Source organism: Amblyomma mixtum, chromosome 4 (genome assembly GCF_055824585.1).
Source record: "Amblyomma mixtum isolate Tamu chromosome 4, ASM5582458v1, whole genome shotgun sequence".
Lineage (NCBI taxonomy): Eukaryota > Metazoa > Arthropoda > Arachnida > Ixodida > Ixodidae > Amblyomma > Amblyomma mixtum.
In genome coordinates, this window is record NC_143015.1 from 76071899 (window position 1) to 76143182 (window position 71284).

The following is a 71284-nucleotide window of genomic DNA, read 5'->3' on the forward strand; positions in this document are numbered from 1 at the left end:
ACGATAGGATAGGCAAAAATGGCATGTAAACAAGTGTCGCAAATCTTGATACCGCGAATAATTTCAGCTAGAAGACAGCAAATCAGCCTATAACCCCGGCTTTAAAAAAATCCAGGAGTCGCGAAATGTTTTGATACTGCGAACTAAGCCGAATCTACGAAGAAGGAGTACAAAAATGCAAAGCGGAACATTAAATTAGTTTTTCCGAGCAATAAGGATGAAGCAGGCACGAAAACCTACCACAGTAATCAACAACTATTGTAATTTAATAACTAAGGTGAAACGATAGTGCTTTTCGATAAAAAATGAGGAAAGTTAAATAAGATCCACGTGTAAGAGTACTTTCAGGGTCCTTTAAAGATCCGAACTATATCACTGCATTTAGCAACGGGGTACATTTTGTGAAATGTGTTGGGCAAGCAATTGAGTGTTAATTTTTTCGTTATGTCAGACTCGCCTCGTTCAATGCATTCCCATTGCTTTAGTCTGCTTGCCTACAACAAGTTGCACAATTATTTTAATGTGGTTCTAGAGAGATGCGTTTTCGTATTTTCCGCGCATAACTCGTACAGAACACACGGCTGTGCTAGTTGTGAAAAAAAGTAATTCATCGCTATACTCTTTTTGTTCTTAAGACGTGCATGCAGGAAGACAGGATGGGACAGACGCTGTCTCATCTGGAACGGAACTGCTTGTTCTTCTGAAATTACTAGTTCCAGAAAGAAAAAAAAAAACTCCCAGGCCGTTTCCAGTCTTTTTTCGTCAGTTTGTCATGATTACGATTTGCTGTTAACCTTTGGAGATTTTTTTTTCGTGCTGTATGCACACCCTGGGCAAATCACAGATTAGTTTTCAGCGTTACGTTTAGAAACTTGCCATCAAGTCAATCTATTTAAAGGAGAAAAAAAAAAGCCCAAGCGCCCTACACAGCGAGCTATGCAGCCCCTGTACGTACGAGAAGTGGCTTTCCGCACAGCTTAGAACATGATGGCGGACCTTCGCGCAACTCTGCTCCCTGCGGGAGCATATACAGGAACTCTAGTTTTGCGTAGAGTCACTGGAAAAAATTTCAGTGACTCTAGTTTTGCGTTGCTCTGCCACGGGCTGGAGATCCCGCAAACTTTTGCTGCCGACAGTACGTGTTACCGAACCGCAACCTAACATGTCCTCCTGCTCTGCCGTGCTGGCGCGGCCAAGCGTCTGTGTATGGATGGGCGTCACAGCGGGCATCCGCGAGGGCCTCAGCGAAGTTGAAAGGGTGGGCCTAATGCGTATGCAGAAGAAACCTTGCGAAGCCGCTTGCACCTGTAAAGCCTCGAAAATATTGAGTGCTCTTGTTTAATTAGGGATTTCCGTGCTTAAGCTTCCAGACATCAGATGTACAAAGAGGACCGTTGAAAAATGGGCTCTGAAGGACATCAGTTGTCAACTGGCTGCCAGGTTAAATGTGTCGTGGTATGCGAGACTAGATGCAAACCTTAAGAAACTGCAGCTGGGTTGTAGACTGAGTTTTGTAGAGCCCGAAAACAGCAGGCACCTGCCTTCTGTTTTCCACTCCTTGAACCCACTCCTTGGAGCAGGTAAAAAGCAGTGCCTTCAAGTATCGGTGTAGGTTTTCTACAAAGCTTTCCAAAATGGTGTGTTAAGCAGCAGTGTAGACTTGTACAAGATTTTCACATCACCCTGTAGATACAACGATGATGTGACATGGACAGACTTTGGACTGTCTGCTGAGGTCAGGTTTCACTTTACAATATATCTAAATGTCAGTAGATTGAAAGGTACAGGCAGGTTGTCTCTGAAGTAATGGCAATCCCATACCAGGTATTTTAGGGAATCCCACCACTAACTTTTAAATAGGTTTTTGAGGTAAAAAGATGGCCTCTGTGGCATAGTATAATAGCAGTGCTGGAAGATGTCAGGAAAACAATGAATCATGTTAACTAGAAACCTTGTTAACTAAATCGCAATAATAACTTTTTAGCTTTTACAAATAAATAACACCTGGTTGCAACAAGAGATTTATTAGTTGCACATGAAGAGTAGCCATTCTACTGTTTAGAATTTTGAAGACATAATTATCTTCGGTGCTACAGCTCAACAAATTTTGGCAATTTCACTTGCCGTTAGAAAATTGTGTGGCGGCGGAGCGCACAAAGAGAAGCCTATTTGGGCATGTCGTTACGTGGCACGTGCGTCAATGTCAGCTGTATGAGAAAGGGTATGTGAAAGAAAGAAGGTGACCGAAGACACGTGTCTGGAGGCTCAGCTCACTAGTGACACAATTTGTTGGTCACATGACACACTGGTCACCTGAGTCGAGTCAAATGACCAATAAGAGTGAGCCACAGGAGCTTGATACGAGATCACGTCATTTTATGTGCGCAATAGCCACAAGATTCTCTGGGTGGTCTAGTAACTCACTCTAAGCACGCACCAGTGAAGTTCTAGATGGCACTCAGGTGGGGAGAACCGGGGATGGCGAATAATTTATGAGCTGCGCATGTGGGCATCTCAACTCTGTTGGGGTAAACTGCCAAGGGGTGGAAGTCCAAATAGTTCCGGCTTGAAATCCACCAGTGAGTTTAAGCACAGGGTGGCTTTCCGCCGGTCCTTCTCATCCACGCGAGGTTCGGGAGTCATGACCACCTGCATGCCGGCCGCAACCGCTGCCGTGACACCCATGGGCGAGTCCTCGAACACCAGCACCTGCAGGAAGAAGACAGCGTACAGAGATTATGCATGAGCAGATGCATCGGAAGAGATAACTTGAAAATGGCTACATTAAGCTTTATTTAACTACATTGTGTTCTCTCATAGGTTTTCATGACAAAATGTGCATGCTCTGTTCCTTTTATCGGCTTGTTATAGTACTAGCCCTAAAACAAGTAACGGTTGCTTAAGGAAACGCCAGAATGTCTGGTTAAGCCAGCAGAAATGCTGGTTACTATTTCTTTGTTTCGGATTGTATTGTAGCTGTTGCTTACAGAGGAAGAAGCATAGTACAGGATGTACTAAAGTTGGAAAAAATGCGAGAATGAGCCAGAAAATCTCCCTCAAAGAAATTTCCAGCATCACCTTACTGTCATGGTGTCGTGGTTAACCATTATGCAACAGCCACTAGCAGGTGCAAGGAAGAATGCACTATACTCCATTTCATACATCAGGTGCGACGTTGTGGAAGGTACGGAAGTAGTCCACAAGAAAGAATAAAGGGAGACGTATTACTTTGCGCTTGTTTTGTCGCTGAGTAGCCTAAGGCATGAGAAAGTGACAGCGTGTCATCATCAATAAGAGCGCATTTAATCAAACCCATGACAAATGTATAGTGTACTGTATTTACTCGCGTAATAGGCGCACTCGCATAATAGGCGCACCCCAAGTTAGGGCGCGAAAAATCAGATTTTTTTATTTCCGCGCATAATAGGCGCATCCCGAACTTGGCACTGTGATCAGTACTGTATTTACACGATTGCAAGCCGACGCCTCGCCACCCCCCGCTTCCCAATCTTTATTTTAACAAAGTTTTTGCTGAACTGACTACTAGTCCCTACTAGTGCTGCTGCCGTCGCAGCTGCTGCGGACCCACAGCACGTACAACGACATCGCGTAGAACAGCCGCACACAGTTTTCAGGGATGCTCACTTTAATCGTCTGTTTGGAAAGCTTCATCTCCAGCCGGAAACGTTCCCGACTTAGGCCCACGAAAACCTCGGCGCTTGGAGTCGCTACGAAAATTTAGGGACGCCGCAGTCGCAACTGCCGCACTTCTCGGCCACGTCGTATTTTCCGACCTGCCTCACGCTTGCCGTGTTCGAGAGCAAACTCCCAGCCGTGTAGCTGTTAAGGTGCTTGCCCGTCGAGCTAAAACAGCAACGCTCCGCGGCAAAGCCATAAACCACGATAACTATCGCGCTACCGCAAATCCCGGCACACGACAGCAACAACAACAATAAAAAAAAAAAACGAGCTGGTGATGCTGATGGTGATAAAGATAGCGAAAGCTCGCGGCGGAGGAAAACGATGATGATGATGAGCTTGGCCTTGGGCGCCCTCCGTGGGCGGCGTCTGGAAGCTCCTGTGCGCGTTGTCTCCGCGATCAAGCACCCGTTGCGCGCAGCCGGAGCCGATCGCGGACGCCTCGGCGCGTGCATTCCGAAGGCGTGTGTCGTGGAGTTTCGGTGCGGCCCTACACGGATTTTTTTTTTTTTCAATATTTTCTTCGCGACAACGGGGTGCGGCCCGTACACGAGTGCGTTTACGCGGTGTGTTCAATTTTGCGAGTCGAAAAATTTCCGGAAATTTTACCCCGCGTAATAGGCGCACCCCGAACTTTGAGCCGGATTTTCTGGAAAAAAAGTGCGCCTATTATGCGAGTAAATACGGTATTAAGCCTGCAGGCAAGGCATACACTATTTTTCGCTGACCACAAGGAACGCACGGATGTAGACAGCACAAACAGGAGCGCTAACTTAGACAGTTTTGTACCTGATGTACGAACCGGAGTGTTCCTCAGAGCCTTAGTGCTGCCATGGTAGCTCTGTGGTTATGGCGCTCGGCTGCTGACCCAAAAGACGCAGGTTCGATCCCGGCCACGGCAGTAGAATTTCAATGGAGCCAAAATTCCAGAGGCTCATGTACTGTGAGATGTCAGTGCACGTTAAAGAACCCCGAGTAGTCGAAATTCCCGGAGCCCTTCACTACACTGTTCCCCATAGCCTGAGTCACTTTGGGACATAAACCTCCATAAACCAAATCAATCAGAGCCCTTGGTGTAGACTTACCATGACAAAATAAGCGTGTGTGATGACTCCATTGCTGGAGGTGAACATACTGAGTTAGTGGGAGGAAATCGACAGAGTGCAATTTCTGTGACATATTTACTGATTTAGTATTAAAAAAAAAAATCTAGTGCCATGAAGTAACTCTGCCAGGAAATTATGTATCACTGCAGAAACAAAGAACCCTAAAAATACAGTGCTTCAACCCATGTACATAAAGACTTCCCTAGTGAAACAATGCCGTAGACACACAATGTGAAAACTCGTCATTGCACCTTTTCGGAGGGTGGCTTCCCCTCGAACCTGGAGGCTGCTATGAGGAAGATGTCCGGGTGCGGTTTGCCGTGCTTCACTTCGGGGTCACCCCCCGAGCAGACCACGTGGTGGAAGAGGGCCAACAGGTCGCGGTACTGCGACATCTTCAGCCCGAATGACGCAGGCTTCGAGCTAGTAGCAATGGCCATGGGGATTCCGTGCGCGTGTAAGTGACGTATGAGTCTTTCAGCACCTGCAGTCACGCCGTGAGGCTGTTTAATAATGATGATAATGCATACAACAAAAACAAAATTAAGATGAATTCGAAGGGTGAGCCTAAGGCAATGAGGCATATGGAATGTACAGCCTTTGTCAAAAGTTTGGAGCCCAGGGGGTTTGCTTCTGAAGCACACTGTGTGGTTCGTAATGCATCTCCAGTGCTCCAAATTTGCTGAAGGTAAGAAGATTTCTGGCCCTGCCTCCTCCAATGGGCAGGACTACCACGAATGTTACAGGAGTCCCACTGCGAGGCTTAGAAGCAAACCCCCTGGGCTCTAAACTTTTGAAAAAGACTGTACCTGGCAGTTTGGAAGAGCAACTTGCGCTGATTAAAAGAGAAAACGAAGTTTACAAAACAGGCATGACCAGAAACTCCTCTGCCAAACACAAGCCACAGTTTTCCTTCGGCAAAATTTTGATGCCAAAGTGGACAAGCCGGAAAGCAGTGAATGAGGCAGCTAGTCAAAAATTTAGGGCAGACAGTGATTTCGAACAAAACTGTCAAAATGAGTGTACAGCAGTGAGATATCGAGATACTGTGTGCAATCATGCAGCTATTTATCTGTATAGAAGGAATAAACCATAGGAGCAGTGATGTGAGGCCAGAGCTAATGATGAGGATACTGAAGACTGACAAAACAAAAATTCGAATGTATATCCTATTCTGTAATGGTTCTTTCTTCAACTACTATTTTATCACTGGTAGCTTGTGATGCCAGGCCTGATGGCTAGCAAGCAATGCCAATCTTGGGCTTTGGTATCTCAGGTGGGGTGACTAGTAATAAAGAGGCAAAAGAAGGAATGGGGAAAAGGATAAGTACAAAATACGATGCTGTACTTGTTATAAGGCCCCGCTCAAAGGTGCAAAAAAGCTTCTCGGGTAACTGGCTTGGCTAGGTCATAGCTCATAGGCCATAACGATAGCCATATTGCTGCTACTATGTGGAGGCTTCTATGAAAGCTACTCAAGGTATCCCTATCAGGCAGCAATGCATTTATGCTAGCGTTCAACTGTAGATTTATGCACCCATGGTCATTTTTTTCATTGCGTGAAGCCCCTCACAAGTGGTTCCACTAAGCAAAGTAAGGATTGCCTAAAAAGAAAGACAATACATGGCTGTGCGAGCTGTACTGCTTTCTGAAGCACCGCTGCTTGAGTGCGAGCAATAAAGAAAGGAATAGTTTATTAGCACGCTGTGAATCCGTACCCCAAAAGCGAGGGCGAAGCATACTTTTTTTTCTGAGTATTTTTGCTATGGTGCAGCACTTCGTTGATGCTTTTCCAAGCACACTGCGCAGGCAAAAACAGATTTCGCCCTCCGCAGCAAACTGCGAAGGGCGAAATGAATTTTCAATTTCATCCTGCTCATACTTATAAATCTGAAAAAAAAAGTTTATAAAATATTACATAAAAAAAAAAAAAAACTTCATCGTGGACTTTTCACAAAGCCTGGAAGAGGCACACACTCCCTCATTCCGAGTGTGCAGATTACAGCTAAAATGTTTGCTTTCACACTATCTTGAGCACTCACCAGGCATGAACTCGGCCTTGGGGAATATCTCCTCGTAGATTTTGTCCACAGCCGCCATGTACTCCTCCGGGGTGATCGGCAGACTGAGGGCATTGATTAGCGTGCGGGCTGCAACGGCGTCTGGAGTGCCCATCATCCGCTGCTTGAGCTCCCAGGTGAACTTGTGCCCGTAACGGGCAGTCACCTGCTCCGCCGCCGCCGTGTACAATTTCTCCGTGTCTGTGGAGGAGACGGCAATGTTCAAGTAACAATGAGCAGTGATTCTGAGACTAATTTGCAATTCCACTGACTGATTCTGTGCACTTTGGTGCCAGTTGGAAGATGCAGCACACTGAACACTGCAGCCAGGGATGAAATGTGCGCCACTCCGTTGTCTGCCTAGTGGCCTTTCTTGCGAATGACCGAATTTTTCTTCCTTAATACACTATGTCTGGAATTTTCTATTTGAAGAAGTTTTATTTTTGGTAATGAGTTTTGTTGCCTTCTTTAGCAATGCTAATGTGTTTTCTTGCTTGTTCGACAGTTTAATTTCTCTTGTTACACTCTGCAAGTTTAACAGCATGCTCAAAATAAATACTGCAGCTGCTCATGTAATGAACCCATTTTTTTTTTCCAGAGAACTCAATCCACTGAGATAAAGCGAACATGCTGAACACCGGCCCCTGAAGGTCAGGTGTATGTTTTTCCCACAGTGTAAAAAAAAGAAGTAAATTCTCAACTACAAAAGCGAGGAGTGGGTTCATTATACGAGTGGTTCATTACACGAGTAAATACGGTAATAAGAATGTTCGCATGCACTTCAGAAGCTACATTTGAGGAATATTCTGCAGCAGTGAAATAAAAACTTTTTAAGGCATTATTACAGAAACTATGAAAACAGAATAGAATTTAATTCAAGGAAAGGATGGAAACTAGCATGTGGCACTTTCATACTTAGTGGTTCAGTATGCTTCCAAAGCTCACACTGACATAAAGCACAAAAATTCAAAGAAAAATTCTAGGCTACCTGATACACCAATTCTGCAATGAGCGGTCAGTGAATGCACTACCATACAACACAAGAGACAGCAGTTGGTCTAGTTCGCGATACCAAGAACATGTGGAAAAACAGCGTGTACAGGAAGAGGCTACAGCAGCGAGAGAAAATGTGTTTGATGCTTTCTACAGCAATTGTGTTCACTGTCTTCAGTTTAGAGACACCAGACCTTCCTCACCTAAAATGACACCATCCAGGTCAAAAATGACGTGTGACACGGGCTTGAATGCAAATTCCTGCTTCTTTTCGCCAGCATGAACACAATTGGTTTCAGCTTTATTAGCCGACTGACTCGCACCTGCAATTAAAATTGTTAACGAAACATGTTAGCATTGCTTTTGATAATGGGAGGAAATTGAGCACTAGCATCAAGATTACAGAGAGACACTGCCTCGAGATGAAACTAACATCTAGCTTTCGCTCTCTAACTAGGTTCACCAGTAGTTGAACTGCAGCTAATTTTTATACATTTGATACTGATTGGGCCAAATTATCAGTTCAAATAAATCAGCTGTTTCAATTAAGCGAGTTCGAATTAAGGAGTGTCCACTGTATTACAAGGAGCCATTAAAGAGGCAGACAAGTGTTAAAGCATGCCCATATAGCCTAGTATCACTAAAAACAACCACTTGCCATGTCTACTGCTGGCTCGGAACACATTTTGGGCTGCACAGTACCACATGAACTGGCACGCTTACTTTTCTTCGGGCTATCGTTGAAGGGTGGAAGACCGAAGAGCTCTGGCTTGAACTCCATTAGGGAGTCCAAGCACAGCGTGGCTTTCCGCCGGTCCTTGTCTTCCACGCGAGGCTCGGGAGTCATGACCACCTGCATGCTGGCTGCGACGGCAGCCGTGACACCCATGGGGGAGTCCTCAAACACCAGCACCTGCGAGCAATCATGGGTGGTATGTAACGAGGGGTCATCAGCAGAAGAGCGTTGATTTACAATTATGGCACAATTAATTATTTATAGTCCAATTAACAACACTATTTCAACAAAAGCAACATCACAAAGACAGCAATGTGCAAGTACAGAGGGCAAAACACGTCTAGAACAACCAAACTGTGAACTGTGTGTTCTGCAGCTCCCAAAGCTGCTACGACCAGGAAAGCAAAAAATGGCAATGAAATCTTATGAGGGCTAACTGCACATGCTTACATCCATATGATTTTTAACTAAACGCTATTGCTAGCATTCACGTGTTCAGCCTGAAACACACCCAGAACGTGTTCTAGACAAGTGTTTTGCCCCCTGTACATCCACTTGGACCATAATTAATAATGAATGTGAGCGCATGGCTGTCTGTATTACATTGCTTCTGTCCTAACAGTGTCCTTAAGCTGTCTCTAAAGTAGTTTGTCTTTCAAGCTCACATGATGTAGAATCTGTATGCGAAAGGCAGGGACCTCCGTCAGGCCTTGAGCGACTGCTTCCTCTTCTCATATGCAAGCAAGATCATTAAATCAATTTTGATTTCAAACAAAAGAAAGGTTAAAATTCAAACACTTGGTGCACAGTATGTGGCATAAGTTGTTAAGATTTTTCAGTACCTCGCACAAATCCTGGTCACATGCAATAATGCACAGATGCAGAGAGACACACGAAGTGAAGTGTTGGCGGCAGGAACCGAACCTACCCTCCTAACGCCCTCTGACAACGGAGGTCTGTGCGCTATCGAATGAGCTACTCGCACTTGATGCATAGGCAGCGAATCGGGGAAAAGCGCACCGCTGGCTATGTTATGCCGCAGAAAGATGGCACATCTGCACGCACTCAAAAGATGGCAAAACTCCAGTCCTGATCTCTTGATGCCCGAGACTAAGAACCTAAGGAAGTCAAAAGCACTACAGCTCAATCTCTTGTTCATCCGTTTCAGCACGCTACTCATCCTATTCCGCTCCAAATTCACAAACGACTGCTTTACGAATTGCCCAAGTTGTACCCAAGCTTTAAACACACCAAGGTAGGTACTAAACTGACAGAGTTCAGGAGTTATACCTTTTACCATGCCCATTCTGATTCCCAGTCATATTTGTATTGTACTATACACTGCTGAGAGAAAATTGTGACTGATTTTGCATAATCAAGGCAGTAAAAGAAAAATTCCAAATCAAAAACGGTCCAAATCAAAAGCGGTTTGCTTCTTGGAAGGAAATAAGTCATGCTGAAAGAACGCATGGATTGTAAACCTGACCCTCAGTTACCCATATCACAATTCACAATATTCGGCCGTTCCTTACTCAGCATTATAACTCATACTTGAAACCCAGCCAAGGCAGCCATTTTTCGATGGAAGAATGCGTTCAGACTTCCTGTGTTCTGATAATATGGGACCTCGTTAAAGATACCCAGCTGGACTAAACTGATCTATAGCAGTGCGCTATGGCATCCAACACAGCTCAGGAGATGTAAAAATGCATTGCAACCCAAAGGCTACAGCTTAAAAGTCTAATTGTTTGCTACGAATGTATTGTCTCTATTGGAAAGGTCAGCCACATTACAGGAGCACTGAAGGCAAATTCAAGTTGGCCTATATTGACTGATTACCACGTTTTGATGACAAACAGAATACTCCCAGTGAAAACGGGGCTGTTATAAGCTAGAAAAGGTTAAAATATTAAGTAATAGAGCTTATGGCCGCCACTGGTCATTTTCACAAGAAAACTGTGAAGATATTGATACCTTTTGATTTTGGTATGGATCGGTGAAAGCAGAACACACTGACATCTAATTAATTTGTGGTCACAGAGTCCAAATTAGTCTACGTCATCATAATTGTCACGAGTTTTAACAGTGCGGCGCAAGGAAACAAAAAAAAAATTATATTCTCAACAAGTTTCTTAGCAACTGAAATGTCTCTCGTTGCCCAAGTACCATCGAAACAGCCACAGAGGCCAAACAAGAATGAAGAATGAACAGTTGTCCACAGTGCCCTATAATTTCCTCACTAGAAAGATGCTGAAATTTCCATTGCACCTTTTCGGAGGGTGGCTTCCCCTCGAACCTGGAGGCTGCTATGAGGAAGATGTCCGGGTGCGGTTTACCGTGCTTCACTTCGGGGTCACCCCCCGAGCAGACCACGTGGTGGAAGAGGGCCAACAGGTCGCGGTACTGCGACATCTTCAGCCCGAATGACGCAGGCTTCGAGCTAGTAGCAATGGCCATGGGGATTCCGTGCGTGTGTAAGTGACGTATGAGTCTTTCAGCACCTGCAGTTATAATATGAGGCTATCTGTATGTGCAGTCATGTACCTGTTGCTGTACAGGCCAAGATTATGTTATCACAGGGCAGGGTCACTCCACCCAAGAGAACTTTTTCCCATGTGATCTGGGAGGGGTGAAAACCAGCTCAACAATAAGATTGGTTTATTGGTTTATTGGGGTTTAATGTCCCATCTCAACTCAGGCTATGAGGGACGCCGTAGTGAAGGGATCCGGAAATTTCGACCACCTGGGGTTCTTTAATGTACACTGACATCGCACAGCACACGGGCCTCTAGAATTTCACCTTCATTGAAAGTGAGCCGCCGTGGCCGGGATCGAACCCACGTCTTTCGGGTCAGCAGCCAAGCGCCATAAACACTGAGCCACTGTGACGGGCCTCAGCAATAAGAGTAATGCTCTAGTGCCTGACCCAACGATAAAGCAAATAAAGAATTATGGGAAGACTAATGAATTGAAATGCAACACAGCACTTCTAGCACTTGTTATTGTTATGCGACAGAAGCGCGAAATGGAAAAAGCCACATGGTTTATTGCAGCATTTTTTACCAACTGGCCCAGTGAGAAGGGTGCTAAGGATGGGAAAGATAGAACGCTTTCACTGCACTTTCATTTCAATGCAATGCCTTCCCGTTCTGGCATGTAATAAAGAAAGGGAAAAAATGAGAAGTGGGAAATACTTAAACATAACATGCTATTTCTTTCTAATTCTATCTCCTCATTTGAACACAAACTCCCACTCTGCTACAACTCCTTTACGTTTGAGGTTAACGATTTTATAAATAAATATATGAATCGCTGTTTTCACCAAATGTTCAAGAATTTGGTAGTGCTGTTACACTTTCAAATGGATGTCTGAGAGAAGGAATGCTACTTTTTACCATTATATGGAATGCTGCGTATCATACATATCCTATTTACCTAATGTCCACTTTCTAAAGTCTCTAGACTGCTTAACTTTCAGGGATGTGCGAAAAAAAGCAGTGCCCTCTAGTGGCGCCATCTTGAACACTCACCAGGCATGAGCTCAGCCTTGGGGAATATCTCCTCGTAGATTTTGTCCACGGCCGCCATGTACTCCTCCGGGGTGATCGGCAGGCCGAGGGCGTCGATGATCGTGCGGGCTGCAACGGCGTCCGGAGTGCCCATCATCCGCTGCTTGAGCTCCCAGGTGAACTTGTGGCCATACCGGGCGGTCACTTGCTCCGCCGCAGCCGTGTACAATTTCTCCGTGTCTGCGGATGAGACGGCAACGTTTCAGCAACAATAACAGGCTACGGTTTTATTCTCACGGCAAGATTCAAGAGGTTAAATGATCCAGTTCTTACAGGCTTTATGCACCGCTGTGAGAAATACAGCTGGAATTGGTTAAATAAAAGAAAAGCACAGCATGTTCATATGCAATGCATGACAGCGGTGTGACGAGTCGTCTACCTTCTAGCCAAATAAGACTTTTCGTCAACTGCAGTCCTGAAACAAGCTTTCGTCCATTTCAGAAGGAGAGGTTATAATGTTATGCATTTAGGAAATAAGTTTGTTTATTTATAGCGCAAGAAGAGTGGCCATATGGCACCTTTTTCATCACAAGCCAGAAGTAATTATAGAGAACGAAATAAAGAGTGACCATTATAGAGAAGCAGAAATCTCTCATACTCCAGTTCTCGCATGAGCAGTTCATGTTTCAGAAGCTCAAGCTAAAGTGAAGTGAATGGAAGGCTGTCGAGCACTAAATGATCCACTGTCCCAACTTTTCCTGTGGTGTCCGCTCATTTTTGTAATCTTCAGGATAAGCGTTCTTTATCTAAAATGATGCTGTCTCAGCAAAAAATTGCATCAGACCAGCTAGCATACACTAGGAAAAATGATCTAATCTAAGATATGTGCACTCAAGCATTTCAAAGCTTTCTCCACACCTAACAAGACACACACAGGCATGGGCTAGTTATCCATTAGTGAGAAAAAAATTATAGTGTAGAAGGGAAAGACAAGATTAAAGGTTTGGTTTTGGTTTTATGGGGTTTAACGTCCCAAAGCGACTAAGGCTATGAGAGACGCCGTAGTGGAAGGCTCCGGAAATTTTGACCACCTGGGGTTCTTTAATGTGCACTGACATCGCACAGTACACCCTGTGACAACATTGACATCCAAGGGATGTTGGTACAAAGTCATGAAAGGACATGTGGATATCCCCAGGAAATGCAGAGAAACTCCCGCTGACATCCCTCACATCTTTTTGGTCTCGTTTTTTGTATCCAAGGGAGGTCCGTAGGAGGTCCTGGAGGATTTTCATAGGCCTCAACAAGGACATGTTGAGTATTGGACAATTAATGGTATATTTCTCTGCGGCTTTTTATAGGAATAAGAGGAAAGCTTGCCTGGCCAGCGTGAAAAATATCATGCAGCCCCAACATATTGAACATATATCCACTGATCGATCGAAATTTCCGGAGCCCTTCACTACGGCGTCTCTCATAGCTTGAGTCGCTTTGGGACGTTAAACCCCATAAACCAAACCAACCAACCAACCAACCAAGAATAATAATGAGCTTATCTACTCCAAACGTACCATCCTTTTGGAGCCAGTGGTCCTTGCACGTTAAGCAACATTATTTCATTCAGTTATGAATTTGTGATGAAACAAACAAGAAATGAAAATGAGTGGACCATGTTGCATGTATCTTCTATAAGAAAAAACATAAGTGCTGACTTTGCCATCTTCGTTGCGAACATTATGCAAACGTAATGAGACATGATTCAAGTAAATGTCTGTAATATCGCCCAAATGGAATATCCAAGGGATAACGTGTCAGGACATCTCTACAGAAAGAATCGATATCAAATCAGTGTCTGTAATATCACCGGAACGGGACATCCACTGGAAAATGTGTCAGAATATTTAAAACAAGGACTTACCACGGACATCCCTCGCAAGTACTCAAAGGTGTTGGGATATTTTGCTATGATTCGGATATCCCTGGGACCTGGGTATATGCGTGCACTATCTTGTCTTCTATCTTGCCTTCCTTTTCTTGTGCACTATGAGTTTCTTTTGATAATGATATCCACCCTTACTTTGGCTCCAGCACTACTTCTATCATCTAGAAACAGTAATTGTGTCAAGGTGCACCTTTAAACATTTTTTATATTTTTTTAGAGAATGTGAATTATTTTGAGTCGTACATTCATTATTTTTCAATCATTTTACTAATTTGTCAATGCTGTATATCTTTTTAAGGCTAACTCTGGAACGAGCGTATAAACGTGCATGTAACTTCGAAATATAACATACCTGCAGATATCACTCGATCAGCACCATATGCAAGTATGAGGATTATACTTACAACTGCAACAGTATACAAGGCTCACGAACATTTTAAGATGCTTCACCACAGACCTATCTGAACATACGATCTAAATATGCCGCTCAAATACATACGCGCGGCAAACGGCCGTCAGCGCTGCAGTTGTCGAAAGTTGAAAATTTGAGAATGAGTCACAACGGGGATGGCATGACGCTACATTCCCGTTTTTGACCACGTTAATATGCCAGTATACTGCTAGCATCGTGGTACAGAAAAAAAAAAAAATTCCACAGCTGAAACACGCCGGCGGCCGGTGATGCAGACATGTGCAAGCATCGAACACAATTCACGTTCGTGCTTGGCGCTCGTCCAGTATGAGATGAGAGCAACAGAAACTGGCCTACGTGCTTGCATGGAATAGATCGTAGCATCGATCCTGTTAAATGAAATCGATAAAAAAACACCGAAGAATATTTCGTGGATAGCTTCGGTTTGACGACTTGTAAGTTGTGAACGCGGCTCACCTAAAATCACGCCGTCCAAGTCGAAGATCACATGTGTCACTGGCTTGAATGAGGGTGCTGCCATGGTTCCATTCACAGTCTTCATCTTGTTCTACTACGGACGAAGCGTACGGCGCGCGCTCACACGTCAGGCCGACAAGAAGGGTGATACGGGAGCAGCATCGCTCAGCCGGCAGACAGGAAAGGTACCACGACCGGCTTGAGCCACTCGAACGATGTCGTGGAGAGGAAGGGGGTAGGGACCGGATTTATTTCTGGAAGGAAGTTGGAGAAAGAGAGGGCTACGGGCGAGGGCGTAGAGCCTAGAGGGCGAGGGCGCCAAAAGTACGATAGTGATAGAGGAACCTTACCAACGCGAGAACCGCAGCGCCAAGATCGGCCTGCATGGAGCCGGATCGAGACTGCAGCTGACGGCGGTAACTGCGGGGAGCGCGGTTGAGCAATCAACCTGCCGCTCGACTGTTCCCCACTTTATTCCTGGAGGTCGACGCGAAAAGAAAGGGCGCCACAAAACGAAACTGAAGGAACGAACAGAACAGAAAGAAAGCCTCAACGTATGGGCCTGCTTCAGCCGGCACAGAGCGACGACCGACTTCCTGCCGCGCGCCGGTGTTAAGCAGCTGTTTTTCTCGAACGTCGACAGCAGCTTTGTCGTAAACAAAGAAAAGCGGCGCTTCGACAGCATCACGCTACTCAAACACGTACCCAAAGTGCGGTGCAAAAGACCGAAAGGATCGTGCTTGCTGAGGGACGCGGTCCGATCGGCATGTAGCCGTCGGTATGGAAAATAATTGTTTAAGTGAGGCATGGTAGCAAGTTTAGAATCCCCTCAGTGTTTAGGTCTGTCGTGTTGCAGACTTTACAAAAGCTAATACCGTAACGATCTATGTACTGTATTTACCTGACGGGTTGTAAAAAATTATCCTGCAAAAACTGCTGGCCTGTTTAGGCTCAACCCCCGACCACAAGGTATCATATAATAGTATGCATTTTTCGAGAAATAATTTGACATCGTAAATTGCCTGAATTGCTCGAAACCGGCGAAAAGCTGCAGTCGCGATGAGCGAAACAACGTACGAGCCGCGGTTTGACGGGTTGCGCCACCTAACCAGCTGCAAGACAACCAACATCTTTGCGTCTGAGGGCGGGAGTGGCCTCGCAGTTCGCCAGATGGCGTAACCTCTAAAATTGGTTTCTCTGTTGGCTGAAATCGGCGAAACCATAGAAGCGCAAACAGCTGCACAGTGGTGGAGGCTGTAGTGCACACAACGGGCACACAATATACAGGGTCCTGAATATTTGGGGCCGGGTTTTAAAAAATTCTTATGTAAAATCTACTGCCCCATTCGAGCTGAAATAACGTTCACAAAGTAGCAAAATGTGGTCTACGTTATCTGATAAGTGATTCAACAACGGTAGTTGCCTAGATTTTCCGGAATGGACAGAAAACTGCTCTCGGCGGCGTGCAGAATTTTCGCAGAAGCGAGTCGAGAAGCTGCGTTGACATGGTGCGCCATCTGTCGAGCGGCGAGGCAACCGCCATCTCCGGCAAGGACGTTGGCGCGCTTGCTTCGAAGGTGCAGATCGTCTGCTCGACAGATGGCGCACCATGTCAACGCAGCTTCTCGACTCGCTTCTGCGAAAATTGTGCACGCCGCCGAGAACAGTTTTCCATCCATTCCAGAAAATCTAGGCAACTACCGATGTTGAATCACTTATCAGATAACGTAGACCACATTTTGCTACTTTGTGAATGTTATTTCATCTCGAATGGGGTAGTAGATTTTCCACAGGAATTTTTTTAAAACCCGGCCCCCAAATATTCAAGACCCTGTACTAAAGATGCTGAATCTTCCCCCGCACATAGGGCCCATCAGAAGAGTCAGAATTCCAGCGGAAACCAGCAATAAAATAATTCCACTACTTCCGCACCGACATCTGCAGAACAGATGTCGAAACGTCGTGCCCTACGCAGAAGCGTCGTCGTGCTTCCTCGTCACCATCTAAATCTAGTTCTCCGCCAATGAAAGCTAAAATAAGACCACCCAAACTTCTTCCCCACGTTGATATCCTCAAAGAGGCAGTTTATGCCACTTCAATTGGTCAATAATCATGGCAGGTATTACAATGGAGTTGCCGCTCTGTACTCTCTTCTCTTCCAGATCTAGAACTACTACCATAACCGCTTTTACAAGAAGCTTGGTTATCAGCTTATAAATCCTTTTCAATGAGAAATTTTGGAGTTTTCATATTAGATCGAAATGTTGGCAGAGGAGGTGGATTGATGCTATCTAAACATATATGTCATCAGGCTCTAAGAAAATTCTTCCCCTTGACTCTGAGCTTCTAGCGTTCAAATTTTAATTTCCGCATTATGCTGATATTACTACTGGTAATGTCTAGTACCCCGCCGCGGTGGCTCAGTGATTATGGCGCTCGGTTGCTGGCCCGAAAGACGCGGGTTCATCCCGGCCGCGGCGGTCGAATTTCGATGGAGGCGAAATTCTAGAGGCCCGTGTACTGTGCGATATGTCGGTGCACGTTAAGGAACCCCAGGTGGTCGAAATTTCCGGAGCCCTTCACTACGGCGTCCCTCATAGCTCCTGAGTCGCTTCGACGTTAAACCCTAATAAACCAAACCAATGTCTATTTTCGTTCAGGTGTACACAGGAGCGACTGTTTACACAGCCTGGTGGCTGGCGTAAGCAGTGTAGTCATTGCAGGAGATTTTAATTCCACCATAGTGATTGGGGAAGTCGTGCTGATTCCTGCGGCCAGCTTCTCTGGTCGTGGCTGTCTGAAAATGCTTTACGTTGCTGCAATTCTTGAGAAATAACCTTTATGCGAGGGGTTGCTCGCTCAGCCATTGACTTAACATTATACGCTAGAGGTGACTGATTGGTCGCCAGTGGATTCGGGTACATTCTAATGACCACTTTCCAATAACTTTCACTATCCGGTTATCTCCGCTCAAAAATAGTTGTGTAACCTACAAATTTGTGAACCCCAATATTTATAAAAATTTGATGTCGCCTCACTTGCCTCTATAAGTAAAAGCCGGGATGACAGAGCTCTGCAGACGATTATATTTTTGCGAAATGCAGTTGACCACTCAATATTCACTGTGTCCTCAGCAGCCTCTAATAAACAGCCGCCTCCTTGGTAGAATTTAAGAAAGCCTATCGTCGCAGAAGCGGTAGAGGCTATCCTGCAACCAGAGTCCAGTTAATTGGTTAAATTACAAATTTTTCTCTGCGTCTTTCAAAAGAACAATTGCAAAAGCCAAGGAGAGGTATAACCAAAATTTAAACACTTATCTTTCAAGTCCCCGTAATCGGAAGGACTGTATAGATTCATGGAATGTAACAAGAGCTCTCCAGTCCCTCGCCTCACTAGTGTTATCACCTCAAAAGGCTCAGGAAACCCTGGAGAGAATTGCTCAGGGACTGGCGTTACGTTTCCACACGCAGAGAAACGTCTCTTTGTGCACAATCTCACATTCTTCGGCTTATACCGAGGTTGGCGCATCAGAGCTCCTCTCAGTCCTGGCAATGTTGCATCCTGCAGCTCCAGGACAAGATGGTGTCACTGTTGGTATGATTAAAATTTTAGCCCAGGATTTTACAAGATATCTCTTAGATATGGTCAATGCTTCGTTGAAAAATGCATGGATTCCAAGCATTTGGAAGATAGCGAAAATTATTTTATTGATGAAAGATGGAGGCAAAGGATACGTCTTAGATAATATTCGGCAGAATAGTACATAGTCGTCTCACAAAACATGTGCAAGATGTTAACGGCCTTAGCTCAGCACAGATTGAATTTCGTCGTGGATGCTGGTGGAAGGCGGCTGATTACTTAGCAAGGACAGCTCTTGACATCCCGTCCCGAATTTCAGTCTGCTGGCGATTTCCAGATTTCAGCGGTTCCAACACATATCAGCCAGGTTACGAGATCCTTTACTAAATACTAGGGGTGTGCGAATATTCGAAATTTTCGAATATAATTCGAATATTATATTTTTAGTATTGTATTCGATTCGAAATCCAAGTATTCGTGTTGTTTCGAATATTCGACCTGACGCGAACATTCGTACCGAGCCGAATATTCTATTGCGAGCACCGGCGTTCATTTCGGTCCGCAAGTCTTATCGACAGAGACATAACAATATGGCGGCGCCCAGAGCAATGCGTAACGTTGGGCCATGCCGTAGCTGACTACGCTGGTGAGCTTTGTGGCTACACCTGCGAAGCTGGTATAGTCAGAGCTGTGCACGAAATACCTCGCAATACGTGCCAGTTCAGTGCCAAGTAAGAGGGCATTTTTGGGACTGGAGAAGTCCCTTCAGCTAGAAGGGAACAAACTACTTCTGCTTGACCATGTGGAGCAGCCGGTGTTTCCCTTCACGACAACCTTTTATGTTCATCCCAGCAACGCGCTTTTGTGCTTATGGCAAGCTAGCCTTAATCAATGCTGTGTACTAGCCATCTTCTCTGACATTTCTACTCTTCTAAGATTAATGTTCGAGACTTTGATACTTTTTGTGCAGCCACACATATCTTTTGCGTTCATTCCATCACTGATAGTTGTACTGTGATGTTCTAGGGTGCTCAAATAATGTTGTGCAGTGTTTAAATGCGTCTGTCCTTGATTATTCGATATTCGGAACCAAGTATTCGTATTCGATTCGTATTCGAAAGTTTTGATATACTAAATACCACTGATTATCAGCGCTTAGCGTGTAAATGGAACGTGCGTTCGTGTAAAACCACGCTGTGGGAGGTATCAATGACGCGGTTGCGGTTCAGGATTTCCAGTTTATATCTATGCAGATGTGGGTGGTCACCGACAAACCTATGTGGCTCGTGCGGGGACGTTGAACCTGTAGACCATTTCCTTCTCTACTGTCCAAAGTTCGCACTTCAGAGCAAGATTTACCTGAAGGTCCCTCTTTCCAGGTTAGGGCTCCCGTTATCTATGCCAGTGTTATTATCGTTCGGTGCAAGCGCCAAAGGATTTGCATTGGGTTCAATTTGTGGGTTTTTCCATGATTACATAACTGCAACTGGTAGGTTGATTTGCTAACTCTTAAAATTCTTTGAGTTTCTTTTCTTTTCACCAAAATGTTCTTTGTTATTTCACTTCAAACATTCTCCGGTCGTTTTTCATGAATACATTTTTCAAAATTCACGTTTGGCTCCGATATTTTGTCGTAATCCTATGAAAATTTCCTTATTTATACCACTATTACTTGGCCAATCCCCCCACGTGGGTATGTGCCATTATAAAGAGGTGAAGAAGAAGAACAAGAAGAAGAAGAAGAAGAAGAAGAAGGGTGTTGCTGGGCTCGGGCCATGGCCAACGTTTTCAAGCCGGTTACACACGTGATTTTCGACCTCGACGGAGTGATTTTGGGTGAGTTGGGATCTGAGAATCATACTCCGTTTACGTAACGTCACTTCTCTCGGCAGCAAAGTGTCGTCAGCGCACTTGCACTTTTAATCCGCGCCTATGAAGGCGACGTTGAGAGGAACGGCCGTAGGCTAAGCGTGGGTACGAATCTGCTTTGAGCACCCTAAACTTCAGTTGAGCATTTCGGATGGGTTGAGCTAGTATCTGTGGATGTATTTCGTTGCTTTTCTAACGTGATTTCATTTTAGACAACGCTCACATCCCGTAAGCCTCATGCTAGTACGCGAACACATACTGAGCGAAGTAACCACTTGCGCGTAGTGGATCCAGCGGTTCGGCTGTGTGCATTGGTCTATGATTGCAATCTAGATCCCTCAAGTGGGCAATAACAAAAGCAGCGCGCACGAACACTTGTACCCAGAAACTACGGAAACGTAACGCCTAAAAGGTTCGCGTCTTTCAAAAAGCGATGTCATCAGAACTTCACTTAGTCCCCACTCTTTCTTTGTTTTAAGCGGGATAACCATTATAAGCAGAATATTTATGCTGTTTGTTATGCCATTACGAGAGCGCAGTTAAGGATATGAATTTTGAGCCCACTACCCTACTTTGCGCAAAATAGCCGAAGTTGTTGTCTTAGTGACATGACAATGTCATACCCCCGACGGGGGATAGGCCAGGGTTCAGTGAGGAGGAATAAGGGAAGGTGTTAGACTGGAGCTTAGCTAATGGTTGTGCTTTGGGTAATAAATCAGAAAAATTTAAAGAGGCAATTAATTAACCGCTGTGCCATAAAAAATCAAACATCGTCATCATCATCAAGCAAGGCGGATCAATCATCAATCAACAGCAGGTGCAAGACGCGTGACCACCAAGTCCACAGTAGGTAGACGCCATTGCTAGGAGTGCCTCCTCTGAGGAGTGTTTTCCACTGAGTGACTGGGTTGACCCAAAAGCAGTTACCGCTCGCTGTCAGTGCGCATGTTCAGATGGACCGAGCGGTGATGTGCTTCCGCACCTGGCCATTCGGGGCCGCTTGTGCATGTGCCATTGGTGGCTGATGGTGGCGGCATACGGTAGCGGTATGCGGTAACTGTATAGTAAGGTCTTCTATTGAGATGTAGCACTGCGTTACCGTATACCACTACCAGCAGCCGTCACCTGCGCACGTGCAGATGGCTCCATGTAACTAACTTCGAGGGCCTGGGGCCATTTGCGCATGCGCAGCAGGCGACTGCAGGTGGTAGAATACGGCCACACAGTGCTAGAACACTCTAGTGCCAAGCTAGTAACATGATACGGGTGACGGCACTTGTTGCTTGCAACTGGCTGAGTGAAGCGCTTCCGACTCGCACCTCGCAGACACGGAGAAGCTTCACGAGGATGCGGTGCAGTCCATCGCCGGCCGTTACGGCAAGAAGTACACGTGGGAGCTGAAGCTGCAGATCATGGGCACCACGGGCGTCGACTCTGCGCGCACCGTGATCCAGGCACTGGGGCTGCCGCTCAGCGTCGAAGACTACCTGGCCGACCTTGGACGCATCTACGCCGAGAAGTACCCGCACGTCGACCTCGTGCCCGGTGAGCCACGTGATGAGGAAAATCCAATCTTCTTGTTGTAAGAGAGTGAACACTGTTTGCAGCAGCAAGTAGTGGCGCCTTTTATTTACATTTATCTAACACCAAGCGATACGGTGATGGCATAGAGGTAAAGCATCCGTCTCGTGTGCAAGGGGACCGGGGCTCGAATCCCGATGCCACGCAATTCTCCAACGGATTAAAAAAATGGCTGAGGCTTAAGTTGGTTAAGCCTGGAGAATGCGAAGCATCATCGCGTCGCGTAATTTGGAGGCGCACAACCACAGCGACGGCGCGAGGTGGGCCCCTGTTTCTGTACTGTCGTGACGTCATCGTGTCACGTGGTGTGACGTCATGTATCACGTGATTTGGAGGCGCACAACCACAGCGACGGCGCGAGGTGGGCCCCCGTTTCTCCACTGCCGTGACGTCATCGTGTCACGTGGTGTGACGTCATGTATCACGTGATTTGGAGGCGCACAACCACAGCGACGGCGCGAGGTGGGCCCCCGTTTCTCCACTCTCGTGACGTCATCGTGTCACGTGGTGTGACATCATGTATCACGTGATTTGGAGGCGCATAACCACGGTGAAGGGCTGAAGTGGTAGCTAAAGTAGTATGCTTCGCATAAAAAACACTCCTTGTGTGTATAGAACTGTATGTGTATAGAAAGATGGTAATTTCAGGGATGAATACACTTTCTTACACACGCTGTAGAGTAATCGGCTATCAGATGTGCTAAGAGCCACAGTAGGAGGCATGACTGGGAGCGTAAATCAACAAGCCTCCATATCGATAGAACGCCTTACATTGCGCCTGACGCGAATCACACAGATGCGAAAAATCTCCATTCGTCGGCGCTTTCTGGTAAGGCGAGGCCATGCTCATTACGTGTTAACTATGTCATTTAGAGAGAAAGAGAGAATGATGAACAGAAAGGCAGGGAGTTTAACTATGGGCGACGCCCAGTATGCTACCCTGTACGTGGGATGGGGAACGGAGGGAGAGATAGGAAGGGGAAATAGATGTCATTTAAATTTGCACAAATGTAACGAGGACGCGAAAGACGAAAGAAATTCGTCGTAGCTCTTTGTAAGCCCGTGGTTTTTCTTAATGTAACTGTACGCTGTGTTATCAGCTGTTTTTTGTCTGGGAACCGCTCGCAAACAACACGAGCCAACCTATGATAGTGGTGTATGGTGGTGTATGGAGTTTGCTGTCCCAAAGCGACTCAGGCTATGAGAGACACCGTAGTGGAGGTGCAGTTAACAACTTAGCTTAACGAGCTTAACAACCGTGCAGTTTTTTGTCTGTACAGGTAGAACAAACGGTAGATGAGGCCCCGGCAAACATAACCATTGTTTGTAATTTAGAGTTGCTTTCAGGAAGTTTTGTAGCGTGAGCTACAGTGGCCGTGGATGAGCAGTTTCGCGTGAGCGTGGATGAGCCAAGCTGCGCATGCGCGAGGAACGAGTGACGTCACAGCTGCGCAGCTGGTGCGCCGGAGCCGACAAGAAGAGGGAGAGGATGATGAGGAATGACAGTCAGGCTACAGCCATAGAGAAGGAAAGCAAAGCCGCTGCTGAGCGGAAAAGTTGAATTCACCGGATCCCGAAATGGTTGCCTGGCAGTTAGCGGTTAACCGGAGGAAGAACGAACAGGCTAAGGCCAAGCACGCAGCGGAGACGCCAGAGCAACGAGAGGAACGCCTAGCAAAGCGGCGTCGCCAGGAGGCTGAGCGGCGTGCCTGGGCCTCTCAGCAGCAGCCTCAAGACGATGTCAAGACTCGCCGATCGACGGACTGTACGGTGAAACTCAGTGAAAGTGCCAGTGCGACTCGGGCCTTTTAGGCCAACTTTGTGAACAATCCGTTTGGGTATGTGTGCGAAGTGTGTGAAGGACTCTGGCGAACAAAAGACTTGACGCCGGTAAGTAGCGACATGCATGAAACGTCGAGTTTGGCGGCGTCTGAGTGGGGCGAAGAAGGTGGAGCCGTGATGGGGGTTTGTACGACATGCAAGAACTGTCTCGTTAAGCAACCAACCTGTCACTACTGCCACTTAGCTTGAAGCACTGTTGAGGTGTCCGCTGTTCCAAGAGGGCAGTTATGCGCCTTCCCGCTGGTTCAGGTGTCCACCGAGATGCATGGTCACCTCGCCCTCACCTCAAGCTACGTGTATCCTGGCATAGCAGAGCTAAGCCATTGCCAATTTTATGGAGCTCTAAATTGCTTAATATTTGATAAAACTGAGATCTCTTACATTCATATTTTAGTAATGCCTCATTTCACAGATCCACCTAACTTTTTGATGTAGTCCTCGTCAGCGGCTAGGAGCACCTCCAATTAGTAGCTACATGCTGCCGTAGGAAACAGGTTACTGCTGAGTACACCATCTATGCACTGGAGTCCTCTTCTCGGATTTCTTTTTATTTATCAAAGTGAAGCAAGGTAAGATCTCCACTGCTCAGCTTGCTGAAAACCCACTAAACACCGCTAGTACTAAGGCTGGTGCTGAAAGCTTACTCTCTAAGTGGGAAAGGGTTAAAACTTCTGCAGTAGTTGTCAGTCCTTTTGGAACTGACTGCGTTGACGCTACTCTTAATCATTCAACGATCGACCATTACTTCCTTTAGAGGCTAACTGCAAAGGGAGACAAATGGTAGTCTTCCCATGCACTGACCAATCGTCGAGAAGGCTATGCGGTGCACTTAGCTAAAATTTACCTGTCTTTGGAGTTAAGCGCAGAGCTGCAGCCATCGTCCGCAAGACTGTCTTTGACTGAGCGTGATATTGGGTCTGGCCACATGCAGGCGTGGACCGCCTGGTGCGCCACCTGCACGCGAGCGGCGTCCCCATGGCCATAGCCACCAGCTCGAAGCGCGTCTCCTTCACAGTGAAGACGGCACGGCACAAGGAGCTGCTGGCGCTCTTCCACCACGTGGTCTGCTCGGGAGAGAACCCCGAGGTGAAGAGGGGGAAGCCGCACCCGGACATCTTCCTCGTCGCAGCGTCCAAATTCGACGGCAGTCCGCCACCAGAGAAGGCGCGTAGATACTTCAACCACCCGCACTTCGCACCATTTAATTTTTGTTTGCATTTTTATAGCGAGAGCTGGACTCCTCGGGTTCCAACTTCCGATTTCGATGTCCATTAGGCAATGACCTTCAATGCTTCTTAAGGTCAAACTGAACCTAACTGCGTGGTGTTATGGTCCAAGCTATGGTAGTATGACCACGTTATCATATGACTATGACCATTGAGTACCTGACCTTTGACCCTGACATTTGACCTTGACATTTGATTCGAGACAGTGGAGGCCATGCTTAACAGAGCTTGCGCTCGTATAACTAGGCTCAATCCACGCTGAACCCCCGCCATGTTCAAATGTGATAGTATTAGAGTTGTCGTTCACAACAAAACCCCGCCGATGTCTTGTGTCACAAAATTAGCGGATTCGCCGAGAGCGGTCCGTGACTTTGTGACGGTGACGTCATCATAACCTGCCCACCGTGGCAGGTGGGAACCTGGCCATCAAATTGTTAGCAACATGCCCCCACTGGCAGGTGCAACGAAATTGTTAGTCGAGAGAGGTCACGTGACATTGTGACGTCATCACAACCTGCCCACCGTGGCAGGTGGCAACCTGGCCATCAGATTGTTACCAACATGCCCCCACTGGCAGGCGCAACGAAATTGACGGTTAGTCGAGAGAGGTCACGTGAAATTGTGACATCATCACAACCTGCCCACCGGGGCAGGTGGCAACCTGGTCGTCAGATTGTTAGCAACATGTCCTCACTGGCAGGTGCAACGAAATCAATTGTTAGTCGAGATAGGTCACGTGACATTGTGACGTCATCACAACCTGTCCTCTAGGTTGTCAGCAAACAAATTTTCTAGGCAGGAGCCTGCGCAGAGAATCGAAATCAAAAATGAGAAAAAAATGGATATATGGCAACGTAGGCGCCATCGCAGCATGGCGGACGCCTGCTACAGCAGCTAGTAGTCCGATATGGCAGTTAATGGATGGACATTTGCAAAAGAACTGGCGTACACACACACAGATTTTTCAACGGAAGATGTGACAAATGTCAAACCTAATGTCATCGCATGCCACTCTTAAGGTGACCTAAGCGTCCTCATAGTTGTTTTGCCGTGATTTTTACTTTTTGGCACGTGATATGATTTTCACAGATGGCAATACTTGGGAAGTTTCTTTTTTACTATTCAAGTGGGAAGTTTCACAAGTTCTGGAATTCTAGCTCTTTTAGAATGAGCCAGGAATGGGGCTGGTAAAGTACACGAGATGTGACTTTTTGCAAATATGAAATGTAGCTGCTGCAATGCTAGTTGGGGAGCCAGAAAGGACATATTTAGTACTTCGGACATGGAATCAAACTCATAGCTCAGCTGCTTTTGAAGGAGAGGTCGCGCCTGCTAACACAATCCTCGAATTTGTCGCTGTCCCTGCAGAATAGCTCGGCGTCCGTGATGTTTAGCTGTTTTGCACGTATTACAAGTGCACGGCTACTGTCAATTAACGGTCGCGGCGGCTGCGTTCGATGGAGGCGAAATGCGGAAGCGTCCGAGTACCGTTATTTTAGTGCAGCCCACAGAACCTCAGATGGAAGTGAATTAGAGCTAGAGCTTCTGCTATGCTGTGCTTTACAGAAGCTCATTTTAGATTTAGTACGGCGAAAGGCATTATTGTTTTTAGATTTTGTTCGATACTTTTCTTAAGGTTTTCCGAGTTATGAGGTCAGTGCTGCCTTAGCTTTAAAGGAATTGTTTTCAATTTTAACTTTGAGCATCAAACGCTTATTGATGCTGTTTTCAACATCTTACAACAAAGATGAAAAAAAAGAAAAACGAGACAGGCAACGTCAAGAGCATTTTTTATCATCATCATCTTCGTCGTATTATTGGTAGTCATCACTGTTAGCCAGGCTAAGTGGGACATCAAAGAGATGCCCTTTTAGAAATCACGAATACTTTATATTTTGGTCTCGTTGCGGCGTCCGTGTGCTGTCAAACGGGAAACCTTGACGCTGCACCCGAGGCTCTACTGCGCGTTTAACTGTGTATACTTTTCTTCGACAACTAACCACAACTATCAACAAATCACTAAAGTATCACTACATTGTTACATTTGATTACAAATATTTCACACACGTCGAAACACTTAAAAACAGTGAAATATGAGACATAAAAGTGTAACCGGTGTTATCAGCAAAAATAGCATGAATGAAATAAAACGCTGGCTACTTGGTGAATATTCCAAATCTATAATGTTCATTGAATGTGAAAAAATGAAGGCCTGGCTACAAGGCGACTCTCCAGTTCTTCCAGAAGTGGCACAATTTACTTAGGTTACGCTCAAGCAAAATTAGCAGGACGGCAAAGAAGTGAAATGGCGGATGCTTTGCAAGAAAGTGCTTTTACTTAGTTTCAAATGCTTTATCCCTTACGAAAATTACTTTTGACAGTCTACACACTGTCCACAAACTTTTGTCTTTCAAGTCTACAGACAAATCCCCGAGACTAATCTATAAGCAATACGAATGCTATAGACATTCTATAGGCAATCTACAGATCTAGGCCATACAGTTTTAATAGACTTTCGTCTATAGGCAGTCTATTGACTATGAATAGACAAAAGGAAACATCTATAGGAAGGCAATAGAGCCTATAAGACTTCCATAGACAGTCTATAGGCCATTTTTTATAAAGGATGGCATGGTAAAATGAAGACAACTCTCACAGTGCTGCATAACTTCATAAGAAATTTCATTGTCGCAGTCGGTGGGAGTTCGTGATAACAGCAGGGGGTAGTTCTGCTGGCAGCCTGGAGGCTCAAGAGGGCGCTGTTTTGTTTAACACTGCATTCGTCTTGATTCCAGGTGCTGGTGTTCGAGGACGCGCCCAAGGGTGTGACCGCTGGTCTCGCCGCTGGCATGCAGGTGGTCATGGTCCCCGACCCGCGCATGGACCAGAAGAACAGGCGCCGTGCGACGCTGTGCATCGACTCCATGATGGACTTCCAGCCGGAGCTGTTTGGAATGCCGCCCTTCAAGGACTCCGCCGGAAAGAGCTAGCGCGCGCCATATCCAGAACAGTTGTGCGGACAATCCCAAGGACTGCGCTTTCCCGTATTTTCATTGAGAGCATTACCTCGTGCGTCTAGACGTTTACTCTAGGCGTGGGTTTCGAATACAAGTGTTCTTGGTGAGACATTTACATTGCGCGCTTTAGTAACCTAGGCCTAAGTGTCATGTTTTGGGTCACTATTGTGGGCAAAACTGCGGCCGCTGAAGTTGCAGACACTGATGCGATCACCGTGGTGAAATTAGTAGAAACAACTTGGTTGAAGAGCCCTGTATTGTGATAATAATGACCAGTCAGTGAATTTCGGAGAGAATTTGTTTCTTAGCCTTAGGAATTGCTGTGAAATTACGTAAGGGGTGCGTATCTTACAAAGGCAGTATGCCGTTCATCTGATGGGCTCTATTTTTTGGCGTTTGATTAATAAAATACGCAAATCATAATAAACTTTCTAAATCGAAATTGTGTTGACGTCGATGTTCACAGCTGGGTAGTAAAATAGTTCTTCCTGCCATGGTTATCGCCCAGATATCGAATAACCGCGTTTAGGCTACAGGGTAAAAGTCGGAACGAGGTCTGACCATTATTTTCTACTGATCGTAGAGGAGATAAAGAGCGGGGCTGGAATGGCCAATAAAGGCTTAGAAATGAGCCAGACACACCTGGGTATATCACACTAACTAATGTGAGGGGTGTGAGAAAATTGGGCAAGCCTGCTAGTGTTACGCTAACTTAGCCATTCTGGACGCGCAACTTTCTTTCCATTTGGGAAGTATTGTTGAAGAATAATTCCTGTATCAAAGAATATGCTTTCAATATCAGTTTTCCCTGGGCCACTCGAATCTTATTAAATTAAATCTCGATAGCTAGGTCTCGCAGAAAAGGTTTGCCGGCGTAAACCTATCGAATGGATGAATAATAACAACACCTGATTTGAAATGGAGTCGTGGCTAGTGCCACTGTGTTTTGTATTAAGGCGAAAGCCTTTAACGGCTAATTTTACCGTCCGTTCGTCCGGCGTTACATCCAGCGCCTGGGGTGACTCATCGATGAACGCAGCTGCCAAAAGCTGACGTCATCTTCGTCGACAGGTGGAGCTGTCGGCGCGGCGGCGTCGAGCGCTGCTCAGTCGACAGTTGGTGTGCGGCAGCTAGTGGAGAAGGATGGCTCCCAAGCGGTGCAGCCGTAACAAACAAAGGCAGTCATTGGCAGTCGAAGTAGCGCGACAAAAGGCTTTCGCCTAGCGCACTTTAGGCTGCCAAAGGGCCCCCACAGTTTTTTTTTTTTTTTTACAGCGAAAAGCTATTTTAGGGAGCTCATATACACCGGAAGTTTGGTCCCGGCCTATGCGCGCTCTCGCCCTGGCGTTTCGCGCCGTACTGACAAGTGCGGAAGAGAAGGGACGGACGTCGTAGTAACCAATACCCGGGCCAGCGCTGGATTAAGGGGGGGGGGGGGGGTCTAAGGGGCTGCAGCCCAGGGCCTCGCCTCGGACGGCAGGAGAAGGGGCCCATTTATTCTAACTTGCTTAGTATATGGAACCGCGGGTAATGGAACTTTGAGCGACACATATTAAGTGAGAAAACCAGAACGAGATGGGCCCCCACCTTATGTAACTTCGTTTAGCCTAATCAGTTGGGGAGAGCTTGTCGAGCTGCAAAAGCAGGAATCCCGAGCCACTCCGGAGGGGGGCCTCCTTTCTTACGAAGCGATATATGCGTCTGTGTACGGATTGCGGAAGGGTTTTCGTGGTTCGCTGTCAATCCCCCCGTCCACTGGCGTCTGAAGGTGTAGTGTGTTTGAGAATCCTGGCGTCGGCATAACAGGTGGGACTCCTGCCTCGACGCCAAGAATTCTGCTGGGACTGCTTTCATAATCCGCTAAAAATCCACTAATTAATTTTTAAACCCACACGTATATCCGATGTGCAAAATACTTGCTTTGTGCCCTCTGCATGGCTTGCAAATATAAGGAAATACAACGCTTTAGTGTCACAAGTATGATTAATTACTCAATGAGTAATTACTCCCTTATTACAAATCTACTCCACCTTGGGGGATTCCCCTAAATATTTGGTCAACACTGTTCCCACTTCGAGTTATAGATCAATTCGCTCTCGCCCTACCACAAGCTTGCCGTCCCGGTTAGCTCAATTGGTAGAGCGACTGCTCCGGTGTAGCGGTGGTCCCGGGTTCGAACCCCGGACCAGGACGAATTTTTCTTTAACTACGAAGTTTCTGTGAAAGCCGTATAGCTTTCCTTTGTGGCCGTATGGCTGCGCTCGGGTGGACGTCAATGAGTAATTACTCCCTTATTACAGAGCAGGGTAAGCAAAAACGAAACTAGAATGCGCAGCGGAATTTGAAGCGGCGTCTACTTGTGCGAGTATCATATACAGACTGTGGACAAAATAAACGCGCGCAGGAGAATGCTCCTCTCAACCACACGGGTGAATTGTTCGAGTTCGAATTTCGCACAGATACGACATTTGGTCGTCAGAATTATACAACACCGAATTTTCTTCTTTAGCTTTACCAAATTGAAAAACTAATCAGGCTGTGCTAGCTTCTTGGAAGTCCCACAGTTTCACTTTTATCTCCGGCGGCCACTAGGAAAGGGAAACATACTGTTGTGTTCGTCGACCAAGCGACGCCAGGCCGCTCCAGCAACCCTTGCCTCCTCCGCGCATACTCGCCGCCCGCTTCCCAGAAACAAGCGCGGGCCGGCCGCTCCAACAAAAGCTAGCACCCACAAAAGCTAGCAGGCGTCCCCCCCGACGGCATCTGGTCCCCACGGCCCCGTCGACTGACGCATTCCCAATTCCCTTACCGTGACCGTCTGCATTCCTACAGCAGCAAAAGTGCATTCTTGCACACACTCTCTCTCTCCCTCTAAAGAAATAAACCCCCAGTCTTCACACAGCAACGGCCTTGAGAGGTTCCTCGCATACGGGGCTCCCACGCTCCGCACGAACACGCCACATTAACACTGGCGACGAGAAGTGGGATGTAGAGCGTACGCAGTTCGAGGTGTCGCCGATGGCTACTGGAGGACTGCACGGTGTCATCGAGCCTTTTCGTGGATCGTGGATTCAGCGCCTCACACTCTACCTCGTGGCAAACGATGTCTCCGACGGAGAAAAGAAGCACGCGCTCCTCCTGACGCTATGCGGACCGACACCTTCGAGACTGCTCGCGTGCTGGTCACACCGAAGACTCCCGGAGAAGTCAGCTATGGATACCTATAGTCACACTTCTCCTGAAGCACGTCGATGGCAGACCATCTGAGCTGTACAGCCGGTACGCTTGACCATCCGAGCTGTACAGCCGTAACGTTTCCAGCGACGTGACCAACTGCCGTAAAGTCGATCAGCAGCTACGTCGCAGCCTCAAAAGTTTGACAGCCGACTGCAACCCTGGAGTGCTGACGACAACGTCTGCAACATCGACGACGCCGGCAGAAAGCAAGTCGATCAGCAGCTACGTCGCAGCCTCAAAAGTTTGACAGCCGACTGCAACCCTGGAGTGCTGACGACAACGCCTGCAACATCGACGACGCCGGCAGAAAGCAAACCGATCAGCAGCTACGTCGCGGCCTCATAAGTTTGACAGCCGACTGCAACTCAGGAGTGCTGACGACAACGTCTGCAACATCGACGCAGCCGACAGAAAGCCACTCGATCAGCAGCTACGTCGCAGCCCTCAGAAGATTGACAGCCGACTGCAACCCTGGAGTGCTGACGACAACGCCTGCAACATCGACGACGCCGACAGGAAGCCACTCGATCAGCAGCTACGTCGCAGCCTCAGAAGTTTGACAACCGACTGCAACCCTGGAGTGCTGACGACAACGCCTGCAACATCGACGACGCCGACAGAAAGCAAATCGATCAGCAGCTACGTCGCAGCCTCAGAAGTTTGACAGCCGACTGCAACTGTGGAGTGCTGACGACAACGTCTGCAACATCGACGCCACCAGAAGCGTGCTTTGGACCTGGCCCTGCCATCAAAAAGTGCATCAAGGCAGCAGCGAGGACTCAAGGGAGCGACGAGCTCCGCAGAAGTCCACGAGACTTCTCAACACAGAAACGGAACGGTTCGTAGGCACCTTGGTCACATTAAACCAGGTGCAGCAGCCTACCCGACGGAAGATCCGCCGCCACACGATCGGACGAACGGACCAGCAGGAAGTGAACAATACACTGTGCCAGCTACGTACGTGATCACGCTGCCAGCGGAAACTTCGCCTGCGCACGACCTACCATCAGCGCCCCCCTCCGAACATGGAGAACCTGTGGCCAGTCTGGACGACCGTGCGACACAACATTGCGGAGACCGACCCAAAGGGTCCACGCAACAGCAAGTGCTAAGACCCCAGCGTGAAAGGCGCCCGCCCGCCCGATACGGTGACCACAACTAAGGAGGAAGGGATGTTGTGTTCGTCGACCAAGCGACGCCAGGCCGCTCCAGCAACCCTTGCCTCCTCCGCGCATACTCGCCGCCCGCTTCCCAGAAACAAGCGCGGGCCGGCCGCTCCAACAAAAGCTAGCACCCACAAAAGCTAGCAGGCGTCCCCCCCGACGGCATCTGGTCCCCACGGCCCCGTCGACTGACGCATTCCCAATTCCCTTACCGTGACCGTCTGCATTCCTACAGCAGCAAAAGTGCATTCTTGCTCACACTCTCTCTCTCTCTCCCTCTAAAGAAATAAACCCCCAGTCTCCACCCAGCAACGGCCTTGAGAGGTTCCTCGCATGCGGGGCTTCCACGCCCCGAACCAAACACGCCATTAACACATACGTTTATGGTTTTAAGTTTAGGTTTATCGACTTCAACGTCCCAAATCAAGTCCGGCTTTGCGGGACGCCGTAGTGGAAGGCTCCGGATAATTTCGTTTACCTCGAGTTCTTTAAAGTGCACTGATATCGCATAGTGCACGGGCCTCTAGAATTTCGCCTCCAGCGAAATGCGGCCGCCGCGGCCGGGCAATTTATTTTGTTCGTTCTTTTTTCTTGGGATTGGTTTTGTAGAGCCATGTGAGATTTAATTTTTGAGAAAATAAAAGGTGCAGTAACTGCAGGTGGACACTTCAACCGTGTCTTGAGGGGAGGGAGGAAGGTGTGAATGAAAGGAGAGAGAGAGATGCCGTTCGTTTATTGGTTAAAGGAGGTTTAATGTTCCAAAGCAACTCAGGCAATGAGAGACGCCTTAGTGAAGGGCTCCGGAAATTTCGACCACCTGGGGTTCTTTAACGTGCACTGACATCGCACAGTACACGGGCCTCTAGAATTTCGCCTCCATCGAAATTCGACCGCCGCAGCCGGGATCGAACCCGCATCTTTCGGGTCAGCAGCCGAGCACCATAATCATTGATCCACCGCGGCAGCAAAAAAAAAAGAGGTGCCGTTGTGGAGCACTCAGGAATAATTTCGACCATCTGTAGATGTTTAACGTGCTCTGAAATCGCAGAGCACACCGGCGCCTTTTTGCATTTCGCCTCCATCAAAACGCGGCCGCCGTGCGGCTGGGTTTGAACCCAGGTGTTTGGCTCAGCGCCGAGCACGCTCACCACTGATCCAGGACTTAAATTGTGCTATTCAACTGTGCCCCATGAGGGTAGTAGTAAACGTTCATCGTGTAATCAAATTAATTTTAATAACTTAGAATAATACCCTCTCAGGGCACTAATTAATGATTGTTCCTATTTTCTAGTCGCTGCCGGTAGCCGGAGCACCCAGCTTAACTGTAGGAAGCTAGCTCAGCCAGCTTTTCTTTAACGCGTGAGCATTAAAACAGAGCTGCGAACAAAAACCCGTCTGTCGGCCACAGACGCACACGTGTCGGGCGTTCCAAGAGTCGCGTTGTGTTTTGTGCGCTGTATATCTAATGCTATTGCGTTACTGTTGCATGAATCCTATTTATCGCACTTTGTTCTTTTAACTAGGTGGAATTACAATGAAACATGGGATACATTCCAGTAGTGTAGCAGGGGGCAGGGGGGTCAGTGGAGGGAAAGGGAGAGGGGGCCTACATTCGCATTAGCCGAGGGCCCCCATTTTTCTTAATCCGGCCCTGAATACCCCGGCAGAGGCTTTCATCATAAATCAGCCAAAGTCGTGGCAGCGACCAGGTCGGCGTGCCTTCGTATCTGTGGACGGCGACGCATCAGCCGAGTCGGCCAATACAACGCAAGTGTCCCGCGTATTAAGCATGAAATGCATTTAGCTCCCGTTGTCGGCAGTGTGGTGGCGTCACGCCGAGACCGAGCGCCAACATCCGGGCACTGAATTCCATTCATCCGGGCACTGAAACGAGAGCATCCGGGCACCGTACGAGATTTAACGAGACTCTAAGAGAGAGGGCCGCTTAGGGGAGCTCCAGGGCGAGGAGGGCTTTGGACTGAAAAACTGCTTCCGCGCCGTCCCCAATGATGGCGCTGCGGTCCCACACTCACTCATGTAAAAAACCGGCCGCTGGGCCTTCAGCTCATGACGTTTCCCCCTTTGGCAGGCAGATGTATACACGCTCGCGGAGTATTCGAACGCGCTGCATATACATTCTTGTCAGGCCTGCGTCTCGTCGTGTCCGCGTACGCCTCTGCATCGTCCTGCATTCCAATACCACCACCGTCACAGCTGCTTGCTTAAGCCGAGCAATGGAGCCTGACGAAAGGAGAGGTAGTAAGCGTCTTGCGGAAAGCGATCGCTTTGCGAGTGATACGCCACAGCAGAAGACTGCTCGGCCCTGCCGACAACGCCATGATTATGCGGCCGCTCCCGAAAGCGACAAGGCCGCCACGGTTCGCGGCTGCCTACCTGAGCCCGCACTATTGCAGGCGATCGCTTCGACGAAACAAGAAGAAAAACCTGCGAAAGACGCTGAGCGCGCACATTTCATGCTTACTCTACTCTCGGTTACGGGAGAGGCAGAGATCTTTTTTGACTGACCTCATCGCGGCACAAGTGTTGGTGGACGAGATGGTTTCGATGCTGCAGTTGCCCACTTCTGTGCCGCTCTTCCACGCTTGCCCGATGACGTAGGCGAATCGTTTTGCGGCCCGGAAGGTTGACTCTTCTGCCCACTGACGTCTTCGGGTAGGGGACACGCTGTGAGGTGTGTCGTCCTAATCTGGTGCGAGCAACAGCGAACAGCGATTAAAAAAAAAATTATTCCTAAACTATAAGGTCCACGAAGAGATTTTAAATTTGACTGTAATACCCACAAAGACCACTTCTAGAGAGAGAGAGAGAGAAACTCTTTAATGAAACACAGAGAATTTAGCCGGCGTTTAAAAACCGCTGGCATGCTACTCTGCGTAGGGAGGGGAATTTGGGAGATAAAGACATACAGAAGGAGAGCAGTGTGGAAGAGGTAAAAAAAACGAAGATAAAGTGCGGCCATGAAATGGGCACTAAGGATGCAATGGCGAGTATTGATGTAACCTATGGAGTGATGGAGTGCATAGCCCGACAAATGGGCTGACGAAGTTCACTGCATAAAGAATGCATGAAGATACCGTGCAAGTTATGTCCGTGTCTTTTGTTGCGCCCCTGTGTCCTCCTGAAAAGTTATGAACCAACACGCCCAAATACAAGTACTTCTGAGTATACTATCGCTCTTTGCACCCTTCCCACGTCATATCTTCCACCACATTTCCGGCCTTCTCACCCTCTCCCTTTGTTCACTTTTTTTTTCTTTCTTCTCCTAAACCCCTACTATCAGTTCTCGGAAACCATGACATTCCTGTTACCCCCTCTGCCCCCACCTTTTGGCTTTCTCTGAACTCGAGCCATCCCCCCCCCCCCCCCTGCCTTGTCCTTCCTTGGAAATGCCCCCCCCCCCCCCCCCCCTTTCGTTCTCCTTCCAGTGCCAGCCTATTTTGTTTGCCTTGTTCTCATTTCCCTGTACCACGCTGGCTAATCCTCTTATCTGAGTTTTTCAGGTCCATCCAGCGCCAACCCCCCGTCGCAGCCCCTTCAAAGCCTTTGTTCATTACACACCCTCGGGATATAAGTTTTTCCACTATTGCAGCTTAACGAATCAAGATTCACCTCCCTCCCCTTCCTGACACGCATCCCCTCTCACACCACATTCCTTCCCCACCCCCGGGGCCTTCCTCCTCGGAGCGAAGGCCCTATTTAATCCCTGCCAATGATGAACGCTTTGCCCAGACGAAGACAAGTCCCCTTGTCGAAACGTTGGCTCAAGCAACCTGAGGTTTTCCCCTCCCTTGTTCATTTTGTGATCGCCAAGGACCATCTACCACACCCTCTCTCTACCAGTGAATTTAAAGGTTATCGAGATGTCCAATGTCTTTTAAATATGCAAATAGAAAGTTCATTGCAAGTCTCTGTTGCCTAAGGCAGGCCATGGGACCTAAATCTTTGACCATTGTTAGGGGCACTGGGCGGAGCTTTTGCATGCAATGTTCATAGTACGCACGCTCGTTAGCTTACGCAGGACACTCAAGCAGGATATGTTCCACAGTTTATATCGAGGCACAGGTGTCACAATGCGGACTGTTCATTTGTCCAAAACGGTATCGCAAGCCATTTGTATATGCATCATTCAGACGAAGTCAGTGATAAAGTGTTTCCAGGTGTCGCGGAATTCTGGGTGAGAGTCTTGATCTAAGATGTGGGTCGATTGAGGGAAGAAATTGGTACTGATGTGTCGGCAAACTCAAAAGCCGATGCGTTTCTTCGGAAGCAAAACTTTTAGCCATTTGGGACGCATCAGATTTCGTGAAAAAAGTTCGAATGTATCTCCGTATACCCTTAATGTATACCCTTACGGGCTGCTTCATCTGCTTTTTCATTAGCCAGAATGCCACAGTGAGCAGGTAGCCACTGAAATGTTATGCAGTGGCCTGCGGCAATAGCTAAATGATGTAGATACCCGATGTCCAGGGAAACTGGCTGCTGATTCGTTTTCTTCAGCAGGTTGGCCAGGATCTGCAGAGATGCTTTTGAATCGGTGCAGATAACCCAACGGCCGGCGGTTCGGCGCTGGATGTAAGAAACAGCTTCCTTAATGCCGTGAGGAGGAGGACGAGGATATAGAAGAGGAAAGGCAGGGAGGTTAACTGTCGCAGAGGATGTCCTCCGCTGCAGCCGGTAAGAAAGGGCATGGCCTGTTGAGGGCACATAAAGGCCACAAGAAGAGGTTTCTTTAGTAGTGAACCATCGGTGAAGATATGGGTGTGCTGCCTATATTCCTCGGTTAAGTAGGCGAAAGTAGCTTGCAGAAGCGCTGCCTGTAGAATAGAATGAGCAGGAACAAAAAACGCTAACGCATTTGAATGATTCACCGAGGATCACCTCTGAGTTTTCGCACTTACCCACCAATAGAGAGGGGTCAAATTAATGTGCACAAAACTCAAATAATGTTCAATAGTCTCGGAGCGGGAACAGCAATTTACGATACGTAGCGAGGCACTGGAAGTGGTAAAGGGATACATTTACTTAGGGCAGGTAGTGACCGCAGATGAGGACCACGAGAACGAAATAACTAAGAATAAGAGTGGGGTGCAGCGCATTTGGAAGTTGCTCAGATAATGAATGGCAGTTTACCAGTATCTCTCAAGAGAAAAGTATAAAACAGCTGTACCTTACCGGTACTCACCTATGGGGCAGAAACGTGGAGGCTTACAAAGAGGGTTCAGCTTAAGTCAAGGACCACGCAGCGAGCTATGGAAAGAAAAATGATAGGTGCAACGTTAAGAGATCGGAAGTGGGCAGAGTAGGTGAGAGAACAAACGCGGGTTAATGACATCCTAGTTGAAATCTAGAGGAAGAAGAAGCACCTTTCGAGGAGAACACATCAACTCGCTCACTTACTGCAGTGTTGTCACGAACGCCTGAGCCAAATAAAGGAGTTTGCGGGGATACGGTGGACGCAGCTGGCACAGGAAAGGGTTAATTGGAGGTATCGATGATGATGAGAGAGGGGGGTTCGGACTATCTTGCATGGCCACGTTAACTCGGGCTCTGAGCATAGACTGGTAGGCGCGCCAATCAACAGTAATCAACAATGAGTCGTACTTCGGACGGTCGCTGCTTCTGTGCTTCTGTGCTGGCTGAGAACAGCTCGCCACGCGTTCGTTTCCTACCCCAGGTCGTTGAAAATTTTGAATGGGTATGAGTCTGTGCCGCCCTTATCGCGACAGTGCCTCGCAACATGCGGCGTCGTCCCTAATGATCAGTGCCCCAACTGTGGGGTGTCCAAGGCGGTGCGCCACATGTTCTATGAGTGTCCCGCCGCTCGTGTGTTGAGGCGCTGGGTGCAGCGCATGTTCACCGTGCGCTCTGACCCGGGAGTAAGGCGTCCACGCGGCTTGCTCGTGTGTGATTTTTGTTTTTATGCGAAGCATATTACTCGCACAACCGAGCTCTTCCTTGCTGCGCCGCGCACGGCCGCGTAGCTACCACTTGACCTTCATCGGCGCACCACGTGATATGACGTCACAAGAGCTGTGAAAGCTGGGGCCTCGTGCGCTCGCTTGCGGACGCGCAGCCTACGCCGGCGGCCTAACTCCCGCTCCTACCGCTAGGAGATACTGACGTCACGCAAAAGGCGACGCCATGAGGCGACGCACTCGTTGAGTCAGTTGAGCAGCGAGATGTCGGCCAGGGAGAGGGCGGCTCGGCAGACCGCAAAACTCTAAGCCAGGCCATTTTTTGATGGCGCCGTTTCTTCACCGAAGCCTACAGACAGCCTGCCGGCACTATGTATCCAACGTTGCAGAACCCGCGTCTTCTCCTCTGGACATACTTGTCTGACCGGCTAGAACAAAACAAAGAAGCATGGTTTGTGCAACGCTAGCACAAGAGGTAAGTTTGTTGTTTGGGACGGCAGCTTGGAGGCTCCTGCGCTGCTGTATTAGCACGCTCCTCTGACTTTGTTAGTCCTGCTTTAGTAATACGTAACTTCTAACGCGACAGCGTTACAGGCCGCGTTACGCAGAAAATCCGATGGCAGCGTTGTGAGCGAAAAATCTCGTGACGGCAGGTGGTCCCCAGAGAGTAACCTAGGAGGGAGGTGTGCCACCTAGGTCCCGTGACCTTGCAGCGACCTCACGACCTGCCCAACTGGATGGCGAGCAAACTGCCCACCATAAAAGGTGCATAGGTCGGCGAACTCACTAGTGAGTCGAGTTAGTCGGGCTCACTCACGTTCATTTCAGATCATGATCTGAGTCGTGAGTGAGTCCGGACTAACGTTCAGACCATGCTCCGAGTTGAGTGAGTTCAGACTCACATTCAGATCGTGATCCGAGCGCTCCTGGTCAGTCCGGTAGAGTGTTGACCTATAAAATCAGATAAGTTCTTGATGTGAGGTTGAACAACCCCATGATCCAAAATGGGTCTATGATGCCAACTGAGCACGAGTTTGTAACGATCATAAACGTGAGTTTCCTCTGCACTCGTACTGAACACGATTTTGGTCGTGAGTCAAACTGAGTAAGTCCAGGTGAGTTGTGAGTCGGAATGAGTGAGCCCAGATGAGTCGTGAGCCCATATGAGTCGTAAGTAGAAATGAGTTAGTGAGCTTAGAGTGAGCCGTGAGTCTGAGTGAGACCTGAGTCGCTATCAGTGGTTGATACCGGATCACTGGTGGGTCTGAGCGAGCCCAAGTGAGCTGTGAGCCTAAAGGAGTTTGAGCACTCGAACTTCGTGAATTCGAGTGAGCACAGACCTGTGTGGGTTTGAGTGAGCCCGTCGATTGACCAATGGTTTGTGAGTGAGCCTGAGTGAGCACTCGTGATTTTGCTTGAAGTATGGGCAGATGGCAGTGAAAGTAATAATTGGTTGCTCGGGAAGAGCAACCTGCGCCGCACAAGGCCCACCACTTGGAGCACCTGCAATCGCAGGGCAGTGGCGCATCGCTTAACCGATGCACCACTGTACCAGAAGGGCTATGAGGACTCCCAGGGATCTATGAATGTGAAGTCGAGAATGACCAATTCCGCATACATGGGTGTTAACCCACTAGAGCTATCATGTCATGCCCTTAATTAAAGATGAGCTTAAGTGTCTCCGGTCTTTTTCTTTGCCCCTTTTTATGCATGGGTCGTTGGCAGGCTGTATGTCTCCAGTTTACTTTGTTGATTTGCAAGTGGCATTATTGCTTTTGGCAGGTTTTCTCTTGGGACCCTGATAACGTTTCCTTGTTTGAAGAGACATTACCGCGTTTCTATAAGATATTGCTTCGCTGGTTGGGTGTCCTTTTAGTGCGCTAGCCCTATAACGTAAATATCTAGGGTGGCCCCCAATATGTGGCATGTGGCACTACTTCAGTGGCACTACTTCACGAGGTCTAACCAGCTCCCAGAGTTTGTGCGAAGCTTGAACTTGAAGGTGACATTTGCAAAACCTATCACAGCAACATGCTATGCAGAAATAAAATAAATACTGCCACACCTAGGTTTCTAACCCTAGGCGGCGCGAACAGACCAGCTTTGCTAGACACTACCCGAGGGCACTAGGCTAACGCCGCAGCCGATCACGACTCGTGTTAAACTGCTACATACACTCTCGCTGCGCCTTGCACATCGTCTTCTTCGTCAACTTCGACCCGTGGCGCGAACAAATCAGATCAGCTTAACCTCTATCAGAGGTTGACCTGAATCTGATATCGTCGCCAGACGTGTCGATGACTCAGCAAAGCAAAACCATGAGCCAACCAGGCTAAACACATGCTCTCGCACGTCTACTCGGTTTAACTACGTTAAAACTCAACTTTTTTTTTGTCTTTGTGACAAAGCCTCTCTCCCATCTGTGCTCTGATACTTATAAGACTGTGGTGCGTCTTACATTACTTAAGCTTGTAATTTAGTTATTTCTCAACGCACTGCCGTCGTCTGCAGTTTGAGTGTGTATTGAATGTTGCTGTGTACAACAAACGTTGTGTTGCTGTCGCCGCCTAGTTGTTCAGTTCTCTGTGGATACAAGTCAGCCCCATTTCCAATTATCTTTAAATAATTTCTGTTTAATCTCGCATTTATCAACAGCAAAAATTAGAAAAAAAAAACATCCCCCATGCTCTTTGGTTTCGTGGACTGTTTGCTTCCGTCATGTAGCCCCAATAAAAAGTTCGTTTCAGCGCCACCTCTCTCTGCTCGGCTGTTGTCTTTGTCGTTGTGACAACCTTGTGACAGTGTCACTTCGCCATGCGCAAGGGCGAGAACTGGGGGCCTGTTTACAGAGATAGATGCACCAGGCAAGGTTCACAGGCCACATTATCACAATTGTTGGACGAGTTGCTCCATGATGTAAGAGAGCGCAACTACGGTAGCAGAAGAAAGGATCGTGGGCTACTTAAATGAACGTAAAAAAAAACGGTAGTAAAGCCACAATTAAAACCTACCATGGTGCACTTAGGCCAACTATTTTACCAGCGAGTACACCCACCAGCAGCTACCACCATTGGCAGGCCCAGAAAGTAACGACAGCACAGAGTTATGTCGAGCACAATTATTCCTTCTTTCTGAGCGAAGTTGGTGGACCTATATACATGGACACTTCGCATATTGAAGACGTGAGGGCGTGGGTCTTATTATTCACGTAGTTTTACTGGTTGCATTTGTTCTACGGGAACAAAAAGTGGCCAGCCGTGGAAGGCGGTAAGGGAAGTCGTGCACCGTCATTCCGGTAAAGTCGGTTAAGGAGGTCTGCAGGTGTACTGAGGGCAGCACTTGAAAAGTTCCGATCGTCGTCTTTTCGGAAACTCAAGCTGACAGTTCCATCCTTCAATTTTCGGCACAGGGTTGCAGCTGAAAGACGAAAGAGAAGCGGTGAGCCTATGTGCTTGAACATGATTCGTGGCTCAAGTTAACTCCATGTGACGTTATGCTTATGAGTATTCACTTTTCGAAATTGATTACCATTTATGGGGGCTACCAGATCGCGTTCGTGAAGATTCACTTCTAAAAGCCAAGACAAATCTACAGGCTGAGTGTGAGTGAGGGTCCAAGACCAGGGCCTTTAGTAAGCTGAAACGCTAGTGACTATGAAACGCAACGTCGGGATTGAGTTCATCAGGGTGAGAAGTGACGGGCTAGGGATGTGGAATACAAAAAGCCAGCGTCGGGCAGCGCCTTCGGAGGGAATACGCAGACAGCTGGAAGGCGAAGCAGACTAAGCCAACAAAGTGAAGCCAACACAGCACTATCCAATGTTGGCATTAACTGAAAATAGGCCTTTCGGTCGAGCAAGGAGGATGTCGAAACGTCTCCCCCCCCCCATTGGGCTGTTCCAAACCAGTTCCGCTGCCGCTTCCATTGTACTAGCGAGCGCGGCAAATGCCCACAAGAGCGAGCAATGTGGCGACGCCGAGGGAGCTCTGAGTGGATAGGTCTGTAAGCGCTAGTTGCATTTAAAAAGCGGAACAGATGTCAAAAATATTTTTTTTTTCTTGTTTGTGTTCACAGAAAATAGCTCATAATGAATGTAGTGCGATCAGCACTTGTCATATAGCCAGTAGGCTCGCCATTGGCCGTCATAGATTAGACCGTCACTATAACGCCTAGTGGCCGTCAGTAGTGGTAGTGGTGCCTAGGTGCGTTAGTATTGGTGCCTAGTGGCCGTCATAGATTTGGTGAGGAGGTGCCTCCGCCAGCGCCAAAAAGAAAGCAATATATGGAGTTGGACACGTTCTTCAGTCGAAAGCAGTAAAGTGCCGTTGCTATCATCAGGCGTTCCTAATGGTAATATAGCTAAAACCCGATTTAACGAAGTGAAGAGCAGCCACGAATTATTTTGTTAAATCGGGAAATTCGCAAAACAAAAGGAGGCATTCTTCCGCCCTTCCAAATCAGAAACGGTAACGTAGCGGCACGCAAAACCTATGTCGCGGTATTGTATTCGCCGACTACCCGCGCCTGCGCGTATGAAAAGTCAGTGAAAGAGGGCCCGAATCGCTTGTGCGTGAAAGCGCCACCCTCGTAGAACGGATTCGAAGTGTACAACAAGAACTGGTGGGCGAGTTGGTCTGACATATCTAGTGAAGCAGCGCGAAGCAGCGCTGTGTACGTCCCTTTCTTCCCTCTGGCCCTGTGCCGTTGCGCTGCTTCACTATATAGGATTCGAAGTGAACGTAGAAACGCCGCCGACTGCGGAATTTTTTGTTCCGCGCAGAAGCACAGCTTGCAGCCCCGTCACGGTCACTGAAATCACGGTCGTGAATTGGGCGCCTAGATGTTACTATTGGCACACTGCCAACAAGCTACGAAACATTGCGGGCAAAATATTTGAGAAATCCCTTTCTTTTTACTTATTTATTCCCGGAAAACTTCGCTAAATCAGGTTTAGTGGTCGCTTGTCTCATTATTTCTTGTTATTGAGAACACTGAACCTTATGGTTACTTGCCAGGGAATCAGAATTTGTTCGTTATATTGGGAACTGCGTAAAATCGGGTTTCGTCAGATCGAGTTTTAAATGTAAAATGTTTGTACACTGAGGAGTTGTACATAACAAACACATTTGCATAAGAACGTTCTTACGCAGTTGCTTTCAACTATAAAGGCTGATATCGAGCACCTTTTCCAAAAAGAAAGGCTTTCTCAACAGTGTTGGCAAAAATCTTGCTATGGCAGACTCATCAGGCGCAAGTTTTGTAAAACTAGTTGGTGCATTTTTGGTAGCAAGTGGTAATCCTATGTTACGCTAACTTGTTATTGGATATGGGGGCCTTGCTTCGGAATCAATGATGTCGCTATATGCATTAAAGTCGTAGGCAAAACTATCGCCCTTTGTTCACTCAGAGAAGAATTAAAAGTATGGGCATTTTTACAATGAGAATTCTCCAATCAGCCTAACTACGCTCACTAAAAGACAAAAGCCCCTGCCATATTACTCCAATTAACCCTTGTCATTTGCCAGCTGCAGCCACCCTATCCCCGCAAACGTCTTAAATCTAATTCCCTCCCAAACTCCCCCCCCCCCCCCCCCCCCCCCTGCTACGTTTGCCTTCTCTTGGAATCCACTCCGTTGCCCTTAAGGACCAGCGGTTTCTTGCCTTCGCATTGCATGCCCTGTCCAAGCCTATATGTTCCTCTTGATTTCGACTAGGATGTGATTAACACGTGTTTGGCGAGGAGGACGCCCAGACAGCGAAAGAGAATGCCTAGTGAGACGCGGCGGGGGGGGGGGGGGGGGGGGGGGGGGGGGGGACACAACGGCAAGAAGACGAGAAGATTCGGGCAAGGTGAACACACTAAATATCGCGCTGGTCTAGTCAGCGAAGCCGGACCTTAAGACATCCTCAAATTGACCGCCAGCCGAGACGCCCAAGAAGCCTGAGGCTTCGACCTGCCGTAGCACCGCCAGCCGAAGCGCCTAGCAACTCCTGTATATTAAGGAGGATACTAAAGCGTCATGCCTCCATTTTTTCTGGTGTCGTGTTAGAGCGGTGTTTTCGTCTTCACTGTGGCGCCTAAGCGCTGAATTCCTGTAGTCATGAAGACGTGTCCTATGGGCCTTTACATGCTGCATACAGTACAGGTCAGGATAGCCAGCCTGAACCTTTTTTAGCTTTTGGCGTATCTAAAGCCTATTCGCTCAACCGTTGGTTGCAACTGGAGCACATTCATATTCAGACACATTTGCGGAAACATGCATGTACTACGGTCAATTGTCGGTTCGCTTTTTGCGCCTTCCATAGAGGCGACCCTGAACCGGCTAAAAGAGCTATCACTTCTCCGAATTTGTATACTTTGCTTAACCCGCTTCTTCAGCCTTCCATTAAACTCGCTAATCGAAAGCAACGACCACTTACCGTTCTATTTTAAGTTCTTCATTTTTCGTATTGCACGTTACTTGAGCGCAGATCTTTTCGTCAAAGTACTTATCTCTGTCGTTCACTCTTTTATTTTCGCTCACGACGCACTGACCTGCGAAATAATCAGAAACATAAAACTTCACAGCTTCAGCTTGGTAAGCAGGCGCAACATGCGACAACTATAGTATACCTATATTTCGTAGTACAATTAATATACGAATGCCCCTACCTCTTGATAGTTTTGTTGGAATTTTCAGCGTGTTTTTAAGCATCTCAACTGCAGTGCAGCGTCTGAGGGCTGCTGGATGAGTCTGAATCAGTCTGGACCGCTCGGGGCTGCTTAAAAGGTAAGCGGTGTATGAAATTTTGATGAAACTCAACGCACGGTTATGGCAATGCAGCCAGAAATTCTGCAGAAGACGGTGCCCAACCCGAATGTAGTGCGGTGAGCAGTCGAAACGCCTCTTTCAGCGAAGAGTGACAAGCCCGTGTTTATCGCATAAGGTCATAGCGGAACCACAGACGGTCACACAAAGGCTGCCAGAAAACGGGTTGAACTGAAATTGCTTCAGAAAAGGCTTCGGAGCTGCTTCGGCTTGCGCATACCCACAACACCTCCCTGACTCAACGACACGAAAGAAAGAGAGAGAGAGAGAGAAGCGCTTTAATTGAAAAAGTAGAGAACTCAGTCGGCATTTAAATTCGCTGACTTGCTACTTTGCGTGGAGAAGGGATTCAGGGAGAGAAAAAATGAAATGAGAGAGGTGTAGGAAATGGGATGACGCGCTGCTGGGTATTGGGGCCGGCGCCTGGTGACCTGGGCTCTGAACTCCGCAATGATGATTATGATGATGTCCTCAGGCTTAATGGCACATACCCACGGCGGGGGATTGACCAGGGGTCTTGATGAGCTTACCAATTTTTTTTTCTTCTGTCTAGGGCTGGTCGTTACACATGTGCACCAGCACTGCCTACTGGCGCCGGCTCTGCCATGACACCTGAGAGAGGAAGCGCTATGCAGCTGCCCGGCCATCCTGTCAGTACGTGCTGACGCGAGGCTGCACCTGCTCCACTGAGAAATTCGAGTGCGCGTGGGCCAACTCATAGGCCTGCCTCCTGTCGCGCCAAGGCAGGATGGGCACATCGGGGACGCCGAGATTTGGGAGGTTCGAACCTCTACTCTGCGCCTGTCGCTGTGAATGTGCGTATGCACTTCACTACAGGCGCCGTCTACTACTGCGCGGAAGCGCCCAAAAGTTTGGATATCCTGCGTTTCACCGAATGAAGCGCTCGGCAACACAGTGCACATGGACAAACGCTACTCTGGGCCTTGCTACGATTCTGCTTGCGACTCGCGATTATCACGGTGGCGGCAACAGCAGCGGAAATTTCGAAAGGTCGTTTGACCCCAAGATGACCCCACCAAAAAAAAAAAGGATAACTGGCTGGGAAGTCGCTTGTGGAGTTCTTCCCACGCTCGGCTCGGTGCGAACGACCTTCCCTTCGGTACCCCGCAAGAAGCGACCGTCGATGGACAGACGACAGGGAAGAAGGGATTCACCACGTCTGAGAGGAGCCGGAAGGAATCGGAGGAAGCCGGCGCAGATGCGGCCGCGGCGCCAGCATGCCTACGCCACTCCTGTGTTCGATGGACACGTGCTGCTTGCAGTGATGTTGCACCACAGTGCGAAGGAGTTGCGGATTTGCGTTTCCTCCTCGCCAGTTCCCACGCGTGGACTCTGCAACAGGTGCCTCCGATTGCTGCGCTGTGCTGATCTGTGCGTCGTGGCGAATTGGCCACCGCCTGGTGAAAGGGGCGGAGCCTTAAGGTATTTAACCAGCGCCCTAAGTGAGAACGAACGCTCTGGGCCCTGCCGAAAAGGCCCATCTAGACGCTCGACGCTATGAACTCTTAATTCTTGACCGTTTGCTCTTTGTACAGTATGTAAATAGTTTCTTAAAAGTGCCATTAAACCCGCTTGTTTTCCGTTTCCCAAATTCCGAAGGTTCAGACTTCCCTCATCCCGGACGAGCCCCCATGGTGATGCAACAACTGGACACGCTACCCGACTTATGATAACTGGTGGCAGCGGTGGGATGCTGCTACACGACTCAGCCCGCAACAGCCTGAAGCTGTTTGCTCCGTCTCTCCACACATCGCGCTTGCTTGAGCACTAAGTGGCTGCTTATGAAGCAGGAGCCGCGTTTCGGTGGACCCGCCGTGGTGGCTGAGTGGCTAGGGCGCTCGGCTACTGAACCGGAGTACACGGGTTAGAACCCGACCGAGGCGGCCGCGTTTCGATGGAGGCGAAACGCAAAAGGCGCCCGTGTGCTTTCACATTTAAGATTACCAGGTGGTCAAAGTTATTATGGAACCCTCCAGAACGGCACATATTTGATCTTTCATTCCCACCTTCCTCTCTTCCTCACCGTCCGGTGGAGGTGTCCACTGAGAAGCGAGACAGTTACTCACATTTACTTAAGAAATCAATTTATTTATTTTTTATTTTTTTTAATCGCTGCTTTTAGTTTTAAAGCGAAAGCTTTACTACTTGCACTTTCAGCCTTTGCCGTGGCGCGGCGGTGCCACCACCGGCGCCTAACGCCTGCGCTCTCCGCTAGGAGCGCAACAGGTGCTTTGTGACGTCACGCCGAAGCGAAGGGCGACCGACTCGCGCCGTCGCAAGCCGCGGCTCCGCGACGGTGCCACCACGGCGTGGCCTCCGCGATCGAAGCGCGCTTTTGAGCAACGGCGCGCGCCGCCGCCGGAGCAGATCGCGGCGGCCACGACCATGGGCGCCTAACTCCTGCGCTCTCCGCTAGGAGCGCGGTTGTGGCGTTACGCTGGAGAGATTTAGGCTCGACTCACGTCGCTAGAAAGCAGTAGCTGTGCCAACCACCAGCGCCTTAACATCGCTTCGCGGCGATGCCGCCTACCATTAGGGAGGCTCGTCGTAATGCGCGTAAAAGAGAGCTTCGAGCTACAGAGACAGAGTAAGAGCGTGAAACAAAACTCGCTAAGCGACGTGCCCAGTATGCGGCTCGGCGAGAACGTGCGAGCTACATAGATTAACCAAGTGATCACCACAGCAGCACCAAGGTATACAACAAGTTTCACACAAGCACCACAACAGCACGACTATCATGTGAGCGAGGGCGTAGCCATGGGTATTGCTTTCGCGATTTCCCGGCTTAACCAAGTTGAGCCACAGCCATTTTTTTAATCGCCCGCAATACCAGCCGTTGCTGGTATTGCGGGTCTATGCTGGAGAGGTGGTGTTGGAGCGGCGTACCTATACTCTTTGTTTTCTGCATCTGCTGCTAGGTGATCGTATTTTAACTGTGGCCGTACTGCCCGATTGGTTAGATCTCGGGCTAGAGCGTGGGCGTGCTCGTTGCCAGGAAGGGCGCATGACCTCGTGCTCAAACAATTCGAATGAGGGGGCGGATGAGGGGTGTCTTGGAATTCACGTAAGATCTTGTGTGCTGCGTTGGGTTTATGGCACATAGCCGACTAAGGCTATCACGCGCCAAGCGCACAGTTTTTTTTTTGGTTTCTTAGGATTTAACGTCCCAAAGCGACTCACGAGGGACGCCGTAGTGAAGGGCTCCGGAAATTTCGACCTCCTGGGGTTCTTTTACGTGCACTGACATCGCACAGCACACGGGCGCCTCTTGCGTTCCGCCTCCATCGAAATTCATCCGCCGCGGCCGGGATCGAACCCGCGTCTTTCGGGTCAGCAGGCGAGCGCCGTAACCACTGAGCCACCGCGGGGGGGGGGGGGGGGGGGGGGCAAGTGCACAGTTGTCGTGTCGGCATTGTGGAAAGGAACCAAAGTTATTCAACTTCTCACATTTCTTCAGAAGCTTTGCTTCCTTCAAAACGTAAAAACACATAAAAAGTCAACGACTTTTGTACTCCAGGAATAACTAAGGGTGCAGTATAAATATGGAGGAAAAGCTTTTTTTCCTAGTCTCTAAGGTTTTCTGCACGGGCATAAAATGCGGTTTCTGGTCACCGCATCTCCGCATAATTCACATGTACGTTTCTGTTGTTTCATCAGGATTATTGCTGCGCGTGAAACGTATGTGCCCGATGCAAGAACACCATAAAATAGCTTCAATTGTACTTTTGTGATGTGTGCATGACTACCATTTCCCTAAGAGAGGTTTTACCAGGATTCACTTTTATATACTTCACCATTCCACGTAGGCTGCCATTTATTTCTTCGTTTACAGTTTACTAACTTCGTGCGTTCCTTATCGGGTATGTTTATTTTTGTCATTTTATTTTTCGAGCTTCTGCAGCTCATTCTACCGCGCTCTCATTGCGGCCAATTTCGACATGGCTTTTGAACCAGCAGAATTTTAAGTCCTGTGCTGCGATTTTGCGATAATATGTACTGTATTGCCAAGTAACGGCATGACTTCATTCGTGGAGTGGAGTGCTGTGAGCAGACTGAGATGGTCAGTGCAGATAGTACTGTTCTAGGTGTTCTCATTTATTATTTTCTCTGCAGCTACCAAGACTTCTAACATTCGGCTCTGAATACTGATGCACACTGAGAAAGTCTTATTATATATTCAGTTGCCCTCCACTACTGCACTTTCAACATAAACTGCAGTTTTCAAACTGTCCGTGTAAAACTAAATGCAGCTATCATACTTTTCTTTTAGTGAGAGGTAATCTTACATGATATGCCCAGGTGGGGTTCGTCTCTTGTTGAGTTACGTAAAGGTGAGATCGCAAACACCGGAAAAACTATATAACGGATGGAACGGGTTGTATCCCTCTTAATTATCACGTATAATGGGGCCAATGTAGCAAGACTGCCGCGTACCTCTTCCAAGAGCAAAAACGTCAGTCTCATTGTTTGGACTTTATGGGTGAATGGTATTAAAGAAGGATAAGCTGTGAGAATTGGATAAGAGTGTGTTTCGGTGATGGTGTTATTGGAAGAATGTGAGCTGATGTCAGCGCCGTTTGTCTATCTTCTAGTGAAGGCTCATTTGCTCCTACACCTTCGTGTATTGAAATGTCACAAAAACTGAAATTATCGCAGCTTAAGGCTTCGTATGAATAAGAACGATGCAAGTTGTTGGTGGGGTGATTTAAAGCGGGAGTAGTATAGTGTAGTGTACTGCATTGTATGCCATACAACTGTATGATGCTATTGCCGTTGATGTATTTGACTAGAAGAGCGCTTTGAAGACTTCTTCATCTTAAGTCTCAGATAAGGGATTGCGAGCCAAATGAGGAGAGGTGACCTTTGTGAAAGCTGTCAAAGTAGTCTTGCTATCGGCATACCTCCAGAAGCAGTTCAGTTTTCTCGGTGAAGGCGACAGCGACGTGGCCATATCAATTTCCGCACAGCCGACATCACTTCGATTGAAACTACATTAGCGCATTTGTGGCAGGAACCGCGAAGAACACCGGAGTGATGGTTTCGTAGTGGCTGCGTAAGAGTGATTAGGCATTGATCAACATTGATCAAGTCGACATTAGTCAATTGCTCATCCCGTGTCTGATATTTTAAAAGAACACGTCTCCAAACACTACCCGGAAGGTCAATGCTCTCAAAAAATGTCAAAAGTAGCATCGCTATCGTGTGCCGCTCAGTTCGTTCATTGTCTGGGAACACAACGCGAAGTTGTCAGGTAGCACATTCCGCACCCCAAGAGTGTACACAAACCGGAGTGGCTACGAACAGCGTCGCTTTTTAATGAAAAACATTATATGACTCATTGGCAATGAAACCCGGCGTCGACATTGACCATCAGTAGTTGTCCCAAAAACCCAAATGTCGTCGCCGTGCTATCAAAGGACAATAAAATTTCTTCCGAAGGTGTGCGAAATAGAACCACGTGCTTCCAGATTGCGAGGCAGCCCATGGGCCACAAAACCGCTTTGCTTGTTTGTGAATAAAGGTGAGCCTAGTGTATGCGTTGTCTTACGAGTGCATGGTAATGAGTAGGTGTGTCATTAGATTTGGTATCGGTCCGCGCCCATTCGTACAATTCAAGCTTTTGTCGTTCAGTAAGGCATGTTGACGGGCTAGTTGGTTTTGCATCTTGAAATTTGCAAAAAACCACCTAGGTGTTTTTTTTTCCCATGTTTCAAACTCTTGTCGAAATACAGCATATCTCATTATATTATGTCCCGAGTACCGTTTTACAAATGAGCGGTTTCAGAGGCTCATTTAATGAGCTTGCATCTGGAATTGCTACTGGAAATACAGATCAGTGTATTTAGCCAGAAGCCACGGGTATTTGACATTGATTGTGTTCTCTCACTCAAGGAAGCTTTTTTGTTCATGGTGAAATTATGCATTTTGATATTATTTAACGGAATTATGACCATCGATGCATTAGCGATCATGGCTCCTTTTAAAAATCCGGCGTCAAATACTCAGTGCATGTGCGGAAGACAGGAGATGCTCTGAGGAGTTCCTCGTGAAAACACTGATGTGCGCTAACAGTCCCTCCTTTCGCCATGGAGAACACGAAGTTGGCGCAAGCAGTGAGTTCATTCCGAAAGCGGTTTTTAAAGCTTCTAGATTAAGGTAAATATCGTTCTGAGATCAAGGTAAACATCGTTCTCACCTTCTTCGTACGCTTTCAGCCGGTTGGATGCTGTTCCCTAGTGGCTACATCAAAGTATATCTACAGAAGGACAAGCAAAGATTCCACCACTTACCGTTTTCAATATTAACTCTTAATGTGCAAGTCTGGAGATCAGGATCTCCATAGGACTGCGTAAGAAGCAGAGTGCCTAAGACGAGGAAAGCCCATATTCCATAGGTCGTCATGTCTCCCTTTCTAACAGTGTGAACAGTTCAGAGGCGGCGTGCAAATTTATGAACATATCCTGAACTCGAACCGTATGAAAGAATTGCCCCCAATAAGCGCACCTCAGCTAGCTTCAGGTCTTTAAAATTAATTATGCCAGTGATATTTGAAGAATTTTTGAAAAGATTATACTGAAAACTTCAGGATATTAACCTTAAGAAGCATACATGCATTTCTTCATTTTTTTTTCCTTTTTAACACACAGAATGCAAATTCAGGAAGTGCAGGCTAAAGGAATCTGCAACGCCTGACAGAGGCCTGTCCTCCCCATGTAAATTAAGGAATACATTAAATATTAAATGATAAACACATGGCTTTAATCGGCCAGAAATTATTTCCTTTGTGATTTATTCGTCATATCTTGTTTGTTAGGCAACATAACTCGTTTTGCGTTTACCCCTGCGGGGTTCGTTACCAGGAATATGGGAAAGCGCTAAGCCTTGTGGTTTATAGCGCTTCAATAGAAGTAGCGTTTTATTCTGTACCTAATCACACAGGTACACCAGGCTCAGTTCTTTAAAGCAGTTAGGCTCTATGTAATCTCGCATACACTTCAGAAGAAGTGGTGTCTTGATGCCGAAATTCTCTGCGTCGTCGCGTATAGCGCAGCAACCCCTATGTGCTTACATTAATGTAAGTGCGTAAGGCAAGCAAACTCATTAATCTTGTTTTGAGAGCTTTTCAAACTAACGTCGACCTCTCGTGCATTGCTGAGAACCATAAGGGTGCACAGGTCTTTCCATAAGGGCGGGAGGGGGGCGGCGTCATGGTAGCGCTTCTTCAAATGTGCTGGGTAGCAGGGAATAATAGGGGCAAAAATTTGCGTTAGCGCCGTCATGCCGACTGGAGTAGCCACTGCCTCCCTTTCCCCACCCCTTTCCCCTGGGCAGGTCTATGCTGACTGTACGGCACGGACAATGCACTCTGATGATTTATCTTATCTGGCTTACAACATAATTTTAATGTTTAAAGGTTGCTCGGTGTAAAAAAATAATGTAAATAATGTGATACCTGTCACTTCGTACGATGACAGAGTACGTATTGTACTAAAAAATCGTTCTTTACACAGCTTTCTTTTCTGGAATACGCAGGAGCAAAATTTTATTTCAAATTTTTCGCACTTTTCGCAAAATGCTTTATAGTTGGTGCGTGGTGCACCGCGAGACTTAAATGATTAGACGTTAGCTCTATTGATTACTTTTCTATGGGGACGATAAATCAGCATCTTCAGAAATTCGGTAACGTGGCTGGCTGTTGTTTTTCCTATTTTGATGCCGCAGTTATCAATCAAAAGAAACTGCATTCCTTTTCCTTTTTCCTTTGAAGTGCTTTTGCGAATAGGTGCGTTTTCTAGAGTGAGATAATCATCGATGTTAATGGGCTAATACTGTTTGGCTCGCCTGTCGTTTGGAAGCCAAGAGAATTTGTCGTGAGACGCGCCGTTTTTCCTTTCCTTGCAAACTCTGTTTTTTTTTGCGCCAGAGCAGAACCGGGCAATTATATTGGTGAGATCTTTTGCAGGGAAGCGGTGAGCTACGTGGCGTTCGAAGGCACTAACAGGGTATCCAGTGTTCTCACCAATTTTTTGTAGATAGCACTGCAATCGTATCCTTTTGTTATCGGCACATTTTTTATTTCAATGTTATTTTTTCTAGAGGATTTTTCGAGTTTTGAGTTTCGTTTGGTTAATTTCGGAAGTCTTGTGATCGTTCTAATATATAACGCACTTTTTGAGAAGCATTCCAACACACAATTTAGCTTTGGGACTTCTTTCTGTACTGACACTGTTCCCTACGCGTATAAAGAAGAAGTGGTCAATGACCTGGAACTAGAAGTATGACATTAAAAAGTGCGGCCTGCAAAGCTATATAAAATTGTAAAAGTCATTTGGAAGTGTTGCCATTTTAAATTTGCAGGCTGGCAAAGGGCATAGTTAATTGCAGACATGGGAGGGGCCTTTGCCCTGCTGTGGACGTAGTCAGGCTGATGATGATGCATTCCGTTTTTACGAATACTTCCTATGGCAAGTCAACCTGGGCTTTCTGGTGCTTGACAAGTGTTCCGCATTTTTTCTTTACTTTGTCGCTGGTCTTGGAGGTTAACATCCTCTGCTAGCTAAAGGTCACCTAAGACCGTTTAATATCTTTCTGACCGAGGGTGTGAAGCGTGCAGACGTAGCTCGCATGAAAATGTCTGCGCTGCTTGGGATGCTGTTTAAAGCTTACGCCTTAACACTGCAAGCAATGCGTCTCCTACATCATGCATTTGTAAGCGCTAAAATATGAAAAGAAATGTTGCTAAGGTCTTATAAGGAGTTCGCAGGTCTTGCACCAAAAATTTATCACACAATTATGATTCTTGCAGGGAAAAACCACCGTAGCTGCACATACAAATATATGTGATCACTTCCATATGTTTCAATATCAGCACACCACGTTGCGGACGATGAGAGGCGCCTGGATACAAATGTCAGGTCCGGGCAGCTGCTGTAGGTAGCCCCGGCCAGAAAGATCGCCGTGCCATCACTGAGCAAAACAAGACCTGCACTGTCTATGAACGTGGCGATATCAGGCCCTAGATTGAAATCTCCTACTATTATACGGTGCTCTGAGACCCTGTAGAGTAGCGATTGCAGTTGTATGGCATCAAATCGACCCCTTGGTGGGATGTAGCCACCTATAAGGGAGACTGTGCTCCCATTCAAAGTCACAGTGATTGCTACATACACGTTGCTACTGCCCCCAGGAATTTGATGCCGAACGTAAGTGAGGTCGCGGCGGACCTTGCAGGAATGCCCAGCCGCTTCAGAGAGGAAATTCTAAAAACCAGACAGTCGAAAAGAAGATGTGATATTCGGCTCACATACTATAAGCACATGAAATCGGTAAATGAAAATACTCTGCCTGAAATCTGCTAGGAGCCCTCGCAGGCCTCGAGCATTCCATTGCAATACTGCCGATCGAGAGATTCTGTCCTGTAGTGATGGTGCTGACGATAGTAGAGTCATAATTTCTGAGTGCTGTTAGAGTGGCAAGCACCGATTCAATAGCGTCTAAAATTTGGACAGCAGCTTTAGCAATTGGCGTGTCCACTCCAGCAATTATCAGCCGTAAGGTGCGTATCAGTTGTTTCTGCATCGCCCTGATTTGATCATCTGTTGTGGACACATCCGGCGGATGCATAAGCGGATGTGTCACAAAGCTTACAGAGCGCGATGGTAGAGGTGGCCACTCTGCGGAGTCCTCCTGGGTGGTTGTCATACTTGGCTCTTGCGGAGCTGGAGCCGGTGGCTTCTGCGCGGCAGAGCGGTCTCGTTCCTCCTGACGTGTTGTCACTCCATTTACTAAATTCAGTTTCTTCTGGTGGTTCCCTGTCCTCCTTCCGGAGCGACGTACGGTGATCGGTGCTTTTCGGTGAGTGGAATGGTTGGTTGGTTGGCAAATAAACCTGATGGAAAGAGAAGCATTTATAGAGGAAAGGGAGAAGTAATAGGGTATAGGCTGACAGAATGGATGACGCAACGACAGGGGACCTGTTAGCTGAGAGATCGAAGACGGGACGATGGCTTTTGTTGGTTGGTTGGCCTCAAGTAAAATGGCACATTTCCTAGGTGTTGCCTCATGGGGTCCTTTGCAGTTGGCACGAATTGGAGCTTCGTTCGTACATGCAGGGCCCTCGCGATCTCCACCACAACGCGGGCATGCTTTCGTGCTCGTACACGCAGCACTTACATGTCTGATCTTTTGGCATTTTCGGCACTGCAGAAGTCGGGGTACATAAGGGCGCACCGGGTGCCTCATAAAACCCACTTTCACATGAGATGGTAAAGTAGTACCTTCGGACACTACTTTGACAAAGCATGATTGGGCGCGATGGATGTCAGTTATGCGAACAGGACATGATAGAAGTTGCACCAAGTCAATATCCCTAATCTCTATGTCCACGTCGGAAATCACACTAGCTATAGTGTTAAGTCCATGCGCGAAGAACAAGTGGACTCGTATGTTGCCAAGAACTGACACGGTCTTCAACTTGTCCAGGGTGGCCAGGTTGGAGACATTAACAGAGAGGATGTTCCTTCTTGCATTAATACACACTTCCTTGACTTGGGTCGGAACAAGTCGATCAAGAAGAGTCAAAGTGTGCCTGTTCATGCCGTTGAGGGTCTCTAAATCCTCGGCAGGCGTGTATGAAATCGTGTGAGAGATTGCGCACTTACATTGGCCTCGTTAACTGATTTCGTGCTCACACTTGACTGGCTACTGGGCCAGTATACGCATACTGGGCCCACACTCCTTAGGGGTTTTGGAGAGCTTCCTTTTCAGGCGCCGACTCATAATCTCGGTGTAGCCACCATCGAACTACATGCCATCCGTGTCGGAAAAACTAGATGACCCCGGGAGCTCTGAAGAGAGATCCACACTGACTGCAGCCATCTGAGATTGATATGTGTGGTCCACACTGCCAACCACAGATGGCAGCAGAGACGGTGGGTCATCCGCCATAGCTGGGACGGCAAGGTCGCCTTGAAGGCCAGAGAAACACAAATTATTTAGCAGGAGTGCAGGCAGGAGCTCGATCAAGAGAAGCTGCCGTTCGCAGCGCTCTTCTTCTCAACCAGACAAGAGCGGCTGCAAAAGCCAATGGGCTGCTGGAATGAAGTCCCATGCAATTAATTTCGGTCTATTTTATGCATTAAAAGTTTTTCTCACTCCCTGAAATTCCTCGCCTTCGTCTATAACAACAACTCTTATATTGAAATTGCTATAATAATTACGTGGAGGAGATAGTGAAAACTAGAATATACAAGAGCAGAGACTGGAACAACATGACTCAAAACTACCAAAGTTGCAGCAGAAAGAAGGAACAGATTTATTCCATTTAATAATGCAGAAGCCATAATGACCAGAGCCGCAGGCTGAAGCCGGACATTACCAAAAACTATGAAAAAAGGCAACGATCTTCCTGCTTTGATTCAAAGTTTGGGTTCCCTGGGGGCTGAAAGTTGTCGGCAATGACAACCTTTAATAATCGTCTACGACATATTTGCGTCAAAAGGGCCCAGTCTTGGCATGAAAGCAGGCTTCTTCATACCCAATCTGGAGTCATCGACCGCAATAGAATTTTTCAATCAGGAGGAGGACGTTGATCGCAAGGCGAACACGCTTCCCAGCTACCTCGATCTGCCTCTGGCCTGTGGCAGCAAAGGTCTGCCTATCCTTACAAAAGCCTTTTTCCGGCATTTGACCTTGCGCTTATCATTTACCTTTCAGCCGCTTGCTGCGCTGTCCTCGCTTCAATTTCAACATTTCTGAGTGGCTTCATCAAGGTGTTGGCTTCTTCGCTTTTTGCTTTTTCCGACAGGCAGGGCTTCCTATGTGAGAAGAATTTTAAATCTGGCCATTCCATTCCAGTCGACTGCTGTTCCCAGTTTGGTCTCCAAGCTAATGCTTTAAAGGGTAACTCCTTAGATTTTTGTGACCGAAGGCAGTTAATGGCTAATCTATATTCCTGACAGTTTTCTCATCAAATTACGCGATTTAATTTTTAAGACATTAAAAAATAACTTTAAAGTAGCGAAAAAATCGGACTGAAATCAAAACTGTTACGCGTGGCCCGGAGATGTACTTACGTGACGTCAGTGAAGACGCCGCTCTTTGCAAGCAGGCCGCACAAGCTTGCTGCCGCGCTGCGCGAAAAGCGAATCAACGATGGAAGAGCACGTTCGAAAACCGAGCTTATATTCACGGTTCTTTCTTCATGCCCTCCTACAGCGTAAGTGTCGACTTCGAAGAATGCTTCGGAGTCGTCACTTGACTCCGAATGACTCGCGAGTTAGCAAAGATCCGCTGCTGCGAGAAAGGCCAGATCAGGGCGATGCTCAGCGAGCTGAGCACGTCGCACTTTTTTTTCTTTGTGAAATTTGGTGGCTGTGCCTTCACGACGATGAAATACAAGATAATGCGAATACTGTGAGCAAGGGAAATTGAGGAAGGATAAACTACACAGTGTCAACCCATGACCTACACAGTGTCAACTCGTCAAGTGTGAGCCTATGTTTTTGGAATCCGAAATTAGAGCGAGGAACCACCGCCAGAGGGAGGTGATCGAGGCCTGGCTCATATCCAGGGGAGGTGACTGGTGCGTGAGCAAACCATCGATTGCCTTACCCAAGAAAGAAATCGGGTTTCTGGACGGTAGCATTGGCTAGCCCGCCTTTTTGCTTTTAGGTTTCCCTTCGCTGGGTGCCTTGCTTTCCCGCACTGTTTTCTCTCACTTCCTTGTCGCTGCTTTTACTACGTTTTTTAGGTTTTAAGGCGGAAGCCTTTAATGCCTCATCGTTGTAAGCAGGAGTTGTCGACAGAAATGTCACGCTTTTCAATTGGTCGAAACGGTCATGACGTCACAAGTACGCGAATTGCAAACAGGGCCAATTGTACTTTCTCTATAACCATGAAACCAACTAAACGGATCGTATAGTGATGCTCCACTGACTTCAGTTAATTGCTTAAGTACGCAATGGGTCTAATTAACCTTTCTAGTCAGGCCATATAAATAAATACAACCGAGCTGGAAATTGGCCGAGCTTGGGAATCGAACCCTGGTCTCCGGAGTGCGAGTCGAGCACGCTACCACTTCGCCATGCCAGTTTTTTTTTCTTTATTGCATGAATGAATACATCAATAAAATATCGTAGTTGTCGTGCCCCTTGGCAGACAACCGTGTCTAATGGACTTTCATTAACACAAGTTGGTCCATCAGACTCAATACATCATCCGCGCAATCTTGTTGCTTCAAGACTTCTCTTAACTTATACACATGTTCTACAAAATAACCACATACCGATCGTGCATCCAAGTCACAATGTCTTACAGCCATTCTACTCCTCCAAATGCTGTGAAGGCCCAATAACATAATCTGGCCATACTGTGCAACATCACTTTCAGTGGTCAAGTACCGAATTCCGCGCGGTGTCAATGGCAAGTCCTTTTTTAGGGTTCTTTGCAAAACATCCCAGTAGAACACTGCATCCCAACAATCGAGGAACACATGTTCTACCGTCTCCGGTTTTCTACACAGGAGACAGTTCGAGCTCCAAGGAACAAAAAGGCCCTTTTCCTCTAGCCATGTTTTTACTGGTAGCGTTTCTGTGTGTAATTTAAAAAAGAATGTTTTGACGCCAGGTGCAACAGTCATCTTTTTAACTCGCCTGAGAACGTCTTTCCCAGGGCCTTCACAGTATAAGGTTCTGTACAGTGGCGCTGGAAACAACTGTTCAATAAGATCCTTGTATAAGCGCTTCGGCGTTACATTCGCTAAATACTCTAGCGAGAACCGCACTTGTAAAAACCTGAACGACCAGACAACCTCTCGAAGGAAGCGAGACACTGTGTACCGCCGAGCATTGCACGAAGAGACAATGAATTCTGGAAGTGCACTGGATAGCATGGTTTGTATGAATGTTCGCAGGAAGGGGTCATTTTGGTCACGCAGGAAACAAAACCTTAAAACAACCTGCCGTACATAGAGATGCATTAGAGACAGTCCCCCGACCTTTACTCTCCGGAAGAGATTATCTCTGCGAATTCGTTCCCAATTAGACGCCCAAATGAAGACCGCAAAAACCCGATGAAACCTTTGGATATTGGTTCGTGCACAATATAATACTTGAAGTAAATACATGATCCTTGCCACAAGAAAGGTGTTACATACAGTTGCGCGCGCGAAAATAGAAAGATTACGGCCCATTCATCCCTTGGTCCGGTCCCGCATTTCTTCCGCTTTTTCATTCCAGTAATTGGTATTTTCCCCATATCTGTCCAGCGGGACTCCCAAATAAACTCCGGGAGTTGTAGCCCATCGGACCCCGCAGAACAATTCTGGTTCCAAGTCCCATTGCCCATGCCAGAGTCCGAGACATTTATCGAGATTAACAGCGCTACCAGTTTGCCTGCAAAACCTTTCGGTTACTTGTAACGCTTGTACAATACTTTTGCGATCTTCACAAAAGAGGGCAACATCATCTGCATATGCCAGTATTCGCACCTCACACGCTCCCAACCTAAAACCTCGGATGTGCTCGCTCGCAGTTATCATCCTACAAAAAGGCTCCAAATAAATTGCAAAAAGTAGAGGGGACAGTGGACATCCTTGTCAAACAGATGCCCTCACATCAATTCTTTCAGATAATATTTTGTTTACCATAAGTCGTGTCGAGCAACATGCATAAGCCATTTTTACCCCATTGAGAACAACCGAGCCAATACCAATATGTTCCAACTAACAATAGAGTATTTCATGAGACACCCGATCAAATGCTTTTTCAAAGTCAATTTGAACCATAGCCACTTTCTTATTTAAAGCATCGCAGCACTCGAGCACGCTGCGTGCTACATGAATATTTTTAAATATGCTTCTTGTTTTTATGCCACACGTTTGGTGAGGCCCTACAATATCCTTTATGACGTATTGCAATCGCTTAGCTAACACTTTCATCAGGATTTTATAATCAACGTTTGTTAACGTGATCGGTCTATAGCTTGTTACTTTTACCAGCTTGGCAGGGTCATCTTTTTTAGGAATTAAGACCGTATGAGCATTGCTAAACGAAGGTGGCAGCCTACCGACCTCAAAACACTCTTTGAAAAGCTTATGTAGCATAGCAGCAATGTCATATTTAAAGCTCTTATAAAAGGGAGCAGTCAAACCGTCAGGTCCCGGCGACTTTCCGGCATTCAATTCCTCAATTGCTGTCTCTATTTCCTTAATACTTATTTCGCTCTCTAGTTCTTCAGTTATCTCATTTCCTAATATTGGCATAAGTGGCAAAAAGTTTTCCCGAAACCCTTCTTCACTTGGTGCTTTGCGTGCAAACAGCTCACGGTACTGTTCCACGAATGAACTCGAAATTCCACTTTGTTCACTGAGGATTTGTCCTTTGTATTCGATAACTGATATCTCGTTTGACCGCGCGTATCGCTTTTCATCTGTGAGCGCGCGTTTTGTAGGCATTTCACCAGTAAGCCATTTTTCCGTGCGTGCTCTTATCGCTGCTCCTCTCTCTCTCTCGCCATGCCAGCTCGATGGTTCCGAATGAACAAAGGTGCGTCTGTGAATACGGTGTCTTCGTTCACACCCATCTTCCTCCCTTCCCGTTACGGCGAGGTATAGGTGTCCACCGAGATATGAGAGACGGATACATTTCCTTTCCTCAAAAACCAATTTACCGACGAGCAAGGCGTATTTGTCGGCGTTTCAGATTGCTCCAAATTGTCGTGACGTCATCGCGCGCGAATTTTGACGGGTGTCCACCGAAATATGCGAGACAGTTACTGCGCAACTTCCTTTCCTCAAATACAATTTACGACTAGTGTCTACTGAGATACGTGAGACAGTTAATGCGTAATTTCCTTTCCTCAAATACAATTTTCATTTTCTTCATTACGGCCCCTCTTTATTCTTTCACTCACACTTCGTCCGTTCCTGTACGGTGCGGTTCAGGTGTCCACCGAGATGACAGAGAATTACAGCGCCATTTCCTTTCCTCAAAAAGCGTTCCGTTCAAAGGGCAAGGTGGTGGTGAAAACATTTATTACGAATGAGCAGGAGGTATGTTTGGATCAGCCCGTAAGGGACCGATCCTTACAAATACTAGGTGGAGGTCCCTAGTATGGGACCCCAGTGGCGGTTGCCGCCGCCCGGGCGCGCCCGACTAAGGCTTGTTGGGCCTGTAAGTCGTGGCAGCCGAGCAGGGTCGCCTCCCAGTCCTCCCGGGTTGGGTTGGGGATGGGGGGAATAGCGGGGCTGGAGGGGCAGGCCCACACCATGTGATAAGTGTCAGAAGACACTGCACTACAGTGGGGGCAGCTGCCGCTAAAGGAGGGGTCAAAATGTTTTAGCGCTGCCGGGCACAGCAATGTATTGGTGAGAAGGCGGAGAAGGAGCCGCTCATCCGCCTTCTTCAGGCCTTTACATGGGCTAGGGTAAAGGCGATGACAATTTTGATAATATGTTGTAATATCTTTGAATGTATAGACCGGATTAAAATCGGGTTCCTGATCGGACGAGGAGGAGAAAACAGCCCGGTGAGAGAGCGCGCGGGCGGCTGCGTCTGCTGCCTCGTTTCCTGCCAACCCCTGATGAGCAGGGGCCCATATGAGGTAACGGTGTGCGGGGTCCGTATCCCGTATGCAATTTTGGTATATTCGATAGGCTAGGAAGGGAGTGCAGCCTTGTTCGACGTCTCGACCTCCCGGTCACCACGTCCAACCAGCGACTTCTGGCCTTGGGCGTGGTGAACACATTTCGGGAGCTTCGAGAGGCTCACTTAGTCAACCAATACACGCGTCTTGCACAGACCACGTCCGGTCGCCGCCTCTTGGACCGGCTACACATCAAACATGACTACCATATTGAGGAAAGGGAGAGAGTGCCAGCACCCTGGAGACGCGCCCTCCGGGTCCGACCCCTTCCCCGCAACATGTCCAGAGAAGACCATAGCGGTCGTCGCCAGGCGCGCGCGGAAGCGTTGGCGCGATACTATGGTAACCAACAACATGTGTATTACGTGGACGTTGCCGGCCCACACCACGGGGTGTGGTACACGGCCGCAGTCGTACACAACACAAACACAGTCAACGGGCTCACTTTCAAAGCCTACAGCGCAACACACGCGGAGGAGATTGCCATTGCTCTTGCTCTCACTACTCCCAAGTCGAAACACATCATCACCGACTCGCGAGGGGCCTGTCGGAACTACGAGTTGGGCTGGGCTCCCCCGCTTGCCTGGCGCATACTGGAATATAGCTGTCGATCTGAAGATCCAACTCCACGCAACCTGATTTGGGCCCCCGGTCACCAGGGACTCCAGGGAAACGAACAGGCCGATCAGGCCGCCCGCGCACTCTCTCCCCGGGCTATCTCCCTGTCCTTGGAAGGGTACTCCCAATCAGACAATCTGGCCATTACATTCAAACAAGTCACCGATTACTACAAGGAGGAGCACCGGCGCTACCCGGCCCCTTGTAAGGGTCTGGATCGCGCTGACGAGCGCCTCCTCATCAAAATTCTTACTAACACTGTACTGTGCCCGGCGGTGCTTAAACATTTCAATACATCCTTTGATGGCGCGTGCCAGTTCTGTGGGGAGGTGGCTGACACCTTCCACATGGTTTGGGCGTGTCAGTCAAACCCATCTATCCCCCCCAACCCCAACCCCACCAGAGAGGACTGGGAGGCGGCCCTGCTCGGCTGTCAGGACCTAAAGACCCAAAAGGCCTTGGTTCACCGGACGCGGGCGGCGTTGCTTGCCAATGGGGCCCCGGAATAGGGGCTCCACCTAGTATTGTTAGGGGAAAGGGCCAATAGGGCCTACCCCAATCACCTCTCTGTAAATATTTATTGTATTATAAATGTTTTTCACCACCACCACCGACAGGCCCCTCGCGAGTCGGTGATTATGTATTTTGAATTGGAATGTGAGGCCGCGAGAGCAATCGCGACCTCTTCTGCTTGTGTTGCACTGCGGGCTCTGAAAGTTAGGCCGTTAACTGTGTTGCTGTTGTGAACTACCGCGGCCGTGTACCATCCCCCGTGGTGAGGGCCGGATGCGTCCACGTAGTATACACCTGTTTTGTTGCCATAATATCGGGCTAGCGCTTCCGCTCGTGCCAGGCGCCGACCATTATGGTCTTCATGTGACATGTTTGCTGGAAGAGGCCGCACGTGGAGGGCACGTCTCCACAGTTCCGGGATGCGAAACCTGTCTTCCATTGGAGGGGTGTGTTGGATATGGAGTCGAGCAAGAAGGCGGCGACCCGACTCCGTTAGCGACAAGCGCGTGTACTGGTTTGTAAGGTGCGCCTCCCGGAGTTCCCGGAAAGTATTCACCACCCCAAGAGCCATAAGCCGGCTGTTTGAAGTAGTGATGGGGAGGTCAAGGGCACGTTTAACAATTTTGCGAAGGATGACCTCAAGGGCGTCCTCCTCTTGTTTCCGTAGGTGGAGATAAGGAGTCGAATAGAGAATTCGACTAGTTACGAAGGCGTTTGCCAGCCGCAAGGCATCCTTACTTCGTAACCCTCCGCGTTTGTTGGAAACCCGGCGGACCATGCGGCCCACCTGGTCCCCCACCTTACGGAGTTTGGCCAATGTAGTGTCTGGCCGCCTGTGTTTGTGGATGTAGAGTCCGAGTACCCGTATCTCATCACTTTCGCGTATGGGACCACTCTCAAGAGAGAGAGATATTTTAGTTGTGCACTTCTGTGAGGGGCGGAGGTGCACAAATTCCGATTTTTGAGGGGAACATTAAAGACCGCAGCGGCGGGCGTAGCGGTCTACTATCGTCGCCGCTGTTTGCAGGCTGGTTTCAATGTCTCCTGTGCTGCCCTGCGTGGCCCACAGGGTGATGTCATCGGCGTACAGGGCGTGCTGCACGCCGGCGACACCACTCAGCTGGGCCGGCAGGTGCATCATGGCCAGATTGAAGAGCTGCGGGGAAAGTACCGCGCCTTGAGGGGTTCCCCGCGTGCCGAGTAGGTAAGGACCATGGTCTCTATCTTGAATTCGAATGTAGGATTGACGATCTATTAAAAATTGTCTTATGTATTGGAATGTATTGAGGCCACAGTCGGTGTGACTTAGGTTAGTGAGTATGATCTCATGTGTTACATTGTCAAATGCCCCTTTAAGATCCAAGGCGAGTACTACCCGGTCATTATGGGGGCATTCGAGGGGGTCAAGGACTTCCCGATTGAGTTGCAGGAGGACATCCTGTGCGGATCTGTGTGGGCGGAATCCAGGCATCGCGCCGAATGGATGGTGGCGTTCCGTGGACTCCCTGGCAGCGCTACAACACGCTTTCGCGTTCCACTCCTAAAGGCGAAGCTTAAGCGTCATTAATTGGTAGTTAATTAATGCACCAACAAAATGTGCACTGAACAATCGCGTAGCAGAATGCAGCACTCAGGCTTTCGCCTTTCAGCACTTTAGCTGCTAAAGTTCCTCGTAATTTTTTACTTCTGTTGTTGCCGGGGGTCTCCTGGGATGTTATTTCGTTGTTTTGCTTTCACGCGTTTGACGCTGCGTTTGCCCCGCTAAATGAGTTTCGTGTCTCAGCCTTTGATACGATATTACTTCCCGTTCTGTTTTTTTCATGGATGGAAACAACTTTATTACACCAAAAGAAATAAAAAATCTTCCAGGGTGGTCCCCTACTGGTCCAGGAGTCCACGGGCTTGCGCTTCACGTAAAGCCCGATCCACTAGCCATTTCTGGCCGGCGGGCTGAGCGGTCCGTAAAGCAGCCTCCCAGGAAGAATGAGTGGGATTGGGGATGGGGGGTACTGCCTTTGGGGAAGGACATTCCCAAAGGTAGTGGAAAAGTGTAGATCTGGGCACGCCACAGGTGGTACAATCAGGAGGAAAGGTGGGGTGAAAGCATGAGAGACGGTGGGGGGAAATAAAACAGCCTGTCTGTAATTGCCGCCATGTGGCGCTGGATGAGGGCGACAAGGTACTGTGGGGTGGTTGGTGGCAGTGTCATGCGGCTGAGTTTGTAGAATGTTGTAATTTGATGATATGTATACAGGACCGATGTAGCCTCGTTCGCAGGGTTGGGTGCCTGATCATCCGGGGTCCGGGAGGAGAGTTCTCGGGCCAGCGCATGAACGCGCTCATTACCGGGGATCGAGGCATGCCCAGGGACCCACTACAGAGTAACCGTTCGGTCGAGAGAGGTGACTGTGGCAAGAATACGATGTGTTGCCGGCGTCGCCACGCCCTTTAGGTAGTGGCGGTACGCGGCCTGGGAATCTGTGCAAATTTCGGTTACGTTTTTGTCAATGGTGGAGTGGGCTAAAGCAAGTGCGATGGCGGCTCCTTTCGCTTCTGCAGGCGAATTAGTCCGGATAGTGGCGGCGGCCCCCACTGTGCCGTCTTCATAGGCTGCGACTGCCGTGAAATATCCTCGTTTCGAATTTTGTGCCCCGTCGACATAAAGGATATCGGAGCGGTTGCTGTATGTTTTCGTGTAATAGCTCGCTCGTGCCTGCCGCCTACCCTGATGGAAACTAGCGCTCATATTGCGCGGTAGGGGCTTCTGATATATGTGATCCTGAGTGCGCAGAGAGATCATGTAAGGTGTAGGACTTGTTGGGGTGGGAATGGGTGGATTGAGACGTAGCTGTCGCAGTAGGCGTTGTCCTGTTTCTGTGCGACTCAGGCGGACTAATTGGTTGGTGCGTTGAGCCTTCGGTCACTGTATTGTGGGTACCAGTGGCCAGGAGACGTTTCGTGCTAACCGTCCGTGGAAGCCGTAGGGCGGAGGTGACAGCCGTGCGTATTAGGATGTCTGCCTGTTGTGTTTGCCGCTGAGTGAGTATGTGGTATGGGAGGTGGTATATAATGCGGCTAATGATTAGTGCACTTGTCATATTGAGGGTCTCCCGTTCAGACAGCCCATGATTGCGTGCTGCCACCCGCCTGATAAGTGCAGCGACCTGTTTGGTCTGTTTTTGCAAGAGCTGAAGGGTGGTGGTTGCATCGAGTGTGTTGCTAATGAGAAGGCCGAGAATCTTCACCTCAGGCACAATGGGCACTGGATTGCCGTACATGTGCAGTTCGATCTGGGGGTCACTGGGGAGGGGCTTCAGTTGCATGAGTTCCGTTTTATTTGGAGAGCAACGGAGGCCTGTGTTAGCTAAATGAGTGGTGGTGATGTCTATGGCAGATTGCAGGATATCCTGGGCTGTTCCAAGGGATCCTCCCGTTGTCCAGAGGGTTATATCATCTGCGTATATGGCTGTGTGCAGCCCTGGGATAGCAGCAAGGGCCTTTGCCAGAGGCGCTAGGGCAATGTTAAAAAGTAAAGGTGACAGAACCGCCCCTTGTGGGGTACCCCGGTTAGGCAGGGGGAAAGGCTGGGAGGCAATATCCCCAAGGTGGAGTTCTGCCGTGCGTCCCTGAAGGAAGGCCCGAATATATTGCCATATGCGGGTGCCGGATCCCGTGGTGGCTAATGTCGTGAAGATATGGTCATGGCTTATTGTGTCGAAAGCCTTATGAATATCCAGGGCCAGTATGGCTCGCGTACTGGCTGTACGGCGCTTGGTGCAAAAGAGGGACTCTTTAAGGGCAAGAAGTACGTCTTGCGCCGAGATGTTTGGGCGGAAGCCGAATTGAACGTTGGATAGAAAGCCTGTTGTTTCTAGAAACAGTTGCAGGCGATTTAGAATGACATGCTCGAAGAGCTTGCCGACACAGCTCGTTAAGGAGATTGGGCGCAAATTTTGAAGAGTGAGGGGTTTGCCCGGTTTGGGTATAAATCGCATGCTGGCATGGGTCCAGGCTGATGGGAGCGTCCCAGCTTGCCAGTGGTTATGAAAGAGCTCCGTGAGTTCCTGGAGGGAGACATCGTCCAGATTGAGTAGTGCCTTGTACGTTATGCCATCCGGCCCCGGCGCCGTAGAGCGGCGAATACTGAAGAGTGCTCGGCGGACTTCGTTTAAGGTGATGTCGGCATCAAGTTCTGGGTTCGGTGGAGGTAGATTAGGTGGATCTGCCGACTGAAGAGATGTGGGTATATAAGTGTCCCGTAGTTGGCCAATTACGTCGGTGCCCTTTTGGAGCTCTAGTTGTATTAGACGTTGTGTGTTTACTTGTGTCTGAGATTTAGTGGTTGTTGGATCCAAGAGAGCACGTAGGAGGGACCACGTGCGTTTAGTGCTTAATGTACCCTTGAGGTCGTTACAAAATGTTGCCCAGTTTGAGCGGGCTAGCGTGTTCGCATATTCTTCTGCCTCGCGAGTGAGAGCGGCTATTCGGAGTCTCAATTTGCGATTGTGTCGCTCGTGACGCCAGCGCTTGAGAAGTCCCTGTCGGGCCTCCCATAGATGAGCAAGATGCGGATCAATCTGCGGTGCCTTAGGGGTATTTTTAATGCTTTTGCTGTTCGCCTGGATGGCCTTCTCCAGACGGTCAGTCCAGTCAGTAACAGTACGGGGTTCTGTAGAATCAGCTGCCAAATATGAGCGCAATTTATCCCAGTCAGTGAGAAGCTGCGAACGAGGGTTGAAAATCTTGGAATCATAAGCTATAATAGTGCAGACTGGAAAGTGGTCACTTCAAAGGCTGTCTTGGAGCCCCGTATGAGATTTGAATGAATGAATGAATGTTTATTTTCGACAGAAATACAAAAAAAGTCTGTCGAGGAGGCTGAAAAAAAGGCAACGAATGCCTGACTAAGTGTCAGCCCCCTTTCTGAAAACACAAAACACTCGAGCAACAGGGGGTAAGAAAAAATTACATAAAGTATATACATACACTTAAAATGGAAGGTAAGTAACATGCAATCAATAATAAAAACAGTGAACGCAAATTACACTTTCAAGGAAAACAATCACAGCTGAATAGATAACAGGTACAAGTTCACTTTTTTTTTGAAGTTTCCTAGAGATGGCGATTCTTTTACAATACTGAGGATGGTAGGATGATGATTTAGGAAATCTGGAATTATAAAAGATAGCTTTTGCATACCATAGTTTGTCCTTATCTTGCCTGTGTTGTACGTAGTGTGTCTTGTATTATATGTGTGCTCTTTTGGAAGGTATGTTTTGAAAAAGGCGCTTTCATTATGGCTGATCTCTCGAAATATTACAATAGCTGTTTTTTTGTTAATAAGATTTTGTATTGTTAATGTACTATTCTTCTTGAAAAGGGGCGCAGAATGACTTCTATAGGGCGCATTTTCAACGACACGTATCATACGTTTCTGCAAGGTTAGCAAGCTGTCGATGTTAGTTTTCGTCGTGGTACCCCAGACAGATAAACAGTATTGGAGGCGCGAATGTACTAGGCTATAGTACAACTGTTTTTTTAATCGAGAAGGAAAGAGATGCTTTAGTTTATTAATGATACCGATGGATCGTGCAATGTTGGTTTTCACGCTGTCGACGTGGGCGGTCCAGTTTAAGTTTTCTTCAAACGTAACACCAAGGAACTTATGGCAAGTGGAGCGCTGGACGACTTCATCACGGAATTTTATTACTATGCTGTCATCAATGCACTTGTTACGAGGGCGAAAGGCAACGTATTTTGTCTTTTTAATGTTTAGTTCTAACTTATTTACTCGAAGCCATTCTGAAAGATTACCGAGCCAGATATTTGTTTCTTGTTGGAGAGCATACAAGTTTTCGCCAGAAAAAAAAAACATTAGTGTCATCAGCGTATATAATTATGTCAGGTGTTAGGGGCACGTTTGTAATATCATTAATGTATAAGAGAAAAAGAAGCGGCCCCAGAATGGACCCCTGCGGAACACCGAATTTAATTTCACCAAGTGATGATTTGTGGTTTTGAATGTCGGTATACTGCAGTCGGTTCGTTAAGTAGTTTTTAACTAAGTTAAGAGCGGTACCTCTGATCCCATACTCATTTAACTTTTGAAACAAGATATCATGCTTAATAGAATCAAACGCTTTTTTAAAGTCTAGAAATATTCCTATTGTATACAACTTGTCTTCAAAATTACTTATTATTTTTTCTTTAATGTTTAGCAGCGCCGTTTCGGTACATTGGTGTTTCCGGAAACCGTACTGGTGGTCTGTTAAAATGCTGTTTCGGGTGCAGAAATTTAAAATCCTGTCATTAATAGCTTTCTCTACGACTTTTGAAAAAACTGGTAGAACTGAAATCGGCCTGTAGTTGTTCATGTCGTTTCTGTCTCCCCCTTTAAAAATTACCGTTACTCGTGCAACTTTTAACTCATCGGGAAATGAACCAGTACACATTATTAAATTACATATATGTGCCATAGGCTTACTAATAAGCGCCGCCACAGCTTTTATTGGTTCTGCCTTGATGCAATCCACACCACATGATGTGGAATTTTTTAACTTGGAGAATAAGCTACTTATTTCAGCTTCAACTGTTGGTGCAAGAAACAGGGATTTTCTCATACTGCATGGAATATATGACTGATAATTCGGGCTGTCAGAAACGAAAGCATTTGACGCACCACAATTTAAGAAGTGCTGATTAAACTTATCTGCCAGCGCAGTCCCTGTGAATACGACACCGTTGTCAGTGAGCTCAGAAATTGAGCTGTGTTCACTGTGCGCGAGCAGATTATTCAATGATTTCCAGACTTTTTTTGGATCATTAAGAATATGAGTAAACTTATTCACATAATAGCTCTCACGCGCCAGCTTGATGTCGCGGCTAAGCTTATTCCTTACCTTTTTGAATTCCGATAGGTATTCTGGTTGCCTTGTCTTTATGAAAGTGGTAAAAAGCCTATCTCGTTCTTTAATCCGTTTTAAAAGCGCGGTATCAACCCAAGGTTTTCTACATTTCTTGTTTCTTCTTGCTTGTCTAAGAGGGAATGCCTTGCAATAAAGTTCCTTGATTTTACTAACAAAAAGGCTGTACGCCTTAAGAGGATCCGTTAACGTGTATATCTCGGACCATTCGATTTTGCTCACTAATGCATGAAAATCAGCAATCGTGTTCTTGTTTATCAGTCTGTATTTTGAGTTGCTGTCCTTCTTGAGCTGCGGTCTTATTTTAGTCTCACGTGTGAAAAATAAGAATATCGGCATGTGATCGCTTACGTCAGTTGTGAGGACGCCCGATTCTAATTCAGTTGTTCGCGTCGTGAAACATTAACGGTTATGTTCGGTGTGGCCCATGTGAGATCGGGTGTGGTGTCGCGGGTGACGCTTGTGCCAATGCGAGTGGGTACGGTGGGGCTTGTGATCAGGCTAAGGTTGTAATCAGCCATTGCGGTAGAAATCAGGCTACCTTTGGGGGTATCCGAGGTGTATCCCCAGTGCGTGTGACGTGCATTAAAATCACCCACCACAAGGAGCTTTGAGGAACGGAAGGAGCCCAGGATGCCCGGAATAACTCTGCCTTTATCTTTAGGATTGCTGTATATGTTAATAATGGTGAGGCCATATGTGTGTCCTGGTGAGCTGAGCTCTATCGCGGTATATTGAGTGCCCTTGCTGTCTGGGGTGTTTGTCGGTGTGCGGTCTAGTACCGGCATGGATACGAGTGTCAGGATTGCCGTACGTGGTGTAAGGGCTGCCGTGTGATAACCGCGGATATGAATGTGATTTGTTTTTTTCATGATTCATCCGGTTTTTTAAGTAGCTGCACATGCCTTCCCGTGATTTTCGGGCTGTGTGATACCCGTTGAAGTGGTTTTGATGCTGGCATTACAATCTGATGGCGAGTCATTATCTTCTTGGAAACGTGATGGCCTGTCTGTATTTAAAGCTCTGCCGTTTTCAATAAAATTTCAGTCGTTCGTTCAGCACCAGTCCTGCTGTTTGTGTCTTCTCTGCTGTCCCTGTTTTTTGCGCTGTATATTACTTTATTTAAGATGAGCCACCGACTAGCCCATACTACCAAAATTTTGACCAAAGATCCGTGCCAAAAAAAAAAATATTTTGTCGTCATCACAGTTTTCGTGTGAAAAGAGCCTTCAGCGGCAAAACTTTTACGGCACTTCTTGGCCCTTTCTGGATGGCTAAAGCCCGGTTTCCAGTGAAAGTAGCGTCTTTATCATTAGAAAGCGGCAATATGCCAATACAGGTGAGCTTCAGTTTATTCTGGCCGTTACTTTTA

The 71284-nt window shown here is 47.7% G+C and overlaps 2 protein-coding genes across 4 annotated transcripts; one reads left to right on the plus strand and one right to left on the minus strand.

Moving 5' to 3' along the window:
• Positions 1–2107: 2107 nt before the first annotated feature.
• Positions 2108–15605, minus strand: LOC149347093 (putative pseudouridine-5'-phosphatase). 3 transcript variants are annotated; one of them, XM_089586852.1, is made up of 9 exons: positions 14935–15605; positions 12125–12343; positions 10931–11095; positions 9260–9321; positions 8582–8771; positions 8062–8181; positions 6848–7066; positions 5057–5289; positions 2108–2709 (listed from the first exon to the last, which is right to left on the minus strand). In XM_089586852.1, the coding sequence occupies exons 1-9, from the start codon at positions 15017–15019 to the stop codon at positions 2515–2517; spliced, it is 1488 nt and encodes a 495-aa protein (XP_089442978.1). In that variant the 5' UTR covers positions 15020–15605; the 3' UTR covers positions 2108–2514. The 3 variants fall into 3 exon arrangements, with proteins under 3 accessions (XP_089442978.1, XP_089442977.1, XP_089442979.1); XM_089586851.1 differs by lacking the exon at positions 9260–9321 and having other exon boundaries at positions 10863–11095; positions 14935–15188; positions 15285–15359; XM_089586853.1 differs by lacking the exons at positions 8062–8181; positions 9260–9321 and having other exon boundaries at positions 10863–11095; positions 14935–15603.
• A 4683-nt stretch (positions 15606–20288) lies between these two features.
• LOC149347094 (pseudouridine-5'-phosphatase-like) lies at positions 20289–28402 on the plus strand. The gene is made up of 4 exons (XM_089586866.1): positions 20289–20349; positions 21709–21927; positions 24737–24969; positions 27827–28402. Exons 1-4 carry the CDS (start codon positions 20289–20291, stop codon positions 28019–28021), a joined length of 708 nt encoding a protein of 235 aa, XP_089442992.1. The 3' UTR covers positions 28022–28402.
• The last annotated feature ends 42882 nt before the right edge of the window (positions 28403–71284 follow it).

Excerpts from the sequence above, each read along its gene's own strand:
- LOC149347093 (XM_089586851.1), bottom strand. The coding sequence starts at position 15,019 with ATGAAGACTGTGAATGGAACCATGGCAGCACCCTCATTCAAGCCAGTG. Across the intron at positions 7,067-8,061 it reads CCTGGATGGTGTCATTTTAG|ACACGGAGAAATTGTACACG; the intron begins GTGAGGAAGGTC and ends TCTCCTCCACAG. Across the intron at positions 2,710-5,056 it reads GGAAGCCACCCTCCGAAAAG|GTGCTGGTGTTCGAGGACTC; the intron begins GTGCAATGACGA and ends TTCTTCCTGCAG.
- LOC149347094 (XM_089586866.1), top strand. The coding sequence starts at position 20,289 with ATGGCCAACGTTTTCAAGCCGGTTACACACGTGATTTTCGACCTCGAC. Across the intron at positions 21,928-24,736 it reads GCACGTCGACCTCGTGCCCG|GCGTGGACCGCCTGGTGCGC; the intron begins GTGAGCCACGTG and ends GGCCACATGCAG. Across the intron at positions 24,970-27,826 it reads GCAGTCCGCCACCAGAGAAG|GTGCTGGTGTTCGAGGACGC; the intron begins GCGCGTAGATAC and ends TCTTGATTCCAG.